General features: G+C 44.2%; 1 protein-coding gene across 9 annotated transcripts; it reads left to right on the top strand.

Moving 5' to 3' along the window:
• Positions 1 to 13,581: 13,581 nt before the first annotated feature.
• ABHD6 (abhydrolase domain containing 6, acylglycerol lipase) lies at positions 13,582 to 57,140 on the top strand. 9 transcript variants are annotated; one of them, XM_045529923.1, is made up of 11 exons: positions 13,859 to 13,907; positions 17,594 to 17,712; positions 23,693 to 23,756; positions 31,148 to 31,291; positions 42,970 to 43,126; positions 44,448 to 44,561; positions 45,838 to 45,970; positions 48,970 to 49,127; positions 49,755 to 49,809; positions 49,997 to 50,097; positions 55,994 to 57,140. In XM_045529923.1, exons 4-11 carry the CDS (start codon positions 31,173 to 31,175, stop codon positions 56,168 to 56,170), a joined length of 1,014 nt encoding a protein of 337 aa, XP_045385879.1. In that variant the 5' UTR covers positions 13,859 to 13,907; positions 17,594 to 17,712; positions 23,693 to 23,756; positions 31,148 to 31,172; the 3' UTR covers positions 56,171 to 57,140. The 9 variants fall into 9 exon arrangements, with proteins under 9 accessions (XP_045385873.1, XP_045385879.1, XP_045385878.1 ...); XM_045529922.1 differs by lacking the exon at positions 13,859 to 13,907 and adding an exon at positions 13,938 to 14,083; XM_045529921.1 differs by lacking the exon at positions 13,859 to 13,907 and adding an exon at positions 19,327 to 19,423 and having other exon boundaries at positions 17,099 to 17,712.
• The last annotated feature ends 3,597 nt before the right edge of the window (positions 57,141 to 60,737 follow it).

Here is a 60,737-nt window from a genome sequence, read left to right as displayed (position 1 = left end):
CTCCAGGCAGAAATTGCACTCCCAGAATGAGATTTCCCCCTCCAGAGGCAAAGCCCACTCCAAAGTCATCCCAGAACCAGATTTAGATGCAGGCCAGTGTCACGCATAACATACAGCCTTAAGAAATCAGCCCTGGAAATTTGTTGAAACGAGCATCTCCTAGCCTGGCACTTGGGATCATTGTGCACTGTGGGTTTTTAAGAGAATTGTTATTCACTCATTTCACAATTTACCCTTCTAAGTGTGGAGAGGGATACAAGGATGAATAAGATAGCTCCTGCCCTTGAGGACCCAAAACTAAATAATTAATTGGACTTACCTTTGGTTTCACTGGGTTGTCTATGTGTCTGAGCTACCATTCTCTACCCAATGGCCACAAAACTGTCACAATTTTGAACTAACAATGTAAATCTTGAACTCAAGCCATCTCAAGACGCACTGGTCACCATTTTATCTGGACTATTACGACTTCTCTGACTGCAGTGTCGGGGAGGGTGACCAACCATCCTGGTTTGCCAAAGCCAGAGTAAGTTCCTGGGATGCTGGACTTTCTGTGCTACATCAGAACAAGTGAACAGAGAACAGAGAGAGGGAACAACTTGTCACGAGTGTCCATTCTGTAAATGGCAGAGTCAGGCCGGCCAGCGAGCAAATCCTGTGCTCCCACTGGTTACTCTGTACCCGCCTTAGGGGGCTCATGTGTAAATATGGTGCAGAACAAGTCCTGAAACTATGTTTGAAATTAATTATCAGAGATTGGAAGCAGACTCCTCTGGAAGCAGAAGTCAGTGGAAGCTGTGTTTCCATGGAGACCCAATCATAGCCAACCAGGCTGTGTTCAAATGCAGCCACCATGGTGTGGAGCTTCCATCACTAAAATGAGGTGCATTTCTTAAGGAAGTGACCGTCATTAAAAATTTCTTGAGCTTCCCCAACGTGCATTCTATCATTCGTGACTTCAGTGGTGTCTCCATGGCAGCCTGCAAAATGTAAGTCTTGCACAAAGTCCTGGGAGGAGTCCCATCAAGTCCCATGGGATATCATGGTTAAATGCATGGATTTTGGAGACAATTCCCTACTTCACCAACTGCTGGCTCTGCGACTTTCGGCAAGTTACCTAACTTCTAAGCCCAGTTTCCTCATGGTTAAATGGTGGAAATAATGGCACTCATACTCAATGGCTGTTGTGAAGATGAAAACCAGGAGATGATGCATACAAAGCACAATGCCAAGACCAGAGTGGGCAATGAAGAAATGTACACTAGAAGTTCATTGCCATGTGCCTGCCCTGTGTCCTTTTTTTTTTTTTTTTTTTTTTTTTGACACAGAGTCTCATTCTGTTGCCCAGGCTAGAGTGCTGTGGCATCAGCCTAGTTCACAGCAACCTCAAACTCCTGGGCTCAAGCAATCCTCCTGCCTCAGCCTCCCAAGTAGCTGGGAAGACAGGCATGTGCCACCATGCCCGGCTAATTTTTTTATATATATATTTTTTAGTTGTCCAGCTAATTTCTTTCTTTCTTTTTTTAGTAGAGACGGGGTCTCACTCTTGCTCAGACTGGTCTCAAACTCCTGACCTTGAGCGATCCTTCCACCTTGGCCTCCCAGAGTGCTAGGATTATAGGCGTGAGCCACCATGCCCAGCCCCGCCCTATGTCTTTAAATGAGAGCAATGCACTTGAGAACTAACAGTAAGGAGCAGATGACAGCTGGTCTATCCTCCACATCTGCCTTTTCCTTCTAGCTTTGCCTGCCCCATCTCTCTCTGCCCTGTCCCAATGTCTATCCCACTTCTGACTTTTTGGCCTGTTCCAGGCATTTCTGTGCCACTGGGAAGAGATGACCAAGCTTGGTTCCTCCTGTTCCTGGCCCCGTTGGGTTCCCTGTACTCCCAGTCCCCAGAACCCCAACCCAGGCACCAGGACAGTGCCTGACAGATAACCAGACCATGATCCATCCATATAGATGTGTAACCCAGCTCCCCACATGACCTCAGCAGCTCAGAGAAGGGACAAAATGGGAACAAATGAGGATGCACCATCCTTTTGATAAATTAGGTGCCTGAGAAAGCATCATGATTTAAATGGCACAATGTGGCATGCATCTTTGAAAGTTTCATCCAGATGTTCATGTTTAAGTGGCTGTATGGTGTGGTGCTTAAAGGCCCCAGGAGAGACATCAGGGACAGCTAAGTAGGAGAGGTCTTGGTACAATGACATGGGTGATACAGATACTGAAATGAAGCCTGGGAGGCATCCAGCACGAAGCCTTGGAGAAATGTGTTTCTTTAGCAAGAAGAACTCAGCACACGTGTACACACCTGCCGGCCTCCTTCACCCATCGATTCCCTGCCTACATTTAGGGTCTTCACAGTCTCCGTCTCAACTGACCTTTGGTTATTGAAAGGCAGTTTTCAGGACTGGACGAGTCTGATAAATGCTGGACAGACGACGATGATGCTGAGAGCGAGCACTATGCACATTTACTCTGCCACATGCCGGGCTCACCTGCAGCCCCGGGAGGTTGATGTCATCATTAGCTCTTCGTCATCATCCTCTATTCATAGATGGAGAAACTGAGGTTTAGATCATCAGATATCTATTAATAGTAAGTGGCAAGGCCAGCTTTATAAATCTGGAGCCCACTGTCCACCTGAGATGTGTTCAGGTGACTCCAACGCATGGAGCTTGTGTCTCCTGCTCTGTGTCCTGCCATCTGCTGTTTTACTGCCAGTCCAGCAGCCAATTGGATACCCCAGTCCCCTCTGTCTTTGGGGTGCTGTATCTCCCCTAATCTCAATCCATGGGGTTTGTGTGAAGTAGGACAGGATTTCTTAAACAAAACTAAAGCACTAAACATAAAGGATAATTTGATTAAATTAAAATTAATGTCTGGGCCGGGCACGGTGGCTCACGCCTGTAATCCTAGCACTCTGGGAGGCCGAGGCGGGTGGATCCTTTGAGCTCAGGAGTTCGAGACCAGCCTGAGCAAGAGCGAGACCCCGTCTCTATTAAAAATAGAAAGAAATTAGCTGGGCAACTAAAATACATAGAAAAAATTAGCCGGGCATGGTGGCGCATGCCTGTAGTCCCAGCTACTCGGAAGGCTGAGGCAGGAGGATTGCTTGAGCCCAGGAGTTTGAGGTTGCTGTGAGCTAGGTTGATGCCATGGCCCTCTAACCCAGGCCACAGAGTGAGACTCTGTCTCAAAAAAGAAAAAAAAAAAAGAAATAAATAAAATAAAATTAATGTCTGTTTATCCAAAACCATGAAAGAAATTGAACAGATAAGCCACAAACTGGGAGAAGATATTTGCCACCCATATAGCTACAGATTATTAAAACAAGGACAATTAGAAATATGGGGAATTGGCCTGGCACGGTGGCTCATGCTTGTCATCCCTGCATTGTAGGAGGCTGAGGCAGGAGGATCACTGAGGCCAGGAGTTCAAAACCAGCCTGGGCAACATAGTGAGACCTCACCTCTACAAAAAAGTAAAAAGAAAATTAGCCGAGCATGGAGCTAGGAGCTATAGTCCCAGCTACTCCGGAGGCTTAGGCAAGAGGATCACTTGAGCCCAGGAGTTGGGAGACTACAGTGAGCTATGATCAGGCCACTACACTCCAGCCTGGGCAACAGAATGAGACCCTGTCTCTAAAGAAAAAAAAAAAAAAAGAAATATGGAGAATTGACATGAACAGGTGTTTCACAGATCTGGAAACATAAATGGCAAGTAAATACATGAAAAATTGCTTAACCCCATGAGTAATCATGAACGTGAAGATTAAGGTCACAATGAGTTACCACTTCACACCCACTAGATTAGAAAAAGTCTAATTGTGCCAAGGGTTGGCAATGATGACTCCAAGATCCTAAAGATATTCTCTGATCTTGTCTTCTATAAGTTTAAAGTTTTGCCTTTTAAATTAAAATCTTTAATCCAGCTTGAATTGATTTGGGGGATAGGTGAGAGAGTCATTAAATTCCATATCTTTTTATATGAATAATCAATTGTCCTAGCACTTTTTATCAAATTGTCCCTCCTTCCCCCAGTGATCAGAATTGTCCCCTCTGTCATAAATCAAGTTTCTCTGTGTGCATGAGTCTGTTTCTGTGATTTCTATTCTGTTCCATTGGTGTTTGTAGGAGCTTTGATATCCTCTTTTCATTCTTCATTGGAAATATTTTGGCTCTTCTTGGATCTTTGCTCTTCCATATGAATGTTAGGATCACCTCCTCCTCTTCCTTGAAAAGCCCTGTTGAAATTTTGATTGCAATGGTCCTGTTTCTGATTTCAAAAGAAACATTTCTAACTTTTCATTATTGAGAATGATATTTGCTATAGGTTTTTGGTAGATACCTTTTAAGGAAGTTCTCTTCTGTTCTTATTATAGTTTGCCATGAGTTAGTACTATGAGGAAGTGTTGAATTTTATAAAAACATGTTTTTGCAATTATTGAGATGATCTTATAGTTATCCTTTAATATGTTACTTCAAGAATGTATTTTCTAATGTTAAATTATCCTGGCATTCCTGCAATAAATCCAACTTGGTTATGACATATATTTATATATATGTTGCTAGATTCAATTTAGTAATATTTTATTTAGGATTTTTACTTCTATGTCTTTGAGTGATTTATGAATGATGTTGGTCTGGTCTTGCTTTGGTATCTAGTTTGTACCAACATCATAAAGTGAGTTGGGATGTGTTCTTTCTTTTTCCATTTTCCAGAAGAGCTCTGAGTGAGACGATATATTCTGGAAAGTTTAGAGAGCTTGCTTCTAGGACCATCTGGCTTGATGTTTTTCTTTGGTTAAAAATTTCATCAATTTCATTAATAATTCTAGGACTTATGTTTTCTGTAGTTTAAAACTGACATATTTTGCGGAGGAATTGAACTTTTTATTATTATGTAGTGATCCTCTCCCTCCTTAATAATGGTTTATGTTAGTCTGTTATCTAATATTAATATAGCTATACTAGCTTTTTTGAATAGTATTTGTTAGGTATATCATTTTCCACACTTTTACTTTCAAGCTTTCCAAATTCCTATGTTTCTAGGAGTGCGTCTTGAAACAGTGTCTCTTGGGTCTTTCGAAATTCAATTTGTCAAGGACTGACTTTAAACTGATAAGTTTAGTTCATTTACATTTACTTTGACTATTGCTATATCGGGATTTATTTTTACTATCCTTTTTTGTTTCACTTTTCTATATGCTTCTTTTGGCTTCATTGGTGTTTTTTGCTTGTTTTCTTATTGGTTTATGCCATTCCCTCTCTTCTACTGATATGAAAGTTATATATCTTCTTTGTTTTATTTTAGTGACTACTGCTGACATTTTACCATACATGTTTAACAAAGGCTGAGGTTAGTCTCTCTATTCCCTTCCCATACAGATGAAAGGTATCAGAACACTGTAACTCCAGCCAACTATTTCCGAATTTATTGTTGCCCTGCATAATTCTGTCCTTGTTCTAAACTCAAGTTATGTATTATTGATACCGTCATTATTATTTTGTACTGACAATTTTGTTTACCTTTATTATACTTACCAATTTTTTCCACTCCTTTCATTTCTTCTTAATAGGATTATTTTTCTTTTTTCTGAAGTATATCATAGAGGTTCAAGCCAGAGTCCCTGCTACTCCAGGAGCCTGAAGCAGAAGGATCCCTTGAAGCCAGGAGTTCCCGGCTGTGGTGAGCAATGACCGCATCTGTGAACAGCCGCTGCACTTCAGCCTGGGAACAAAGTGAAAGAGCATCTCTTAAGAAAAAAAAAGTTCAGTTTGTCAAATCTTAGTTTTTATCTATATTTCACCTCCTTGTTGAAATGCTGAGTATCCAGTTCTCAGGCCTTTGACATAATTATTTCACTTTTTTTTGGCTTCTTTTATTGCCATTAAGAAACCTGGTGACAATCTGTATAATAATTCTTTGTGAATAATCTGTCCTTTTTTTTTTTTAATCCCTAGCTGCTTTTAAGGTCTTTTCTTTGTTTTTAGTGTTCTGCAGTGTTTCTTGGTATGGATTTCTTATTATTCTACCCTGCTTTAGATATGCTGTGCTTCTTATATCTGGAGAGTCATGTGTATTTTCTGCCCTAGAAATTTTCCACCATTGCTGCTTCAGATATGGCCTCTCCTTCCTTCTGTCCTTCTTTGATACTAATTAAATGGATATTAGATCTTCTCAGTCTGTCCTGCATAATCCTAAAATCTTTTTCACATTTTTCATGTCATATCCTTCTGTGCTGAATTCTGGGAAATTTCCTCAGACCTGGCTACCAAATCATCAATTGTCTCATTAGCTGTGTCTCACCTGCTGTGGACCCATCCTTTGAGGACAGAGTGTCCATTCACATCCTTTGACTATTTTTTCAACTTCAAAATAGATATTTTATTTCTAAAATCTCTATTTGTCCTTTAAAGAACCTATCTGGTCATTTAAAAAATATACTGTTGTTTACTAATTTTTGTGATTTCATCTTTTATTTGTGTTAACATTATATAAATAATTATTTTATATTCTATAACTCATAATTCTGATATCTAAAGATCCCTCTAAATTTGTTGTTTGTTCTTCCTGCTGACCTTCTTCCTCTCTCCTTCTCTCTCTGTCTGTGTCACCCAGGCTAGAGTGCAGTGGCATGATGATAGCTCACTGCAACCTCAGACTCCTGGGCTCAAGCAATCCTCCTGTCTCAGCCACCTGAATAGCTGGAACTACAGGTGTGCGCCACCACACCCAGCTAATTTTTCTGTTTTTTGTAGAGACAGAGTCTCACTCTTGCTCAGGCTGGTCTCAAACTCCTGATCTCGAGCAATCCTCCCTCCTTGGCCTCCCAGAGTGCTAGGATTATAGGTGTGAGCCACTGCACCCAGCCTTGATATTGGTTTTGATCTCATTTAAAAAAATGCATTTTTATTTAAGCATAACATACATATGGAAGATTGCACTTAAGTATGTAGTTTGACAAATTAGCACAAGTGAGTACACCTGTATAACTACCACGCAGCTCAAGATAAAGAGTAATTATTGGCACCTCAGATACCAGCCTCGTGCCCCCTTCCAGGCATTTCCCCCTCAAAGGTAATCACTTTTCTAATTTTTAACACTGTAGAGTAGTTCTTGTTTTTGATCTTTGTTAAGCAAACTCATACAGTATCTGCTCTTTTGTGTCTGGCTTGTTTTAATAAGCTCCTATGTGGTTAATTGTGATCTGTGAGAATCCTGGACGCTCTTTTACAGAGAGCATCCTTCTTTGTATGTGTTTGGAGTGAAGGAATGCTGCCCACCTGACAGCACTATACTCTTGAGGGTCCTCGTTAAACATGGAACTCTCAAGTTCAGCTCCAAGTTACAGCTGGCCAAGGTTTAGTCTCCCAGTATTGTTTATGGGCATGATATATATATTTGGTCTCAGAACAACCTTGCATTTCACATTTGTTACTCATTGCCCCCAACTCTTACTCTTAATTTGATACACTTTCTGCTCAACAACACACAACAGAATCTTTTTTATCTAGAATAGAGGCGTTTTGAGAAGGGTGCATCTGGTCTACCATATGCTGAGCTGCAATTTGAATTTTAAAAGGTTAAAGGTGGGACTGTTAAATTGCACCATAATGTTTTTGGCATATTCCAAATTATTGAAACAATTTTGAATCCTAATTTTCTTCCCAGGTTTGTTTGATTCAAAATTTGATGAGAAGTCTGGATTTATGATCATCTAATTTTTTTTTTTAAATTTCAAGGACTGAGAACTGGAGCACTCCATTAGAAAATTGCTTCCAGTCTCTTACTGTCAGATTAAACAAAATTTGGCCACTATTGTTTAGCTTTCTGTGAATCCACTTAACTGTGATATTTTGAAGTCTAGATTTCTTCATTTTGCCTATAAACAGATCATAAAATGCTTTGTCCAAAGCATAGTCAAGGTTTTGTATACGATTTCCTATAACAATCTCTAGATTTATTTATGCTAGTAACTGTGAAAAATTGTTCCTTCGGTGTGTTTATTCACAGTGAACCTGTATGCATTCTTAGGACTTACCTCTTTTGTTTCAATTTAATAATCAGGTGCAGAACTTTGCTAGAAATTAACACAATACCTCTTGGTCTCTAGATTTGTGTATCAATCTTTCTCTTTCATTTGAAATGGGATCCTCATTCTAGCATAAGTCTTAGTCTTCTAGCATTAGTTTTCTAGCATAATTTCTTGAAGATCACCGAATAAGGTTTTGAGATCATACCTAAATATCCTTTTGGGACTCTGGGCAGTAATTTCTCTTGATCTGGTAACTTGAACTAATTTAAATTTTAAGGTGCTCTCTCCCTATCTTTTCTTCCTATCCGGAGCTCAATTTCCCTCCCTGTGATGTTCTACCCTGACTAAGTGGAAGCTCTCTCTCCATGATGAAGATGAAGTGAAGCAGGACACTGGGAGTTTGGCTTTCCCTCTGCCATTTGTTAACATTCCATATGCTCAGTTCCTTTTTTATTTATCTTCTTGTTCCTAATCTGGATTTAAATTAACCTTTTTCTGTCTTTCACATTTGAGTCTCAACCATTCTGGGTTTTAGTCTGCCTTGCCTCTTGTTAAAGGTCCATATTAATCACTTAGAAATTTTCCATCACCTTCTGTCTTGGTCTGTGTTGCTATAAAGGAATACCTGAGACTGGGTAATTTATAAAGAAAAAAGGTTTATTTTGGCTCATGATTGTGCTGGCTGGAAGGTTTGAGATTGGGCATCTGATGAGAGCCTGGGGCTGCTTCCAGTCACAGCAGAAGCAAAGGGGATTAGGCTCATGCAGAGAGGGAGCAAGAGCGAGGGGTGAGGTGCCAGGCTCTTTGAAACAGCCAGCTGTCACAGAAACTAATAGAGTGAGAACTCACTGCCCCTCCCCCAGAGAGGGCATTAATCTATTCATGAGGTATCTGTCACCATGACCCAGAAACCTCCCTTAGGCCCCACCTCCAACATTAGGGATCAAATTTCCTCATGAGATTTGGTGGAGACAAACAAACTGTCTCCAAGTTATAGCACCTTCCAGCTTCTATTCAGGGGCTTGGAAAGGCTGAGTTTATCAGAGTGCTGCACGTGCAGTCACCCTGCTCTCTCAGAGTCCTCTCTCCTTCCCATCAGGATATTCTCCTGCCCAGTGCTGGGCTCAACTGGAATTTTCAACAAATGAATCAATACGATAAGAATTATAATTTTAGAACTTCCTGATCATTGAGTCCTTCTTGTTTTGATCATGTCCTACATATGACATATGTAGACTTATGTTACTTGTCTTGTGATACATTCTTATTACTATAACTGTTGATGCTCTTTTTTTAAAGTGTATATAATTTAGACTGTTCTTCCTTTTTAAAAAATTAAAAAAAAATTTTTTTAAAGATAGGGTCTCCCTATGTTGCCCAGGCTGGTCCTGAACTCCTGACTTCAAGCAATCCTCTCACCTAGCCTCCTGAGTAGCTGGGACTACTGGCCACCATGCCTGGCTAGACTGTTCTCCTTGAAGGAAGGAGTTAAATTGCATCTTCTATAGCGTGAGTCCTATGCATAAGTAAATGCTCAATAAAAATTTAATTCACAAATAAATGAATAAGCAATCTTTTGAAACATATGAAAAGATGGTTTGGGGCCTAAAAGTGTTACTATTTCATAGATTTCTGGGTCCAAGCTCTTCTAAGGTGAGGCTTTGTCATATCTTTCATATTTAATTCCATTACTTGTAAGGCAGCAGGTAGCTTAGTGGTTAGAGTATGGATTTTGTGTTCAGACATACACAAATTTGTTTAGATTCTGGCAGTATCACTAACAAGCTGTGTGACCTTTGGTAGGTTATTTAACCTCTCTGAGCCTCAAAAATGTCATCAACTGCAAAATAGGGCTAATAATAGTACCCACCTCATAGAGTCGATGGGCGGATTCAGTGAGATAATGCATATAAAGCATTGAGCATAAGGTGAGGCACACAGGAAAAGCTCAACACATGGTAGCTAATTACTAATTGTCTGTTCTGTGCTACTCATCATGACTAAATGAATAAAGATATCGTCATGTACAATGTGCTGCAGAGGTGTGGATGATGGAACAATTAATTTTGCCTGGATAATCAGGTAAGGCTGCCGCAAGGTGGTGACATTGGAGTTGCAGACTGGACAGAGGGCTCAGTGGTTGGCTCAGAGTTGCCACATAGTAAAAGCTTGGGGAGTGGATCATGCAATTGGCCCATTAGCCCAGGGGTGCTGCCCAGCTGGCACGTGTGTACATATATGGTATCTTGTGATTTTCTCCTACACACATTTCCATGTGCTGACATGGCCTTTGTGTAATTCCATCAAAGTTTGTGTGTGATTCCCTGATTGAATAGTTTCTATTTTTTTTTTTTTGAGACAGTTTTGCTGTCACCCGGGGTAGAGTGCAGTGGTTGTGTCATCATAGCTCACTACAACCTCCAACTGCTGGGCTCAAGCAATCCTCCTGCTTCAGCCTCCCAAGTAGCTGGGACTATGGGAGCACACCACCACACCCGGCTCATTTTTTTGTTTTTTAATAGAGACAGGGTCTCGCTCTTGCTCAGGCTGATCTTGAACTCCTGACCTCAAGGGATCCTCCCGCCTAGGCTTCCCAGAGTGCTAGGATTACAGGCGTGAGCCACCTCGCCTGGCCCCTCTAATATTTTCTTATTGTAAATAGACTCCAAGTCCTTAAAGGCAAGAAGTGTGTCTTTATTCATCCAGAGAGTATCTGGCATGTAGTAGGTTCTCAGTAATGTTTGATGAATAAATGAATGAGTGACTCCTCTGCTGGCCCTACTATGTGCCGGCCATGGGATCTTGAGCAAAGGAGTTAACCCTTCTGTGCCTCAGTGCTTCCATCTGTAAAGTGGGTTAGTACATCTCATAGCGTGGTTGGGAAGACTAAGTGATCTGATGGCCAGCCCCTGCAGGTAATAAGTGTATGTTAAACAGTGGCAACCGTATACACCATTCAGTTCTGACTGATGTGCTGCTGAATCCAGGAGACTTCGTGGCAGGGCGAAGTCTGGCGCAGCCTGTTGCACATGCTGGCAGGGGAGAGGTTTCAAAACTCTTTGCTAATGCTGGGGTGAGGCCTATCAGATGATGAGTTTCTATTTGGGATGACTAAAGGTGCCATCTGGAAAGTAGGAGGCCCCTGGGACTGCTCCCTGGCCTCCCACCTACCCCTGATTTCTCAGTGACAGTGCTCAGGGGGATCGCTGACTCAGGGAGGGACCAGAGGTGAGTTCCCTCATCTCCTCTTGCCGCCTTGGCTTCATTATAAAACTGGGGCTAATAAGGCTTCTCTCCTGTCAGTCATCAGGTAAGGGACAGACATCCAGGATATGACTCCCACCTGGGGCTCAACTAGGTATTTTGAAATATAAAACTCTGAGGGAAAAAACCCCTCAGGATATAGAAACTGCAGACTCTTGGGGGCCCCTGGGGTCATGGGCTATGAGTTTAAAAAACCAAAACAAAACTGATGAACTACCCATTTTTAAGGTTTTGGAGAGGGAAAATTTAAAAACTAAAGGACAATTGTTTTCAAATATACCAGGTAAAATTTATTGATAGCTTCCAGGCTGGGGCTTTCCAGGAAGTCATTCATCAATTTCATTGGTTTTTTTTTTTTTTTTTGACAGAGTCTCACTGTTGCCCAGCCTAGAGTGAGTGCTGTGGCGTCAGCCTAGCTCACAGCAACCTCAAACTCCTGGGCTCAAGCGATCCTTCTGTCTCAGCCTCCTGAGTAGCTGGGATTACAGGCATGCGCCACCATGCCCGGCTAATTTTTTCTATATATATTTTTAGTTGTCCATATAATTTCTTTCTATTTTTTTTTTTTTAGTAGAGATGGGGGTCTCGCTCTTGCTCAGGCTAGTTTCGAACTCCTGAGCTCAAATGATCCACCGGCCTCTGCCTCCCAGAGTGCTAGGATTACAGGTGTGAGCCACCGCGCCCGGCCCAATTTCATTGTTTATTCATTTATTCAGCCCCTCAACTCTTGTTTTGGTGAATACTCCCTGAGCCCAAGGTTGCAGGGCCAATAAGTGGCCCGTGGGGATTAAAAAGCAGGTCAGTCTTATTTCTTGCTGCCTCTTTGGGCCTGCTCTGGGCATCTTGGTGGACAGCTGGCTTGGCAAGTTTAAAGTTTGGCCATGAGCAGAAATAAGGCCAGAGAGGTAGGACTGAGCAACCCACCCTTTGATGAGTAAATTGCTACTGAAACTAGTTCCCTGAAGTGAGTCAAATGCAGCCTTTGAAGTCTGAGTGATGACATTGCCAATAAAGTAAAGGAAGATGCTTCCAAGCCAGAAAGATTGTCCCAGACTCCAGGTGAATTGCAGCTGCCCTGACAAGGCAGTCTTTACAGGTGTGAGGGGTCACCAGTGGCCTCAGAGACATGCCTTTGCCACTTCTCTGGGGCTTCTTGTCCATGTCCCACTCTAAAACTCGGGACCTGGGCTGAGCATGGTGGCTCATGCCTCTAATCCCAACACTTTGGGAGGCTTAAGGCAGGAGGATTGCTTGAGGTCAGGAGTTTGAGACCAGCCTTGGCCATCTTTACAAAAGAAATTTTTTGTAATTAAAAAAAAATTAAAACTCAGGACCTGCCCAACTCAGCCAGCCTCCACCAGCCCAGAGGGCTTGGTGGGTTCAGGCCTGGAGGCTGCCTTTGTGGTAGATTCAAATGGCCAAAAGAGCCCTGCTGGGCCTTGGACCCCAATGTCTGGAGTGGGAGACTGATAAGCAAGCCAAGAACTCAGTGCAGCAGGAAGATCTGACTGCCATGAAGGCACCTAGCATGTGCTCAGTAAATATTCGTTATATGAATGAATATGTGGTTTGATGGAAGAAGCCCACAGTGCAGTGTGAGCCCAAAGAGGGCTTAGGGAAGGCTTCCAGGAGGAAGTGACAGCACAATTGAGACATGTAAAACAGGAATGAATAGCTAGGCCAAGCTGAGGTTTAACTGCTCCTAAAAGTAGGAAACGATCGTATTGGGGATATATTAATAACTAGTGGTGGCTGAAGGCCTTTCTGGATGCCCATAGCTTTGGAGATGGAAGATCCTGGGTTGGAACTCCCAGTTCTGTCTTTCAGTGGGACTCTGGGATGAGCCCCTGCACAAGCCCCTCACCTCTCTGAGCCTCAGTTTCTTCTAAGAAAGGAAGCCAATGACAGTGTCGACCTCACAGGCTCAAATGAGACAGCTGATGTAAAGAGGTGTCCCTTTGCTTGCTTGCGAACCCGTTTCTGTCCCTTTCTTTCTCTCCAGGCCCTTTAGGGGCAGAGATCCTGAGTCACTTTGGTAGACGCAATGCCCAGCAGCGCCAGGCACATAGTAGGTGCTCAGTAAATTTAACAATGCTCCAAAGAATTCTGACCTCGTACTATGGGATCGCGGCTCTTTGGCTTGCGACGTCCTCCCCTCACGCCCCGCCCCACCGTGCGCTCTTGGGGCGCGGGCGGGGCCGGGATGATTGGCTTCTGCTCTGGGGAACACACTAGGCGCTTGTGCTCTGGCCTGGGCTCCCGGGTGCTTGGAGGCGGGTTGCTGGGGTCGGATTGTGCAGGATACTAACTTTACCCTCCGGGTTTAGGGCTGTGAGTCCAGGGTGCGGAGGAGCTGGGGATAAGCGCCCGGGAGACCCCAAAACAGAACGCGGCGACCAGGGACAGCGCGGGGGCCGGGTGCGGGCGGGGCGGCTTTTCTGTCGGAGGACGCCAGCCCGTGCGCTGCGCCTTTAAGGGAGTCGAGCGGAGCCGGCCCCCGGAGCTGAGCGCGCTGCGGCCGGGCCGAGCCGGGGGCTGGGCAGCGAGGCCGGGGGCGGGCTCCGGCGGCGGCAGCCCGGCGGTTGAGGCCGGTCAGGTGAGCGGGGCCGGGGCGGCCCGGAACGGGGGGCGGGGGCACCCCCAGTGGCTTCGTGACCTACCCGCTTGCTGAGTCCGGCAGCCTGGCCTCCCCCTAAGCGGCGCACCGGGTGAAGACGAGTGCGGGACCGGCACCTCTTTCCACTCCGTTATCCCGCTTCAGCGCCTGGATAGGTCTGAGATGCCCGAACCCCGGCACCCCCGCTTCCCAGGTCCGCGCTGCTAGTCTCCTTAAGCCCGGGGACAGAGGGAGGGCGGGTCGGCGACCTGCGCCCTCTTGCTACTCCGCCTCCCCGTGCCCCGCACCCGAGCAGTCCCTGTGCGCCCCTCCCAGTTCCCGGGTGGTTGCGGGGCTTCTGCACCCTCCTTCTCCCACTTGGTGGAGAAGGGCTGCAGCTCGTCCTCCCATACAGCATTATGCTCCTTGTCACCTTCCCCGCGTCGCCCCCATGACTGCATCTCCCAAGATGTCTCTCCGCTAATACCACCCCCAGCAGCCATTCGGCTCCCCCTACCCCAGCCTGCCCCAGTTCCCGCGCCCTTGCGCCCCCTCCTCCCCGGAGCCCTCGGGTCAGTGTGCTGTCCAGCCACCCTGACTGCCTGGTGGCCGCCGGCAACCCTGCCATCCTCCCACGCCGCCTCCGCGGAATCGGGCTTCCGGGCTCCCTTAGAAATGCGGATTGTGTAACGCCGGCTGCAGGGCAGAGCACGGTCAAGATCTGCACCCTTGAACCTACAGGTTCAACTAAGTTGACAGAGTGAGGCTTGTGGGGAGGAAGAGGGTGCCAGAGGGTCTAGAGGCTGTGCATCCAGGGAGTAAGTACTTTGAGCCCTTTTTTCGCCCTAGAAGCTGGATGGTTAAGAAGAGGAATTAGAGGAGGGTCCTACCCAAACGGGGACTTGGAGGCCAGCATTTGTCTTCCCCTCTCACCTGCTCAGAAATCCCTAAAGGCTGGCTCCACCCGGCTAGGAGCTTTAAATAGTTTATAATTAATAATAGCTGACATAGAATGAGCAAGTACTGGGTGCCAGGCCTTGTTCAAAGCCCCTTAAAATAATTACCTGCCCACTTCCCCCAACAGCCCCCTGAGGTAGGTATCATTCCTGTCCCCATTTCTCAGAGGAGAAATGTGAGGCTTCCAGAGGTGGTCCCTTCTCAGGACGTGCATTGATTCTGACCTCAGAGTCCCCACTCGGAACCAATAGACTTTTTACCCAATTTTAACAAATAAATTCTCAAGATTTCATAGTATAGAAAAAGTAGAAATAAGAGAAACGAATAACCTGCATTCCTAGCACCAGTTTATTTTTCTAAAATTAGATTCACAGACCAGCAAGGGGCCTTTAGTGCCCTACTGGAAGAGACTGAGGCCCAGAAAGGAGAAGGGACTTGCTCAAGGCCACACGGCTAGAAAGGGCTGGGATGCAAAACAAGTCCTTGGGGTGGTTAATTGGGTACTTCCTGGGCTCCCTCTGCTACCCTGGCTTAGGTCCCTGGAGACCCTGCCCCTCCCCGCTCTGCATCCTGACCACCACCCCGCCCCCTGCTGCCTTTGCTGTAGCCCAGGCCAGTGAACACACTTCTTCCTCACTGCTGCCTTTCCTTGTGCTGTTTTCTCCTCCAGGAATGCTCTGCCTGGAATCTCTGATGTCTGAATCTTACCTACCCTGTAGGTCCGGTAGGTCCAGCTCAGCTGCTCCCTCCAGGAACACTCCCTTGATTTCTCCCCTGCACCCTAGTGAAAGCTTTTCCTTTCTCCCCTGGGATCCTATAGCTGGATCTCACTACCTCCCACCCCTGTGATGGCATTTGGAAAGTTCTACTGCCTTGTCCTCTTGGATGTAATTGTGCTGGCAGAACCAAGGTCCCTCTTTCCCTTCTCTGTCCTGGTCAAGCCCTAAGACAGAGACACAGGTCTATGGGGAGATGGGGTGGTTTCTGCAGTAAGAAACCATTTATTGAGCTGTAGTCTGATCCCAGGGAGAATGGCTCAGCCTTGTACCTAACATTGTAACCACATATTTGTTTTTGTTCATAACTCAAAGGATTTCCACCAGAAAATCAGACAGACTTGGGTCCAAATCTCACCTCTACTACTTTCTATCTGTGTGGCCATGGGCAAGTTCCCCAACCTCTCTGGGCCTCAACTTCTGTTGATAGTACCTGTTTTAGAGGGCAGTAGTAAATAATACTTAGATAAATAATGCTTGGGACCTAGCATGTGGTAAGCACTCAGAAAGCACCAGCTATTAGCTGACCACTACTTTGAATTACTGGAAAAATACTAAATCATTAATAAATGGCTCACGTGGACTCAGAGGTGGGCTAAGCAACTATTTTTTTTTTTAGCTTTTAAAATGTGTGAACTTTGAGTTCTGTGAGGATCCGCACACTTAGAGTAATTGTGGGAATGCAGTTTGTGCAGTTGGAAGTAATCATGAAACTTGATTCTAGTTTCATGAGATGAAACTTAGAGATGACCTTGGTTTGCAATGTGTGTTGGTTTAGGACTATCCTGGGGGCAAGAGGTTAAATCAAAGATCGTATCTGGGTTTGGAGGAAGAAAAGCAAGGGCAAGTGTTTTATCCTACTAGGCTAGCAAGTAGCTGGGTGGAAATCAGCTTCACTATGTCATATTCTTTTTTTTTATTTTTTAGAAATATGATCTTATTATGTTGCTCAGGCTGGCCTGGAACTCTTGGGCTCAAGCAATCCTCCCACCTCAGCCAACTGAGAGTAGCTGGGACTACAGGCACACGCCACCACACCCAGCACACTATATCTTATTCTTTATCAAACTCCTGGTGATTTTGGTGACCAGCTCAATTATTACCATGAAGAGTGTTCAAAAGAAAAGGGGCAGGGATGTCCCCTTCAAAGCTAAGTGTTTGGAATAGGCCAGGAAGCTAGTTCTGCAAGTTGAAAAAAATTTATTTTAAAATTTCTCCTAATTGAGTCTTAATTTGAATAAGTTAGGATTCCACTTGATAATTTAAAGGCTGTTGAGTTTAGATATCTTAAGATAAATGTTTTTGTAAATTTCACATTTCTGTGGACTTTAGCAGACTTGTCTTTATTTCTATAGCCCTGTAGGGACAGAAACACTATTTGTGCTTTCCAGTACAGTGCCCATGAGCCACATGTGGGTATTCAAATTCAAATTAATTAAAATAACATAAAATTCAAAATTCGGTTTTTCACATTTTAAGGGCTCAGTAGGCACATTGGCCAGTGGCTACTGTATCGGACAGAGCAGATAGAGAACATTTTCGCCTTTGCAGAAAGTTCTTTGGGAGGGCACTGTTTAGATGAATAAGGCCATGGGAAAGTGCTTGGTGATGGGGTTAAGTGCCATTCTTTCTGGCAAGTCATCTGCAGGCCCAGAAACGGAATGTGCAGGGGGTGTTTCATTGTCAAGAATGGGAAGTTAATAAATCCCCTTAGCCGCATTTTGGCTGCCTGACTCACTGGCTGTTCCCACTGCCAGTGTCAGAGGGTGGGGGAGAGAGTAGAATCAAACGCAGTGTTTCAGGGCGGTGCTTTTCTGCCCCAGCTGTGGGTTGCAACCACCCAGGGAACTCAAAACAAAACAAAAAACCCACGCCTGAGCTCTGCCGCAGAACAACTGAATCTGAATCTCTAGGAGTGGGGCCCAGGAAGTTGGTTTTTTTTTTTTTTTTAAGTTCCCCAGGGAATTCTAATGTACAGCCAGACTTGAGAACAACTGCCTTCAAGACTGTGACCTCCAACAAATGAACAAGGATACCTGAAGACTGGAAGACGGTGTTTCGAGATAGTTTTAGTGAGTAGCTAAAAATGTTCCTCACTGATTTACCACAGTCATAAGACAAGGATTTGAGTTGAGTGGGCTTATTTCTTCTAGAAGAATTCTCAGCCAGAGACAGCTTTGTCCCCCAGGGGACATTTGTCCAGTATCCGGAGATATTTTTGGTTGTCGCAACTTGTGGGTAGCATCCAGTGGTAAAGGCCAGGGGTGCTGCTAAACATCCTGCAATACACAGGACAGCCCCCACAACAACGGATTACACGGCCTCCAACATCACTCGTGCCACAGTTGAGCAACTCTGATCTGGACATGATTTTCACAGCATTAAAGTCCTTTCTGACCTTGGGTATAGTTACCTCCTCAAAGAAGATCAAGGTATTCTCCTAAATCAGACCCTCAGAAACCCTCTGGATCATATTCCAGGCTTTTCAATCCCAGAGGCCTTGTAGGGTATTGCTGCCTGTGGTTGGATGCACCTGGGGGTCTGTCATAGACCTCCGTGGTGCTCTCTGGTGCTGCACCAAGGAAACTGCTGATTCAGGGGAGCAGGGCAATACTTGGGAAGGTGTGCGCAGAGGTTCTTCTGCTGTAGTTTGGGATTCTCTTCATGTTAAATAATTACCTAAAGTAACAGCAGCCTTTGCTTTTAGGCATTTTTCCAGAAGCTCTGGCTGTTTGGCTGTTAGCATTGAGCATTTGCCTTGTGATATACCCGGAAAAGGATTCAAAGCTTACATGCAATAAAGTCTAGCTATGGGCTAGACTCTTAGAGTATAAAGATGGCAGTACAGATCCTGCCCACAGACTACTCAAGCATCTGAGTAGACCTGAGCAGTGCCACTACAGGGTGACAGGCAGGACTGCCTAACTGCCTGGGAGTGAGACAAGATCCTAGCTGTGCAGAGTAAGCACTTAGTACCTGCTAGTCACTGTGTTGAACAGTTTCCTTGCATCGTCTCATTTCATCCCCACACTGAAGTTCTATGAGGTTAAGTGACTTGCCACAGTTACATATCTGATCAGTGGCCAGGCAGAAATTTGAACCCAAGTATCGAACTGCAAAACTGAACCCTCAGAGGAGCATTTGCGGGTAGGGGTAATGCCTTAATAGCCAAGACTTGTAGGATGAGCTGGAGCTCACTAGGCGAAAGGGAGACTAGGTGTGCCCAGGAGAGGGGAGCATGTGTGCCAGAGGCCTGGAGGTGTAGAAGAGCATGACATGTCTGGGGATTGCCGATCATTCTGAGAAAAAGTAGAGGGGGTGATGGGGGAGTGACAACAAAAGACACTTGAGACATGGGCAGCCACCAAATCCTATGTGGTCTTCCATATCATGCTGAGGGCCACTGTGAGCCACTGATGGCTTGGGGAAGAGGAAGAGAAAACTGTGTGACATTGGGCAGCTTGCTTAACCTCTCTGGAATCCAGCTGAACTAGAACCTCGAACACTATGCTGCTCTGATGAGGAATGTTCATTTAGTTGGTGGCCGTAAGGAGCAGAGTGAAGGAATGTACTGCGTTGACACGGGTGGGCAGCCTTATTGGTTCATGACGTCACCTGAGGCTCTTGGTGGCTGCAGGGACTGTTTCTTCTCAGTCTGAGCAGTCACCTGTATTTTGATTTTCCAGCTTATCATTTGGTATTTACCAAGTGCCTGCCAAGTGCTATGACAGATGCAAAGATGTGGTCCGACTTGTCTCCGAGGAGCTTGCAGGCTAGTGGAAGGTACAGCAGTCTTCTCCTTATAAGGCACAAATCCCAAATGTCATGAGAGGGAAGTATTCAGACCAAATACTCCAGAGCATGGAGGGTGAAGCAGAGGTTAATAAGGGGGTTGAGGAAAGCTTAACTGAAAGAGATAACTTCTAGCTCTGCCAGAAAGATTTTTAAAGGAGAAGATGGAGTAGGTAGAGGGTGTCTTGCAGGTAGTGAGAGTGGGAAAAATGGACAAAATCAGAAAGCCAGCGTGGGTACAGTCAGGAGAAGGTCAGATTATTGGCCTATCTAGTATCCGATTCCTCACAGTTTCCAGGTTGTGGATGGGAAGCAGAAGCTATCGTAACAGGAAAATACTCATTAATGGACTTGCCATGTGCAAAATTAGGTCCCACTCTATCATCCCTCTCTCTGTTTCCAATCTCGGTGGCCAGCCAGGCTCCAGGGGCATCCATATTTTGTTCCTTGGTCTCCCAGGTTGTCAGATGTTTTGCAAATACAAGATAAACAGTGAAAATAAAATTGCAGCTCTTATAAGAGAGGCAGTTTTTCATGAAATCAAAGTGAACTGCTTGAATGACATGTCAAGGCAATAATAGGGTCTGGCGATGTGAGACCTGTCAACAATGGATGAAGAGAAGGGATGAACACTCCTTTAGGGGAGAGACTTGAAAATCTAAGCATTGAAAGGACCTTGAAGCTATACCATATTTTTGCAAAAACGGCCTCTATGATGGCACCGTGATGACCAAATGTTAATTAGAAGGACTCACCGTACTATAGAACAATCTACACGAGATGTATTCTTTGTTTTAAGAATTAGTACAGAGCTGTAGTTATAACCTAAATTCTGTTTAGTATTTGCTATTGCTTTTAAAATAGATTTGATTTTTGTTTTATTTGTTTGGATAAAGTTCCAAACAAAACTGTGTTTTACTCTTGAAATTTCGAATGGGGCTTCACCACATTCCTTTTCCTGGTGCTCATTTTCCTGAGTTACTGAGATCCCCGGGGAGAAGATTCTGGCTGGAAAGAAGGTGGAGATCGGCTCACAAAGGGCCCTAATTACTGGAGTTTGTGCCGGGAGCCCAAAATCGTGTCCTGTTAAAACCTGCTGCTGTTTATTAACAAGGCTCCTTTTTTGTTTAACTTCAGCTTTGTTCCTGCAGTCACAAAGTACTGTAGACCAGCTTCACCTCCTTTAGAAATGACAAATCCCTCTTTAATCTCCTTGCTTTTCCCTTTATCGAGGGGTGCAGGTTTGGGCAACGGGAGAACATGTTTGGGTGCTGAGGTTCTGTTTCTGCCCTCTTGCTATAGCACACCGAGAGGGGGATATTTCATTCCTTTCAGTCATATGGAAGATAGTGACTTAAATGATGCTCTTTCTAGCACTTTACGTTTGAGGGGTGACCTGGGCTGATGACGGTGCTTGTGCTTACACTAATTCAGAGAGAAGTGTTTGCATAAAAGCTTCTTGTGGGCTCTGCTAAAGCCTGAAGACTTTGGACTTCTTGGAGGTAAAGGATCAGGTAGCTTTGGGCTCCTATTTAGTCCAGCAGGAGACTGGCTTGTATTTCTGTAGAGCTGTCTTGTTTTAAACATGATTTTGAGCAGGTGGTTATTTCAGACTATCGCCACAGCCCACATCTTGACCCAAGAGGCTGAGGTTTTCAAGGTGCTGGGCTCAGTCAGGGCAGGTGTGACGTGTTTCATTGCCTTGCTTCTTGGCCAATGTGATTTTTCAAAAGCTATGCTGTAGGATACACAAGGCTCCTACCTTCCAACTGAGCCCCCGGCTGACCTGCCTGCCTGTGCCTCCTCTGGCTGTCACTTCTCCAGGGGATTGAGTAGCCCGACAGGGCTTTCTGCTTCTCTGTAATCCTCCACCCGCAGCATCAGCCTGGCTGGGCTGAATTCTCCTGCCTACAGTGCTGCCCGGGTGGCAGAAGCAGGGAGGGGCTGTGGGCCGGGCTGGTTCTTGAACAAGAACCCACCTGGGGAACCAGTTGGTACAAAGCAGGAGAGAGTGAACCCTTTAACCAGTAAGTACCTCTCCCAGAACCACAAAGGAGATAAGAATTTGTGGTTTCTGGACTGTAGGTTGTGTGGTTCTAGCGTGGAATGATAAGAATGTTTATCATTTTAAAAATTTAAATTCTTATCATCTTCTATCATACAGTGCTGGATTTTGAGCCTTAAGGACTAAAGTTCTTACCAAGCAGGCTTAACCTTTGGACAGTCACATGGGATAGTCGTCCCCCAATCACGGATAACAGGCAGCTGGGTGACCTAGCTGGGGTGTAGAGATAGAGGGATTTTCATCCCAACGGCATTCACATTCATATTTCTTCCCTTATCAGGAGAAACAGTTCAGGTTTGGTCGCTGTCTCTAATGGGGCTTTTGAACTAGTACAAGTCCAGGACTGGCCGATAGAACTTGTTGTGATGATGAAAATGTGCTATATTTTTGCTGTCCAATATGGTAGCCACAGGCTACGTGTGGCCGTGGAGCGCTTGCAATGTGGCTAGTGTGGCTGAGGAACTGAATTGTAAATTTTAGTTAATTTTAATTAATTTAAGTTTAAACAGCTGCATGTGACTAGTGGCTACTATATCAGGCAGTACAGGATAAACCATTTTATTTACGTTTATATATTATAGTTTTTAATTAACTAATTAGAAAAAACTTTATATATGCAATTCAAAAGGTACAAAAGGTATCGGTGAAAAGTCTGCCTCTCATCTCTGTCCCCAGCGCCCCAGTTCGTTCCCCTTCCCAGTGCAACCGTGATACCAATTTCTTGTGTAACCATCCAGAAAGATTTCACACACATATAAGCATAACATATATATTTTCTCTCTCTCTCTTTTTTAATGCTAGAGGTGTGTATTTTAGCCACTGTCTTCTGTTCCATGCTTAATGTACCTTGGAGGTCATTACCCACAGGGATAAATAGTACTGTCTCATTATTTTAATGGCTTATATTTAACTTTTATTTGTATTTAATGGCTATATATAATATTCCTTTATAAAGCTATACCTTGATTTACTTAACAGGTCCGTATAAGTGAGCACTTGAATTATTTCCAGTCATTTGCCATTATAAGTTATTTCGTAATAACCTTGTACAAACATATTTTCACACATCTTCAGACATAAACAGATAAATTCCTAAAAAATGAAAAGAAGATCACTAGGTCAAGGGTTATGTGCATTTTACATGGCCACAGATTTTGCCAAATTGCCATCTGTAGAGTTTGTTGATGGGAATGTAAATTGGTAGATGACATGAGAGCTTCTATTTCTCCATAGTCTCAGCAACACAGTCTGTCATTAAACTTTTTGTTCTTTTCCAGTATGGTAAAGAAAGATTACCATCACCCTGTAGATTTAATTTGCATGTCTCTTATTGTAAATGAGATTGAGCATCATTTTATATGTTTGAGTCATTTCTATTTCCTTTCTGGTAAATTATCTGTTTAGATCATTTGCTTATTTTTCTATTATATTTTGCTGGTTTTTTTCCTGACTTGTAGGAACCCTTTACACATTAAGGAAATTAGTATTAGTCTGTTGCCTCTGATATGTATTAAGAAATTTTAATCTTGTTTATGATGTCTCTTTCCATGCAGACATTTAAAAATATTTTTATGCAATTAGTACTCTTTTTATTATAGCCTCTAGGTTCTATACCTTACTTAGAAAGCCTTTTCCCATGGAGATATTTTAAAACAGAGTCCTCATGTTTTCTTCTAGAACTTTCATTTTTTTATGGTTTTATTTTTTATGTTTAACTCTTTGATGCATCTGACACAGCTCAGGGGCCTTGCTAGTTCCGTTTCCTTTGCCTGGCCTCTGATTCTGCTGCCAAGCCTTTGCCAGTGTGCCCCTGCTTTTGCCCAGCCCGATTTTTGAGTGATGCCACCCCTTGTTTGCTGTCATTCTAGTAGCAATATTATCCTCACTTGCCCACCGGTGGCTGCCTTTCCTCCCTTCCTTTCTGAATGCAGTGTCTAGGTAAATCCTCCATCCCAGGTGGAGGAGGAGAGCTTTAACTATCTTGCAGCACATCCCATACTGCCCACTCATTTCTTCTCTGATCTCCTTCACCCCTTCCCAGGCCTGGCGTATTATCTGAGATGCCCTGCCCTTTGTGCACATTTACTTAATTGGGGGAGATGACCTGAACAAAAGGCATGCTATAAAGCCACAGGAGATTTGTACTTTGCCTGTGTTGATTTAATGCTTTGTCATTTTATTTCTTGTGATTCCAGAATCTCCTTTTCAGCTTCTGCCGAGCCAGTAGCAGTTGGGAAAGAAGGCTGTGCTCTTTAAAGAGTGAGTATGGATTTTTTTAACACCACAGATTACCCAGAAAAAGGCAGCCCTTAATGAGACCAGAACTGCTGCTGTCAGCAATCCCCCACCTCTCTGCAGGCCAACCTGTGGAGGGTGATTTCTCTGGTGCAGTAGGTCAGATGGGAAGGGGTTGGGTACCTGAGGGGTTTCAAAGGTCTGATACACACAAAAAGAGCCCCCTAAAAATAGTTCTCAAAGACTATGCCAGGAGCAGGGCTTTAAATTTGAAGGGAGTGTAGAAGGCATGGGCCTATGGGACCACGATGCTTTCCTGGGGAATGTGACACTTGAACCAGCCCTGAAGGCAGAGAGGAGTTCATCAGGCAGCCAGGCATGGGAGTGCTCCACACACAGGGGACAGCAGGAGGCTGTGTGGGGTTCGCATGGGGGCAGGGAACTGGTTATCTGGGATGCAGACAAAGACATAGGAATCACTAGGCAATTGAGTTGGGACCATATGGGGTGGTCAGAGTTCACATTTTATTTGGTGGACATTAGACTGGTGTAGCCTAATCCCTAATGTATATTAGGAAGATTCCCCTGAGAGCTGGTGGTGGAAGGAATCTGGGGTGTGAAAGAGCAACCTCTACAGAAATGGGAGGAAGGGGACATGAGGACATGGACCCAGTGTGGTGGCTGAGGGCTGTGGTCTGACTCACCTGGTGGGAATTTTTCTTCCCACTCTATTTTCCTAGTAAATGTTCAACCAAACTGGCCTAAGGGATTTGTTACAAGAAGCTTTCAGGGCTGTAACCCCCTACGCTGTGCTGGCTAATATGGTAGCTCCTATCCACATGTGGCTGTCAAACCCTTGAAATGTGGCTGGTGTAAGTGAAGAACTGAATTTTGAATTTTCTTTAGCTTTAATTAATTTAAATTTAAATCGCCATTATCAAGCAGCACAGTTTGGCTAGACTTGGACAAGTTGACTCTGGTGCTGGTACCTCTCTACCCTTGCGTAACAGGAGCAGTGAGCAAGAAATAAAGTGAAAGAAAGATGCATGGGCATCTAGGAGGCCAGACTGACGTGATTACTTGGCAGAAATCAGTGAGTCAGGAGAAGCGAGGAGAGACATGTCTGAGACATTGTAGGACCTTTGGGATCATGGGGTGGTCAAGCAGGCTTTTGGGAAAGGCTGGAAAGAGGTCTTGTTAGGTATGTTGATTTTCAAATTCCCTTATAGGAGGGAGTGGTGGAGGATGTAGGTAAGGAGAGGGTGGGGAGAGCATTATGGGAATATCCAGTGGAGAGGATCATGGGAGTATCCAGGGGAGACAGTGGGGAGAGCATCATGGGACGCAAACCAGGTGTGCTCATAGCCTGGCCTTGGAGGAAAGTGCAGAGGAGGAATGGGTTCAGTCAGAGTGAGGGGCAGACAATATGGCCAGGAAGGCAGAGGTGAGCACCCCATGGATGGTAATCCTGGGCCCTGGGCCACACTTGTAGAGATGACTAGGCAAACTTAACCACTTACTTGGAAATTTCAGCATGATTTTCCTCTGTGATGGAGAAGATGTATATATGACAAGGAGTTAGAATGGCCTATTTCTCAAATTATTCTATCTCATCAATCCTGGGGCTTCCATACAAGAGAATATTTTCTTCGTTGTGTCATTTTTAGCTGTTAATCATTAGTGATAGTTTCAAGGAATCAGTTTCAAAGATCAGGGTAGGTTAGATGCAACACTATTTAACAGCTGGGGTCTTATATTCAGATTTCAAGAACATAGTGTTTTCCCAGCAGAAAATACTGTGGGAAGAATTTTCCTATTGCAGAATTAAAGAAAAAAATTATAAGCAGCACTGGATAGTTTTAAAAATACACCAGCAGTAATAAGGTTAATAAGCCAACTGGTAACTTGTAAAGTTGTTATCATGTTACTTGCTGTTAAAGCAGTTCTAAAGAAGTATGAAGAATGTCAATGGGAACATGGTACTCTGTGCCTTGTACATAACTGATGCACACGGCCTATCTGCTACAGAAAGCATTGAGAGAAAGCAAAGGTAGCATGAACTAGGGACACCTACAGGATTGGGTTGAAATTCAGGTCATGCCACTTACTAATCAGGTGACCTTGTTAACTTATTTAAGCCTTGGTTTTTCCATCTTTAAAATGGGAGAAGTGCTTCCTATTTCATAATATTGTGAGAGAGAAAGTGACAGGATGTGTGTGAACCGTCTACAGGAGGCCTGGCATGGAGAAGTTACTTAGTAGATGGAGCTGCTTGCTCTTATGTCTTTGCCCATGGTGAGGGTTGTCATAGTTAATATTGTTGTTGCTGTTGTTATGATAATCATTATTATTTTGGAGGGACCAGGACTTGTTTGTCAAGTTTGATGGAATATAGATAGATGTCCAGAGAAGGACAAGATCCTATGGAAATGTTTTACATTCTGTTTATTCTTAGATTTTGCTTTATACTCTGAAGGTTAAGGTATTAGAGCTCAAGATCCCGAGATTTCAAAATCAATGGGAACATTAAAACACATTGTGAAATGTCTTTTGTGCCTTACTCCTAGCCCGGGACTAAATTTCATTTTCCTGATGCAGTGTTTACCTGGATCCACTGATGAATTCCTCATCCAATTAATCTTTGCCCCTGTGTTCAGAAATAAAAGCCCCCAAATGCGCAGCTTGGGTGTTGACAGGTGGCAGAAGAGCCTGTCTGGGATGTGAGGCCTGCTCTCCTTCCTGAGGTTACCTGCTGCAGGGCCACTGAAATCACTGTCTTTAACCCTGGGGTGCCTCACTTTACATGACAGAGATATAAAAGGAGTATGTTTTTCTTTTTCAATGTATTCAGTCTGGTGATAAACATCAAGCACCAAGTCTTTGCCAGGTAATGTTTTAGGTTCTGGGAAATACAACAGGGAACAAGATAACGTGGGGGCAAGCCAAATCCTGCTCTTTAATTGCCTGGCATAATTTCAGAAACGTTTAAGCCACCAGAGTAGACAAGAACAGAAGAGACGATTTGATTGAATGTTCTCATTTGATAGATGAGGAAACCGAAGTCTCACAGCTGACGTGTGCACGAGCCAGGCTGGAGGGAGCCAGCTGGGACCCCCCACCCCTGTCACATGCATTTGTCCCTCAGTAGCAGCCGTCCACGTACCATTGTCGCAATTTTTGCCAGATCCATCTATCACCTACTTAGCATTTTTCTTCAAATTGATTCCTTCTAACTTAAATTTATTTTTAAAATTAATTGGCTTCCCTACCATAAATTAAAATTGTCCATAAAAATAAAAAGAAACAATGTCATTAGCTAGCAGGATACTTTTGCCTGCAGGAGGCCCAGGGGTTAGAGAGCTCTTCAACACCACCATCCTGAGAGTTTGTCTTTGACATGAGCAGGACTGAAAAAGAAATGAAAAGAAGTGACTTTCTTAATATGTATGTTGGTGCTGTCTAATGCTGTGTACTCACTGAAGTATTATTTAGTATTCTCCTACTGGCTAAAGTCATCTTGCAAACTACTGGTTGTATGGGCCCTGTACTTTGGGAAACCCCACGTTATACCCCATAGTTGATTTTCTGATTTTTGGTCATTGTTGGTTCCTGGTTCATAAGGCTTCAGTTTTTTCTGTCTCTAGCCACCCCCCTGGGTATGTAGAGTATTCTATAAATAAACGGCAGGGCAAGGGAGCTGCCTTTTTAAAGGAAGGCTGAGGCAAGTCCGTTGTGAAATAAAGGACGTTGCCGAGGTGGGAATAACTGTCTACTCTTTATCTGTATAGAAAATTCAGAAAGCATTGAAGTTTCTTCAGTGAGGACCTGGGTTTATTTGAGCTTGTCAGGGAACGTGTGCAGGGTTCTCTGTAGTATGCCCAAGCCTTGCTAACTTGATCGTGGTCTTCAATAGCTCCTTATGGAAGACTTTATTCTGCCGTTAAATGGAAACTAGAGCTGGATGAAACCTTCCCCGAAGGTGACCGTGGCATCCATGGCTGGCACTGGCAAAACACCAAGGGCTTATTTTAAGATCACACCTGCACTTCAGGGCTACCATCTCCAGAGTCAGAGTCTGTGATATGTGTTATAAGTGTTCTAATTCCTAGTCCAAAGGCACATCATGTAATTAACGTTCTGCCACTCAGGAATCAGACTTCACAGTGGCTCTTAGCAGTTTTTTTTGTTTTTTTTTTTTAAGAACAAGTGCCACAGTAAAAATTTATCATAAAGCAATAGTCTTTCATGTCTATTTTTGAGATTCATCCATGCCACTACCTATATAAGATTATTCCTTTTTTTTTTTTTTAAACACGGTCTCACTGCGTCACCTGGGCTGGAGTGCAGTGATGACATCATAGCTCACTGCAACCTCAAACTCCTGGGCTCAAGTGATCCTCCTGCCTCAGCCTCCCGAGTATTTGGGACAACAGGCACAGGCCACCATGTCTGGCTAATTTTTCTATTTTTTTTTTGTAGAGACAGGGTCTCACTCTTGCTCAAGCTGCTCTCAAACTCCTGGCCTCAGTGATCCTCCTGCCTCAGCCTCCCAAAGTGATAAAATTATAGGCATGAGCCACTGCGTCCAGCCCCTGAGCAGCTTTTAAGTCTTCTTGAAGCTGACAGTTCCTATCTTTTATCAACTCATTCATGATCCATGATGTTCAAACAGATTGGTAAAAGTCCCCTTCACTCTGATTAATTTGCTTACCCCATGATGGTGAGGGCTTGTAGCAGGGTAAATTGTACCCAGCATTAAATAGGTGACTCCTCCAGGGAGTTTTGCAATTACTGAAAGCGGGAAAATGTTAGGTCTCTTACAGTGTCATTGGGAATAGTTGTCCCTCAAAGAAATTAAACAGAATTGAGCCCATTTTGTAACTTTGCTTTTCATTAATTTATTTGTACCTTATTTGCATCCTATGCTATATTAGCCACTGAAAAAGAACATACATGATTGTCCCTACCCTCAAGGAGCTCTGGTTCTGGAAGGAGAAACAGGCCAGTGATTTACGGGTGCTGGGAAAATTGCTTACCATGACTAAGAAACTGAGAGGGCAAGTTGAATCAGAAACAAAGACAGTGCACCTTTCATCACTGTAGACTCAGGATTGTACCCAGATAGAGTGTGTGTGTATAACTGAAAAGAGCCATTTGATACACCTGTCTCCTACCTATGCATGTCTCCCCCTACAGAGTGTGAGGGGCTTGTTTGGCCAAACCTCTTAGAGAGATGGGGAGCTCACATCTTCATGGAGAAATCAGGGATGATAAGTATAGGTACCTAACAGCAAAGAGGTTACAAAGATTGAGGGAAGGCCATTTGAAAAAAATTAGACAAGCTAGGGCTTGGTGCAAAGGGGTTGGGTCCGAGTCAGAAACCTGTTTTGTAATCATGACTCTACCAGCTGGGTGACCTTGAGCAAGTTACTTAACTTCGGCTGGGCTTGGAGGCTCAGCCTATAATCCTAGCACTCTGGGAGCCCAAGGCAGGAGGATTGCTTGAGGCCAGGAGTTTGAGACCAGTCTGAGCAACAGCAAGACCCCAACTCTCCAAAAAATGGAAAAATTAGCTGGGTATAGTGTCGTGTGCCTGTAGTCCCAGCTACTTGGGAGGCTGAAGCAGGAGGATCGCTCGAGCCCAGGAGTTTGAGGCTGTAGTGAGCTGTGATGACACCACTGCACTCCAGTGTGGGCGACAGAATAAGACCCTGTCTCAAAAAAAAAAAAAAGTTACTTAACTTCTCTGAGCCGTAGTTTCCTCTATCTATAAAATAGGGGATAAAACATCCACCTTGCCTATTTGACAGGGTTGATGTGCTGTATCAAGGGTTGGCAAATTACAGCCTGCAGGGCAAATGGGGCCCACAGCCTAGTTTTGTAAAGTTCTATTGCAACACAGCCACACTCATACATTACTTGCTGTCTGCGGCTGCTTTCTCACTACAACAGCAGATTGAGTAGTTGGGACAGAGACTGTGGCCCACAGTGCTAAAATATTTATCATCTGGCCCTTTACAGAAAAAGTTTGCTGACCCTTGTGCTTAATGGTTATGAGGTCATGCTGTGCTGTCATTAATTTGCTTTAAAATTGAATTATGTGTCAGTTAATAGAGTTACATGGGAGAGATCTCTCCAGTTCACCGGAAACGTAAGGAAAGCCATGATTTGTTAGATGTTAATGCTTTTTCTTTGAAGAAACCTATTTTATGTTTGGTGAATCTTGCACACTCGGCACAGGTGGCTGAGACTCAAGGCAGAGGGCCACACGGGCTTACAGGTCTTGGCAGTCGTTGTCTGTAGCAGAGAGAAGGAGGATGGACCTTGAAATAATTTTCATTCTGTCCTAGAATGAGCTGTATCGTAAGCTCGTCAGACAGGACGGGTGGGGCTTCTGATTCAGCCAGGATTTCCAGAGCACCTGTTATGTGTCAGGCCCTAGTCCTGGTGCTGGGGACACCAGGACCCTGCCCTCGTGGGGCTCACATGCTAGCCTTCAGATGTGTCTTTTGAGTCTTTAGGAAGACATCAGAAAGTAAACTGAAAACGACCTTTTTGGCTTGTCCTCCCCCTACCAACTTTTTGTTGTGTATTATTTATTTTTGAATAGGTTATATATTTACATGACAAATAACTTAAAAGATTTGAAAATGAGAAATCTGTCTATCCCTGATACGTAGCTATCTAGTTCCCTACATTAGATGCAACGCCTGTTACCAGTTTCTTGTATACCCTTCCAATGATGTTCTATATGTATACAAGCATTCATGTCTATATGTATATTTTTTCATTTATTTCTTTAAGGTTCTCTGTCCTCCCTAACTTTTTATTTTTAAAAATTGCACACCTATAGAAAAACTGAAAGGATAACACCATATAACCTTCACTTGGATCCCCCAGTGGTTACCATTTTACCATATTTGTTTATTTCTCTCTTGCCCCTCCCCACATGCATACACACATTCCTCTTTCTCTTCTGAAGCTTTAAAAGTGAGTAGCAGATACCCTTGTAGTTCACCCCTTGAAACTTTATCAGGCATCTCCTAAGAAGAAGGACATTCTCCTACGTGCGTACCTAACCACAATTTCGTCATCCCACTCAAGAATTTTATCACTGATATAGTACAATTATCTGACACCTAATACCCAGTCCTTACTCAGATTTCTCCATTGGTCCAAGCAATGTTCTTTATAGCTTTGTTTTGTTTGTTTGTTTGTTTGTTTAAATCCAGGGTCCCCTGAAGGATTCCTCATTACATTTAGTTGTCATATCTGTTTAGTTTTTTAAAACACTTACCTGCTTTGGTTTCCTCCTGATCTTTACCCTCATTCTTGGGCCTTCACATTTCTTGTGCCCTTTGCTTTTTCACCTTTTAAGACAGAGTTTCAATACCATTGCATTCCGGTCCCTGCAGGTGTCAGCCAGCCTTAGAGAGCGGAATGGATCTTGACGTGGTTAACATGTTTGTGATTGCGGGCGGGACGCTGGCCATCCCAATCCTGGCATTTGTGGCCTCATTTCTCCTGTGGCCTTCTGCACTGATAAGAATCTATTACTGGTAAGCTAATTGTGTAATTGACATTTGCAAGATTAGCATAATATTGTCATCTTCTCTGCTTGTCCCTTTTGTTGTTATCGTTCAACATTTTATCATAGACTATTTCAAACATACAGAAAAGTTAAAAGACACTCATCCTCTTTTGAATTTTGAGCATGTTCTTGAGGCATTGGTGGTAGCTTTATCACCAGGTAAGTTCTTTCAGGTTTCTGGCAGCATCTTCGCCCACCCACACTCCCAACGTCACTGATTCTGTCTTCAAGCGAGGATTATGCATGTTTATGGGAACTCCTTTGGTACTTTCTTGGTCATTGGATTCTGACCCTGTGGTGTCCTGACAGGTGCAGTGATGTCACTAAAAAATGAATTAGAAAGAACAGGGCCATTGAGATGGCGTATGTAGGACAGAATGCTTTTAGAGTTGTTCTAGAAGTATTCATTAGTAAAGTGACAAAAAGAAAAGAAGTTTGCAAAATACGTCATTCTCATACCACCTTTATGATTTGTGCCCTATCTACTTACCACCTATCCTTTTCTTCTGTATTTCCTTTAGAGTGAGTCACCTTTTTTTAAACCTTAAATCAATTTATCTAAAGAGTGATATAAATATCACAACCTTAAGTGGAAAGCTTGCCATACTTGCCAGAAATAGCAAATTAATTTTTAAAAGTAAAAATAAACACAATGGCATTAAACAATCTCATTGAATTCTAGCCTAGATACGGTTGCCTACCAAAGGCTTTGAGTCTCCTTTCTCTTGGTTACAAAGTGTAAGAAAGGCCTGGAAGATGTCGCAGCCCTGAGCAGATCCCTTCTCCTTGAGGGAATCAGAAAGTTAACAGTTGAAGAGAAGTGACTTTCTCAGGATGTGCTTCACTGACTTTTCATGCCACTGTCCATTTATCAAATAAAACCACCCCTCCTGCCCCGTGGTGTGTGTCCCCTGGTGACGGGAATACTGAAATTGGCCCGGTTGCTCTCTGTGCTGTAGGTAAGCCCATTGAGATTTAACTGGGATTTCCAGGAGTTAGAACTCACTTCTGCACCCAGAGAGAAGAGTGCAGGGAGGCTGTGGTGCCCTTTATCTGCCCTCTTTTCTGGCTGCCTTTTGTTTCACTGGAGCATGGAATTTTCCACCTGCCAGCCAGGCTCTGATCCTTGAAAATAAGCTAATTGAGTGGAAGGGAGCTTTGCATCTTTCGTTCTCGCTCTCTGGTTGTGGAATGTGTGTGACCCCTTTAGGGGGTCACCCAGGACCCACCTTCTGCATTGACAAAGCTGAGACTCCAGTCGCTTAAACGCCTTTGCCCTTGCAGTGCTGGTAGCAGGGGTTCTTGTGATTTGGGGGCCACAGCTCCTGGGTGGTCCCTAACATGGAGAGGCCAGAGTTGTGTGTCCCTCCTCATGGCCCTGCTGAGGCATCATGGACCTCCACACACAAATGCCGTTTTTTATTAACTAAGTCAAATTGAAGCCAAGAATGCAATTCACTGAGATGGCCCATGACCATGGATACGGCTGCATATGGAGGTGCGATTATATAAAGGCTGGTTCCACCCACCTCAGGGAGAAACCAGCCTCAGTGCTGCAAAGTCCCCCAACCCCCAAGTTCCTTGAGTTGTGGAGGAGAAGACCTTCAGAGGCAGGGTGTTAGAGTAATTCTGATATTTGATTTTTTTTTTTTTTTTTTTTTTTTTGAGACAGAGTCTCGCTTTGTCACCTGGGCTAGAGTGAGTGCCATGGCATCAGCCTAGCTCACAGCAACCTCAAACTCCTGGGCTTAAGCAATCCTACTGCCTCAGCCTCCCGAGTAGCTGGGACTATAGGCATGCGCCACCATGCCCGGCTAATTTTTTCTATATATATTTTTAGCTGGCCAGATAATTTCTTTCTGATTTTTAGCAGAGACAGGGTCTCGCTCTTGCTCAGGCTGGTCTCGAACTCCTGACCTCAAGCGATCCACCTGCCTCGGCCTCCCAGAGTGCTAGGATTACAGGCGTGAGCCACCGCGCCCGGCCTGATATTTGATTTTTTTAAAGAGAAAAATAAGTTCATAGCAAGTAATTCACTTTTTTATTAAGTTAAAATTCACCATTTTAAAGTATGCCATTCAGTGGTTTTAATATATTCACAGTGTTGTGCAATTACTATCTAATTTCTGAACATCTGCATCACCCCAAAGGAACCCCAGGTGGTAGCGGTCACTCTCAGTTTCTCCCTCCTTCGTGCCCTGGCAACCCTTAATCAATCTACTTTCTATCTCTTTGGATTTTCCTATTATGGACATTTCATATAAATGGGGTCATACAATGTGTGACCTTTGTGTCTGATTTCTTTCACTCAGCATAATGTTTTCCGGGTTTGTCCATGTTGTAGCATGTGTCAGTACTTCATTCATTGTCACGGCTGGATAATATTCCGTTGTATGGTTATGCCATACTTTGTCTATCCGTTTATCTGTTGATGAACACTTGGGTTGCTTCTGCATTTTGGCTATTATGAATAATGTTGCATAGCAAGTAATTCACTTTTATTAACAAATAGATACCACACACACACACACACACAAAAAAAAAACAAACCAGAGAGGCCCCACAGATCAGAGCCTTCAGCCCCTCATTAACTGGTAGCACAGATGCATGTGATCTTAAAGCCTGCCCATGCCTGTCACCCAGCTCTGAGCTGTGGCTGAAAGACAAACACGGTGCTCTTTATTTTGTGAACTCAGGCACACGGGCCAAGAATAAAACCCAGCTGGTTTGGGGAGGATGGAAATCCTAGAAAACCTTTCAGCTGCTGCCAGGTGGCATTGTGACATGGGGGATTATGATTATGGTAACAGAACCCATGATGCCATTGCAGAGAGCTGTCAGAAAGCCTGTGAGCGGCTTCCTCCGCCCCACTGAAACGCACAGTCTGTTTCCTCCACATCCCCTTCCTGCAAGTGACATTTACACAATGGTTGCCATAGGATGATTAACTTTACCATGAGTCATTTATATCCCTTGCCACAGCCACTCCTCCAAACGCCTTCCTTTGCTAGGTTGCCAGTAGTGACCACCAGTGGGGTCATCTTGACCCTGGGTGGCTCAGGTTAATTTTCAGGATTGCTATACAACCAGGAACAGCAGGCAGTAGAGGCAGCCTGGCACGCAGCCCCCGCCCCCGCTGCCATGCCATATGGTAAAATTATCACATGGTGCACGCTCCTGGAGTTCCCTCTGCGAGATCTCAGCTCCTCAGGGAACAGGAACTGGTGTCCCCAGTAAGCCACAGCCAGTCTTCAGAGCAGCTCTCTCTGAGTCTAAGTGTCCCTGGAGCATGGCCAGCTTGTTTCCACAGCAGTGTGGACTGTGGCTGCTCCTGCAGGAGGCACCAAATGCTTCACCCTGAGGCTACAGAAAGCCACAACTCCGGGTGCTGTGGCCACTCCTCAGGGGCAGCTCAGGTTTTCATTGTGTAGTGAAATATCAAGGCTGTTCACAGGATGGAAAAGACTGAGATTTTCTGAGTTTTATTTTCCCAGAGAAACTCAACTGTGAAATCAAGATAAGAAACATAGCAGGCAATTCACTTAGATAAATATAAGAGAGAAAAAGGAGTGAGAATTGGAAAAGAAGAAATGAAGCTGGCATTGTTTGCAGATGACATGATTGTGTACATAAAAAGTCTGAAAGATTTGTTAGTATTAATAAGTGAATTCAGCAAGCTTGCTGAATGCAAGATTAGTAAACAAAAATCAGTTGTATTCCTATGTACCAGTAACAAACAAGTAGAAAATGAAAAATTAAGCTGGGCACCTAGGTGCATGCCTGTAGTTCCAGCTACTCAGGAGGCTGAAGCAAGAGGATCACTTGAGCCCAAAAGTTTGAGGTTACAGTGAGCTATGATTTTGCTACTGCACTCTAGCCCAGGTGACAGAGTGAGAGCCTATCTCAAAAAAAAAAAAAAAAAAAGACCATAAAGTTACAGTTACAGTAAATCAAGTCAGCCTGAAATTAGCACAGAGAAGGACGACTGGACCCTTGAAACAGGAGAGTCTAGTAATAGAAGCTCACAGATACGGTCTCTTGTTTTATGACAAAGAGAGCACTGCTCTGCAGTGGGGAAAGGGAACTGGGTTAACCAGATGTCCATCTGGAAAAAGCTTCATTTTGACCCGTTTGGTAGGCAGAATTACTAAAACGGCCCCGCAGAGATGTCCCTCCCTAATCTCCAAGACCTATGACTATGATGACATATCCCTCTCATAATTATGTTAAGCTGGAGAGGAATGCATGGGTTGCTAGGTAGGAGAGGGTCCCCAGCTGACAGCCAGCAAGGAAACAGGGACCTCAGTCTTAGAACCACAATGAACTGAATTCTGCCAACAACCTGAATAAGTTTAGAAGCTGAATCTTTTCCAAAGCTTCCAGATAAGAGCCAGCCTGGCTGACACCTTGATTTCAACCTCAGACTACCTTGAGGCGAGAACCCAGCTGAGCTCACATCTGACCTACAAAGACTGTAAGCTAACAAACGGTGGTCGTTTTAAGCTGCCAAGTTTGTGGTCATTTGTAAATCAGCAATTGAAAATGAATACAACGCCATCTACAACTTCATACCACATACAAAAATCAAATCCAGGTGGATTATAGATCTTACTGTCAAAAGGGGAACAATAAAGCTTGTAGAAGAGAATAGAACATTTTCTTGATTTAAGGATAGGCAGAGATTTCAGATACATGAAACAAAAACACCTAGCCATAAAGGAAAGCAAATTGTTTAATTCAGTTGGACCACATCAAGTGAAGATATTTTGTTAATCAAAACTACTATTTAGAGTATAAAAAGGCAAGCCAGAGAATGAGCAAATACATTTGCAAATATAAACCTATAAATCTTATATCCAGAGTATATAAAGAACTCCTATAAGTCAATAAAAAAGAACAGACAACTCAATTTCAAAAATAGACAAAAATTCAGACACTTCACAACAGAGGATGTTCAAATGGTGAATAAACATATGAAGTGCGAAATGGTGTTCAATTTCATTTGTCATAAGGGCCATTAAAAGTAAAACCACAATGAGGTACCATTATATGTCCACCAGAATGGCTAAAATGAAAGAGGCTGACTGGTAATTCCAAGTGTTGACAAGATGTTGTATTAGTTTCCTATGGTGCTATAACAAATTACCATGAACTGGGTGGCTTAAAACAACAGAAATTTACTCTCTTACAGTTCTGGAGGCTGGAAATCTGAAATCAAGGTGTTGGCAGTGTTGGTTCCTTTTGGAGGTTCTGAGGAAGCCTCCCTCTGTGCCTCTTCTCTAGCCTCTTGTGATTGCTGGCAATCCCTGGCATTCCTTGACTTGTGGGTGCAGCATTCCAGTCTCTGCCTGTGTTTTCACACACTGTGTTCTTCTCTCTGTGTGTTTCTATGACCTAATTTCCTGTTTTTCAAAGGCCACCAGTCATGTTGGATTTAATTCAGTATGACCTCAACTTAACTTGATTACACCTGCAAAGATCCTATTTCCAAATAAGGTCACATTCACAGGTTCCAAGTGGACATGAATTTTGGGGGGATACCATTCAACCTGCTAGAGATGTAGGGCAGCTAGAATCTGGTATAAGAGTGTGAAGTGGTTCATTCACTTTGGAAAACTGGCAATATGACCCACTAATTCCACTAAAGAGAAACGTTTACGTATGTTGATCAAAAGGCATGTATTAATACAAGAATGTTCCACAGCTGCTTCATTCATAATATCCCCAAACTGGAAACACCTACGTGTCTACTAATACTATATTAGATAAATAAATTGAAGTATACTCATGCAAGTATTCATACAATGGAATATTATGCAACTACAAAAAGGAAAGATCTAGTGCTGCATTCTACAACAAAGTGATCCTTACAAACATAATATTGAGCTGGAGGAGCCAGGCACAGATAAATTCTTACTGTATGATAAGGTTCCAAAACAGACAAAACTCCTGGGGAGACAGAAGGGAGGTAGCAGTTACCTGTGTGGGATATGATGGGAGGGGATGTGAAGTGGGTATCTGGGGTGCTGGTCATATTCTAGATCCTGACCTGGGTGCACATACGTGGGTTCATTCCCTTTGTGCAAATTCGTTGGGCTATATGCTTGTAGTTTATACACTTTTCTGTATGGCTTACACTTTAATGAAAAGTTTCTTTGAAAAATAATAATTAAGAATATAGAGAAATTGGACTCTCACGTACTGCTGGTGGCAAAGTGAAATGGTGCAGCTGCTTTGGAAAACAGTTTGGCAGTTCCTCAACTGGTGAAAAGTGGAGTTACTACAGGACTGAGCAGTTTTCACTCTAGGTATTTACCCAAGAGAACTGAAAACATGTGTACACAAAAACTTGTACGTGGATGTTTGTAGTGGCATTATTCATAACAGCCAAAAAGTAGAGACAACGCAAATGCCCATCAACAGATGGATGGATTAACAAAATGTGCCAATGGGATATTGTTTAGCCTTTTAAAAGAATGAAGTACTGATAACATGCTATAACATGAATGAACCTTGAAAACATTACGCTAAGTGAAAGAAGCAGATAGAAGGCCACCATGTTGTGTGATCCCATTTATAGGACATGTCCGGAATAGGCAATTCCATAGAGACAGAAAGTAGACTAAAGGTTGGCAGGAGCTGCGGGAAGGGAAGAATGGAGAGTAAGTGCTAATGGGTATGGGTTTCTTTCTTTTTGTTGTGGTAAAATATCTGTAACATTAAAAAACTGAAAATAAGTATTGGCAAGGATGTGGAGGAATTAGAACCGCTATGCAGTGCTGGTAGGAATGTAAAGTAGTACAATTTCTGTGAACAAGTTTGTTGGTTCCTCAAAAAGTTCAACATAGAATTACCATATTATGATCCAGCAATTCCACTTCTGGGTATACATCCCAAAGAATTGAAAGCAGGGTCTCAAGCAATACTTGTACCCCAGTGTTCATAGCAGCATTATTCACAATAGCTAAAAGAGAAACAACTCAAATGTTCATCAGCAGATGAATGGATAAACATAATATATACATACAATAGAATATTATTTAGCCTTAAAAAAGAATGACCTTCTAATGTATGCTACAACATGATGAACCTTGAGAACATTATGCTAAATGGAAGAAGCTAAACACAGAAGGATAAATGTCATATGATTCCATTTATACATGGTATCCGGCTAGAGTGCAGTGGCGTCATCATAGCTCAGAGCAACCTCAAACTCCTGGGCTCAGGCGATCCTCCTGTCTCAGCCTCCCGAGTACCTGCGACTATAGGTGCGCACCACCACGCCCAGCTAACTTTTTTCTGGTCTTGAACTCCTGAGGTCAAGTAATCTGCCCTCTTTGACCTCTCAGAGTGCTAGGATTATAGGCGTGAGCCACCGGGCCTGGCACATAGTATTGAGACTAGACAAACTCATAGAGGCAGAAAGTTAGTTACCAGAGGCTGGAGGAGAGGAGAATGAGGAGTTACTGTTTAATGCGTACAGAGTTTCTATTTGAGATGGTGAAAAAGTTCCAGAAATGGATAGTGGTGATAGTTGCACAACATTGTGAATACACTAATGCCACTGAATTGTATACTTAAAATGGTTAAAATGGTAAATTTTATGTCTATTTTACCACAACAAAAAAAAAAGCACTCTATAAGTACTTTTCTTGAGAGGTTTCTGTTAACTAGAGAAAGGGAGATTTCTAGGAGGAAGGGTCTGGACTCTAGGAGCTTTTATCAAAGAGGGACCCTGGGGAGGTTCTTTTTGGGGCTTTTCTATTTAGGTCAGTAGAGGAGGCTTCAGTGACTTCTGTCTCTCAAACAGGAGCAATTTGGCTCTCATACTGAGATTGTAAATGATCTTGCTCCTGAGACATTTGTTCATCCCAATTCTTTGTTTCTTTTTTGTAAGGTTGCAGCTATTTCTAATCTCTACCTTTGTGAATTAGAGGTAGTTTACTCTCTATTATCGTTAAATCAAAGAAGTTGTTTTTTTCCCCTCTGGGCCATTGATCTTTCATAATTTTTTAGCTTGCCTAGTAGCTTAGAATCTCCTTCCCACGTTTTCATTGAGGGGATCATTTGAAAATATTGAAAATATAAGTTCTCCATCTCCTTGTTTCTGGAGGCTACGTAAAGTTTTCTAGTGGATGTACCAATTGAATGAAAAAATACTGAGTATTACCAGAAGAGCTCCTCCTGGTAATGAAGAAGCCCTCGATTCCTGGCCCTGGTGCTCTGTCTGCTGTCCAGCCTGTGTCCCTTCCTGCTGGGTTAAGCCATGTGGGGCTGTCCCCTGTGCGCCTACCTGCTGTTTCTACCTCCTGGCACACCTTTTCCATTGCTTCCAGCTAATATGCACTGAGTATTGAGTAGCCTGCTCAAGTCTCACCGTGTCCACAAGATCCTTCCCTTTCTCCCTTGAGCTCTTGCTGGACTTTGTGTGAACTTGTAGAGAATTTGATGCTTTTAAAAAGGTAACACAAGGAAAACATATATTACTCATAACCCCCTAGAATCATTTCTTCAATGCCTCTTTTGTTCTTGTTGCCTCTTTTTCCACGCTTTTAGGTGTGTATACTTAATTTTTCAACAGAATTGGGATCAATAGTATAAAAAAAATTGGGTCCTGTTTTTTCACTTGACAGCATGTCATAAATAGTATTCCATGTTTTTGAATATTCTTTGAAAACTCCATTTTAAATAATTGCAAAATATCACATTGCCTAGCTGTATTGTAATTTATGTAATACATTTTCTACTTATGGACACTAAGGATAGTGCTGATTTTTTCTCCTCATTTAAATAATGCTATCTTAGACATCCTTAAAAATATTTTTATTTTTATTTTAAAAATGTTTTTCTGTTTACTTCTTTGGGACAGATCTCTCTTGAAAGTATAATTACTGAGTCAAGGGGCATGAGGTTTTATAGATTCCTGATGCTTTATGTCTGATTGCTTTCTAGAAAGATTGAACAATTATAACTGGTTTAAAAAAGAAACCACTTTTCTGGGCCAGGCATGGTGGTTCACGCCTGTAATCCTAGCACTTTGGGAGGTCAAAGCAGGAGAATCACTTGAGGCCAAGAGTTTGAGACCAGCCTTGGCAACATAGTGAGATGCCGTCTCTACAAGAACAAAAAAACAACACTTTTCTAATTTAAAAGCCCATAAAAGGGCATATTTTGTTGTGACCTTCGTCTCTTTAATTATTAGTGAACCTGAACATGTTACTTATGTTTATTACCTAGAATTTGCTCTGTTTTACCTTTTCATTTATATTACTCAGTGTCAAATTGGGGTTTTAGTGGTTTGGTAAGCTCTTTATATATTAAGGATGTTAATCTGTGGCTGACATATTTGTAAATACTTCCCCTAATTTTTCCATTGAATTTTGGCAAGTAATGTATTTGGAAGAACAGAATCATTTTTATATAATACTAATAACTACCATTTATTAAATACTTAACCATGTGCTGGGTATTAAGCAAAACTTTGTGCATGGATTATCTTTTTTTTTTTTTTTTTGAGACAAAGTCTTGCTCTGTTACTCCAGGTAGAGTGCATCATCCTAGCTTACTGCAACCTCAAACTCTTGGGCTCAAGCAATTCTCCTGCCCCAGCCTCCTGCCTCAGCCTCCAGAGTAGCTGGGACTACAGGCACATGCCACCACTCCCAGCTAATTTTTCTATCTTTTGTAGAGATGAGGTGCACACCAACATACCCAGCTAATTTTTCTATTTTTAGTAGAGACAGGGTCTCACTCTCACTCAGGCTAGTCTTGAACTCCTGAGCTCAAGTAATCCTCCTGCCTTGGCCCTCAGAGTGCTAGGATTACAGACGTGAGCCACACTGTGCCCAATGGATTGTCTCATTTAATCTTTGCCATATCCTCAGTGGAATGGAGCATTTCCCCATATTATATATGAGGACACTGAGGTTCAAGATCATATAGTCAGTGTCTTAGTCTGTTTTGTGTTGTTATAACATAATACCACACACTGGGTAATTTATAAAGAAAAGAAATATATTTGGCTCACAGTTCTGGAGGCTGCGAAGTCCAAGAGCGTGGCACTGATGTCTGGCGAGGGCCTTCGTGCTGTGAGAAGGTGGAAGGTCAAGAGAGTGTGACAGCAAGGAAGGGCAAGAGGGAGCCAGACTCATTTTTATCAAGTGGCATTAATCCATTCATGAGAGTGGAACCATCTTGACCTGGTCACCTCTTAACTGTCCTACCTCTTAATACAAGAAGTATTGTATTAAGACATGGAACCTCACAAATGCAATGAAATTTCAATTCGAGTTTTGGAGGGGACATTCAAACCATAGCAGTCAGTAAATAAATGAGCTGGGATATGAATGGACGAACAACTCATATTACATTGCCATGACTTAGAACTTTGAAATATGCTTGCTTTGTCATGAGAAGAGCTTTTAAGCTAGCTAGTTTTATTATATTATGTTTTTAATGTTTGAATAGGCAATGCAGTCATTGAAAGCGTATCAAAAGGAATGCAGTGAAAATCTCCCTCCCACCTCAGTTCCGTTTACCTCCTTCTCACTGCATTCCCACCTCCACTCCAGATACTCACCTTGATGGTATCTTGTGTATGCTCCCACACTTTTCTTATGCAGATGCAAGTGAACATGAATATGTATTTTTTTGTTTTCCTTTCCCTTTATTTTACACAAAAGGTTAAGACCAGTCAGGTTAGGTTATTTGCTTTTGCAAGACTTGGCTATGTCTTTAGCGTAAAGTCTATTACAAAATGAATCTGTGATTGAATTAATTATCTTTCATCTTGGAAAGATTCTTCATGCAGAGAGTTCAATTTGTTTAGATGGTAATTTCATATTGAAATTGATGTGGGGCCAAACTCCAGCACTGCCAAGTCTTATGTAACCAACAGAAGCTGAGCTTTCAGCCAGCTGCCATATGTTGTGAGGAATCAAGCCAGAGGACTGGTGCAGACAGTTCTCAAGAAATAAGTTATCACTCTCAAAGTCTCAGAAATATATACTAACGAGGTTATTATGTGTGGCGTGCTCTTAAGAAAACACCCCTTTTCCCTTCCTTGAGTCATTAGTAAAATACATCCCAAAATAGTTCATTTCAGGAGCTTTCTGGAATGGTTTGGCTTAGTGCTCCTCAAGGGTGAAGCTCTGGTGGACCCCAGAGACTCATGGAAGACAAGGGCTGGGAGAAGTGTTTGTCTTACCACGAAGTAAGACTTACATAGAGGCCGGGTGCAGTGGCTCACGCCTGTAATCCTAGCACTCTGGGAGGCCGAGGCGGGTGGATTGTTTGAGCTCAGGAGTTCGAGACCAGCCTGAGCAAGAGCAAGACCCCGTCTCTACTAAAAATAGAAAGAAATTAGCTGGACAACTAAAAATATATAGAAAAAATGAGCTGGGCATGGTGGCGCATGCCTGTAGTCCCAGCTACTCGGGAGGCTGAGGCAGGAGGATCGCTTAAGCCCAGGAGTTTGAGGTTGCTGTGAGCTAGGCTGATGCCACAGCACTCACTCTAGCCCGGGCAACAGAGTGAGACTCTGTCTCAAAAAAAAAAAAAAAAAAGACTTACATAGAAGGCATGTGCCCCTCTGCAAGCCACTTATCCTGAGCTTGCTGCTTTTGTTTTGCCTTTGTTTCCCCCCAGGTACTGGCGGAGGACACTGGGCATGCAGGTCCGCTATGTTCACCATGAAGACTATCAGTTCTGTTATTCCTTCCGGGGCCGGCCTGGGCACAAACCCTCCATCCTCATGCTTCATGGATTCTCTGCGCACAAGGATATGTGGCTCAGCGTGGTCAAGGTGCAGTTCTAGATTCTTCTCTCTTAGAAGAAAATGATTTCCACTTGGACATGACGTCACCAGCAGTGGCAGAAAGCAAAGGGAACTCAGAACTGTGGTTCAAGCCATTTAAAAACTAATATAGTATATTATTCAAATTCTTTTGTCAGACAAAATTTATCGAGTTGAATATTATTTATAAAATCTGTGCCTTAGAAATCTTTCCACCTTAGGAATATTTCTGAGGGGAGGGTTCTGACACAGCTTCCTCTCAGAGCTGCCGTGACGACCAAGATGCGGCTTCTAAAATGTCATTTGTTCTTTTATACTCCCACTTTCTTCTCTTCCTTCTCCTCCTTCTCCTCTCTCTACTCCTGCTTTTCCCCTTCCCCCTTCTTCTCCCTCTTTTTCTTTTCCTTAGCCATTTATAGAAGCGATCTTGATCTGGCAGCTTTCTAGAATGGCTTTCCCATAACCTTTGTCTTGGTTTGCTTGGTGTGGCCACCTGCTGTGCTTGGTAAGAGTGACCAGCAGGTGAAGGCTGGGCTGGCAGAAGTGTTGGGCGGGAAGCACCCCAGGCTCCCACCTCAGATAAGACCATACCTGAGGGATCCAAGTAGTATCTACACTAGCAGGAAAAGGCTCACACATCCTCTAGCTACTTGTGTTTTTATTTCCAAATTCCTCTACGAGGAGAGTCATCTTCATGCCTTAATGAACACCTCACTTCCTGTCCCCACGTCAGATAAGCACCTTTCCTGTAACTGGGTATTTGTTTGTTGATAATTGATGTTTCTTAGTTTCTTGGTTAAAAGTGGTAAATATCTAAATGGAAGAAGGTGTTTTAGGATGATAGTTATCTCAGGGATTAGACCTTAATGTAAAAAAAAAAAGTTAAAACCAGAATCAGGGTGATCAGACATGGTTCTTGGGGAAGGCATTGCTCCTGTTGGCTCTGGAGCTGGTCAGGGCTCTGGGATAACAGAACCATCCCTTCTGGGTTCTCCGTTGGCAGCCCGATGGAGAAGGAGGTAGCACCTGTCAGCTGGTGTCAAGAAAGAGCAAGAGACTTAAGGCTGCTGCCCTGACTTTTGTCCTTTCTTTCCAGTCATCTTCTGAGCCCCCTTCCATCTGTGTATTAGTCTTTGGGGGCCTCTGCTCCTGATGGGGCAACTGGCAATACTTGTTCACATTAGTAGGGTAAAACATTGCGTGGTCTAGACCCATACATCCCCAGGTATCCCATCCAGGTCACTTGGTAAGTGGGGACAACCTCCCCAGGAAGGTAGGCAGACACATTTTACATACCACATACTGACTGTCTGGATCTATGTGTCCTCAGTTCCTTCCAAAGAACCTACACTTGGTCTGCGTGGACATGCCAGGACATGAGGGCACCACTCGCTCCTCCCTAGATGACCTGTCCATAGATGGGCAAGTCAAGAGGATACACCAGGTAAGCAGGAGGCTCCACCAAAGATTGTGCAGACTGGGTCTTGGCCACCCACCATTTCATGCCCAACTCAAGAGCAGGCAAGAGCGTTCCATGCTGACTCATGGCCAGTCTCCAGTGCATTCTGTCTACAAGTAATTGCAAACAAAATGGCAGCACAGTGATATCCTTGGCCAGCCATGGAAAGCCAGGGCTTATTACAGACTGCTCTCCTCTAGGCCTATTGCAGTTGTTTGTGAAGAAATATAATCTGGGGATTTTCTCAACTCTGTGAAAAGGAGTTTAATATTCCTTAAAACCAGTTGCCTCTCTGGGGATCTATTTTCCTGCTTACCAGCTGCATGATAATGGTAGTAGCCCCTCTGTCCAGTTGGGGAAGGTGCTTTTTGTGTTTTATCCTATTTTAACATCTGTCTCTGGCCCCCTCTGGCCGGGCTTTCAAGGTTATAGGAGTGCACAAGTCATTTTAGAATTTAGTAGCCCATAAGTTTCAGGTTGACATTATTTTCCCCAGGTGAGGATATTTATTTAATATCTGCTTCCCGCATTAAATTATGTATTTTAATGGGGTCAAAAACCTATCTCTTTGGCTCTTTGCTGTATCTTCAGCAACTAATCCTAGTTCCTTATACATAATAGATAGTCAATAAATATCTTTTAGATGGATAGATAGGTGGGGTGGATGATTGGCTGTATAGATGGGTGGACAGTTGAATAGACAGATTGTTGGGTGGATAGTTATATGAATTGATGGTTGGATGGATGAAAAGGGCTTTAAATTAGGGCAGGAGTCATCGACCTACCACACCTGGGCTATATTTGGCCTGCCACCTATTCTTGTAAACTAATTTTTATTGGAACACAGCCATACTCATTCATCTATGTGATGTCTTTGGCTACTTTTGCACTACAACAGCAGAGTTGACTAGGTGCAGCATAGATTTACTCTCTGGACCTTTATAGAAAATATTTACTGTACTTATATTTACTCTTTGGACCTTTATAGAAAAGTTAGCTGACTCATTAATTAGAGGAATGCTTGTTGGTTTTGTACTTACAAATGAACCCTCAATCACTTACGCCAGGTAAAGAGAAGTACATGCACCCCATGGGGCTCATCTTGGTAGTGGATCCAGTAGAGTTTCAGACCCTGTTTTATGAATATCCACTTTCGGTTGTCTACAGGAAATACGGGGGCGGGCGGTGGTTCTACTCGGTAATCACCGTTGTCATTGTCTACAGCTGTATAACCAAGCCTCCTTCTCGTTTCCCCTCCTAGTTTGTAGAATGCCTCAAGCTGAACAAAAAACCCTTCCACCTGGTGGGCACCTCCATGGGTGGCCACGTAGCAGGGGTGTACGCTGCTCACTACCCATCGGACGTCTCCAGCCTGTGTCTCGTGTGCCCCGCTGGTGAGTTCTGAGGTTAAAGCGTCACTCGGCAGGGATGAATCGCCGAAGCAACAAGTGGCCACTGTCTGCCGTGGATGTTTTTTAGAATCATCTTTTTGATATGTACTTTAGAGATCTGTGGTGTTGACTGATAACTCTAACCACACAATAGTAGTATAATTATAATCACAACCGGATGGACTCTGAAAATATAGAGCCAGGGCCAGACATGGTGACGTGTGCCTGTGGTCTTAGGTACCTGGGAGGCTGAGGTGGGAGGATACTTGAGTTTGAGATCAGCCTGAGCAACATAGCAAGACCCTGTCTCTAAAAGAAAGAAAAAAAAGGATTTTTAAAATTTTTCGGCCAGGTGCGGTGGCTCACACTTGTAACCTAGCATTCTGATAGGCTGAGGGGGGAGGATTGCCTGAGCTCAGGAGTTCAAGACCACCCTGAAAAAGAGCGAGACCCCAAGACCCCATCTCTACTAAAAATGGAAAAATTAGCTGGTCATGGTGGTGTGCACGTGTTGTCCCAGGTGCTTGGGAGGCAGAGGCAAGAGGATTGCTTGAGCCCAGGAGTTTGAGGTTGCATTGCAGGGAGCTATGATGACACCATTGCACTCTACCCAGGGTGACAGAGTGAGACTCTGTCTCATTAAAAAACTTAAAAAAGAAAATATAGAGCTAGCCTTGTTCCACCAAAAATATGAGGTAGTTAATTATTAATAAAATGTTTATAGTGCTTTGCAGCACATGAATACTTTGAAATATAATGTTAATATTAACCTCCAACATTTATTGAGCTCTTACAAGCTAAGTTCTTTATATGGATTTAATTTTTGCAAAAAACCTATGAGGTGAAGGTACTATTATTATACCCCTCCCCTTTTTTGCTGAAAACTCAGATCTTTATTCATTACAATAAGATCTTTAAAAAAAAATTGACAACCTTTATTCTTGTATGTGTACAAGTCAACATGAGCTGTAACATGTCTCGAGAGATTACCTCCTGAAGTTGGAGTTTTTAAATTCATTTTTCTTCCATAAGTCTTCAAACTTAGATTTATAATATGTAATAGATAAAATCTTACTTTTTCTCTTTTTAATTCTCTCTCTCCCTCTCCCTCTCTCTTTGGTACTTTGCTGGAGTATTATTTACACATAGTAAATTGCTCAAATTTTAAATGTGCGTCTTGATGACTGTTTACATATGTAACTACCATCCAGACCAAGATATTATGCCCATTTTCTAGGTAGGAACATTGAGGCACAAAGAAATTACATTAGTGCCAGAGCCAGGAGAGGAATAGATTCCAGTCTGTCAGACTCCAAAACCCAAGCTTGTGGCTTTTTTGGAAATCCTTTCCTATTTATTTACTACCTCCTTTATATGACTCACATCCACTGCCTCCTTTATGTGATTCAACTAGAACCTAGCCATGAACTGAAACTTAGTTAAACTGACTTTTAAAATCCTTCTGCCACTCTGAAAGTTCATAGTTTTCAGATCATTAAGGACATTGAAGTTGAAGACAAGCCCACAAAAGGTTTTCTCTTCTCCTTTTTCCAAACACCACATCTGAAATCATTTTATCTTTTAATAATACAGTTTGAGAACTAAAGGAACAGCCCCTATGGAAAGTTATTAGATTTCAAATTACATATGAGAAGTCAAATCTAACTGGCTTTAAAAAAGTGTAGGCTCATTTGGTCAGAGAATTTTACACCTAGTTTCAAGTGGAAATTTAAGATTAAGTTTGTTTGTATGTGAAAATGAAAAAGTAGAAATAAATTCAGGATTATGTCCTACCTAAATTTTTAAATAAACTTTCTTAAAGTTTTTAAATAATTTTAAATTTACAGAAAAGTTGCAGATAAGTACAGAGTCCCACGTACCCTTTATCCAGTTTCCCTCATTGTTAACAGCTCACTTTGCTACAGTAAGTTTGTCTTAACTAAGAAACCAACATTGGTATCTTACTATTAACAAAGCTCCAGGCTTCATTTGGATTTCTTTTAGGTTTTCCACTAATGTCCTTTTTCTGTTGCAGGATCCAATCCAAGATACCACATGACATTTAGCCAAGGATTATTTTTAAAAAGAGATGAAATAAGTAGTGTAATCTGCTCCATGGCATTGTGAAATCCACATACAATACCCATGCTAGATTTAAAGGGGTCTCTGGGTATAGATTTTTAGCATATGGATTTCTGCAGCATGGTCAATAGCATTGATGCTACTGCCTTTCTTTCTAATATCTAGCTCTTTGGCTAAGTTAACCAACCAGAAATTTGCTCCGTATTGGAAGGGAAAATGAGTTTTGCCCTCCTATATTGTAGGTCCGCTTCTGTGGATTCTTAAGTCAAGCTCCAGGGTGATAGGAAATCATGCACAGTCTCAAAGAGAATCGGCCTCAGCGATCCCCTAGTGTTCTCTTGGAGGAAGAGGGACGGTGTCGAGGGACAGCCCAGGAGAAGGCTCACTGTCTTCCTGTGTTTTGTGCATTGACCCCAAGTAAGAGAGTACTGAGGGGGTCCAGGCCAAGGGCAGGAGAAGTCAGTCACTCCAGCCCTGTGTTTTCATCCCATTGTATATTCCCTCACATCTCCTATCCACAACGCAGATGTGCTCAGCCTAGCTGTCTTCTAGACTAATGCTTCTTAAGCTCTGTCGTACATATGAATCCCCTGGCAACTGGGGAAAACGCAAATTCTGATTCAAGAGGCTTAGGCACGGGCTGAGCGTCTGCGTTTCTTGCGGGCTTCCGATGCTCCCCGTCCATGGACCACGGTGTGAGTAACCAGTCCCTGAAATATCTTCAAGCATTTCTTCCTGTGTTTCTCAGAGTGTGGTTTTGACTTTGAGTAAAGATGGTAGTACCAGTTAAAAAGAAATCTACTCATGAAAGAAACCTGAAAGATATCAGCTCTGAGCTGCTGTTGGAAGTTCCCTCCATAAAATCGGGGTTGATAAGAAGGTAGATGTGTTGTCAAGCCATTTCCATTTGAATCCTACAGGCCTGCAGTACTCTTCTGATAATCAGTTTGTGCAGCGGCTCAAAGAACTGCAGGACTCTGCTGCTGTAGAGAAGATTCCCTTGATCCCGTCCACCCCAGAAGAGATGAGTGAAATGCTCCAGCTCTGCTCGTATGTTCGCTTCAAGGTGCCCCAGCAGGTAACGTGATCTCAGCAGCGACACACCTGCCCTCCCCCAAGGCTCAGGGAGCGAGCACCAGCTTCCCTCATGCATCCTTCCTTCGCCTGCTCATTGACTCCTCCTCTTCCTCTTCCATGCATTCATTCTACAGGTATCTCTACAGGGCCTGGGACATGTCGGGCACTGTGCTAGGCACAGTGGTGAATAAGTAAGATAGGGAAGGTCCCTGGGCGGACACAGTCCAGTGGGGGAGGCGGACCTAATAGACCTTGTTCTGCGTTTGGCTAATACTGAATGATGACGTGATACTATGTTCATCCTGATTGTGTCTTAAGCCAAGCACAGAATTTTCAAGATAAAACAGCTATCAGGCCATCATCTCAGGTGTACTCCACATGGTGTAGGGGACCTCTGGCTTCATGGTATTACCCAGGTTCCTTCCTAATTTAAAAAAAAAAAAGCGTCTTAGGAGCCTAACTCCCAATTAGATCATATACAACATCATGGTAATCAGAGGACCAGGCCCTAAAAACCTTGACAATGCAATAAGTTGCTGGACTTTATTCCGCTTCACTGACCCCCAGCTGTGAGAGGCTGAGGAAATGAGCCTGCCCAGCCTTCTAACTTTGGGTTTTCTGTCCCTAGATCCTGCAAGGCCTGGTCGATGTCCGCATCCCCCACAACAACTTCTACCGAAAGTGTAAGTAGCCCTGGAGCTTGTCACAAGTGAAGCGTTAAGACTGGCTGGCTTTTCATTCTTAAATCTCTGACACTTTGAGTGTTTTCTTGGGCCCCCAAAGAGAGAAAGTGGTAGCCTGGACTCGGTGCCTGTCCCTGGACTCTATACGGTGGTGCCCACGCTCACTTTGTTTTCCTTTTCTGGCAAGTGTTTTTGGAAATCGTCAATGAGAAGTCCAGATACTCTCTGCATCAGAACATGGACAAGATCAAGGTCCCGACGCAGATCATCTGGGGAAAACAAGACCAGGTAGGCAGCACGTCCCTGCAGCTCTCTGCCAGTCCGCCACAGCCTTTGAGAAAAAAACGTCCTCGGGGAAGAGCCCAAGGGCGTTCACGAAGGGAGACTCCCGGCTGTGTGGGTGCCAGTGTCTACGGGGAACATAGTTCTGTGAGCTGAGAGTGACATTTGGTCTATTCAAACGAAAGGCAATTTAAAATCATTTTTTAAATTTATTTTTACCAAAGCCATATAGTCACATGGTATAAAAAACTTCAGAGAGTACCAAAAAGTTTATAATGGAAACTTGGCCTCTTTCACATCCCAAATCCCAACTCCCATTTCCTTGAAGCATCTCTTACTGTTTTCTGTTTCTTAAATATTTTAAGCCAGAGTTTGGCAAATGTTTTCTGTAAACAGTCAGAAGGTTAATATTTTCAGCTTTGGGATCCAGTCTCTGTCACAGCTACTCAGCTCTGACCTTGTAGTGCAAAAGCAGCCACAGACAGTATGTAAACAAATGGCATGGCTGTGTTCCAGTGAACCTTTGTTTACAAAAACAAATAACGAGTCATTGTTTGCCTGTTCCTAAGCATACATATGCTGTGTATATATACCTACATAAGCTTTTTTTTTTGAGACAGAGTCTCTGTTGCCCGGGCTAGAGTGCCGTGGCGTCAGCCTAGCTCACAGCAACCTCAAACTCCTGGGCTCAAGCGATCCTCCTGCCTCAGCCTCTCGAGTAGCTGGGACTACAGGCATGCGCCACCAAGCCAGGCTAATTTATATGTATATATATTTTTAGCTGTCCATATGATTTCTTTCTATTTTTAGTAGAGACGGGGGGGGGGTCTCACTCTTGCTCAGGCTGGTCTCGAACTCCTGAGCTCAAATAATCCGCCCGCCTCAGCCTCCCAGAGTGCTAGGATTACAGGCGTGCGCCACCGCACCTGGCCCCAATTTCATCATTTGTTTCAGTAGTGTCCTAGGTAGCATCGTCCTCTCCTCCTGCCATGCTGCTGACTCAGGGTCCAGTTCAAGATCACATACTAGAAGATGTCATGTGTCTTTAGTCTCCTAGGATTCCTCTGTCTGCCTTAGTCATTCATGACATTGAGGTATTTGAAGAGTACAGGTCAGTTATTTTTTATCAAATGCTCTTCAACTTGAGTTTGCTGCCTCCTCGTGATGCAATTCAGGTGCTATATTCCTGGCCAGAATATCTCATAAGTGATTAGGCGTCACATTTTCAGATGCACAATGTCCGTCTGCCCTTCACTGGTGATGTTAATTGTGATCCCTTGGTGAGGGTGTTGTCCGTTCCTTACTTGTGGAGTTACTGTTATAGTAAGCAGTCTGCAGAGAGATACTTTGAGACCACTCAGTTATCCTGCTTCTCATCAAACATCCCCTTCTAGAATTTTCCACCTATGATGATTCTTGCCTGAAACAATCTTTTACTTTGTTCTTTTTTAGAGCTGTATTCCATTATATGGTTCTGCCACAATTTATTTAATTAGTGCCCTACTGACGGTTATTTAGGTCTCTTCCAGGAATTTGCTAAACAGTACCTCAGTACACATGATGCACGTATGTTTGTGGAGTGTGTGAGCGTATCTAAAGGGCAGATTCTTAGCTGTTGAATCAATGGGTCAAAGGGCACGTGCACTTAAAATTTAATAGGCTTTGTCAGGTGGCCCTGTATTAGTTTGTTAGGGCTGCCGTAACAAAGTACCACAAACCGGGTGTTAGAAACAACTGAGATTTATTGTCTCACGGTTCTGGAGGCTGGAAGTCTGAGATCAAGGTGTGGGGAGGGCTGGTTCCTTCTGAGGCTGTAGGAGAATCTGTTCCGGGCCTCTCCCCTGGTTTCTGCTGGTTTTCTGGCAATCTTTGGTGCTCCTTGGCTTATAGATGCCGCACTCTGATCTCTGCCTTCATCTTTACCTGGTACTCTCCCTGGGTGTCTGTCTCTGTGTCTAAATCCCCCTTTTTATAAGGATGCCAGTCATATTGGATTAGGGGCCCACCTTGCTCCAGTGTGACCTCATCTTAACTAATTACACCTGCAGTGTTCCTATTTCCAAATAAGGCCACATTCCGCCATACTGGGGGTTAGGGCTTCAACACACAGGTTTCGGGGGACACAATTCAACAGGCCTTCCAAAGACATACTGACTTATAACCCCAAAAGCTCCTTTTTTGTTTGTAACTGTGTTCTAGAAATCATATCTTGCTGAGGTTTATGAACTTCTTAATGAAATTCTTCATAAACTTTAAAGCAAAAGGAGGCACTGAAAATGGAGCCTTTATAAGGCTCAGTAGATAAACAGAATGACGGTGTCTGTTAAAGGGTGTCCAGGGTGGGTGAGGGATTGGAAAAAAAAAAAAGAAAAGCTTTCCCCACTGGGACAGGTCCTCTGAGGACCCTACGGTGAAAGCCACCATTGTGCGTCTTGCCAGGGCTGCCAAAAGCAAAGGCGGGAAGTCAGGCTGTGGGCACAGAGGCCCACAGGTGAGTGGATGGTCCAGGCAGGAGCGACTGGGGCAGAGAAGCCGGCGTGTACCCAGGGCACGTGGGGAGGTAGGGGTGATGGTGTCTCAGACCAGCCGGGCATGGCCGAGCGTACGTGGTACAGAAACGTGGACATGGACAGGAGGGGTCTCATGGGCTCCCTTCTGCAGCAGCCAGAGACTATTAATAAAAGAAGCTTGTGTGTGCCTGAGTTCCAGGCTAAGCCAGAGGGAGTCACTTGATCAAAAACCGCAGCCAGAACAATGAAGGCCTTTCACCATTCTGAAATCCCCGGAAGCGACTGGGGCCCTCGGGGACTAACAGGCAGAGGCCACATCCTGTGCTTCCCTGAGGACAGTGCGGAGTGCGAGCATTGCCACAGAGTCTGCAAGTCCGAGTTCCAGCCCTGGCTTTGCCGTTCAGTAGCCTGTGGCCTTGAGCAATCACTCAGCCCCTCTAAATCAAGGGTTTCTCTTCTACTCTGGGGGTTATTGTGAGGCTCATGTGAGATAATATATGTGAAATTGATCTTCTTCCAGTTATCAAAAAAATAGATGATTAGATTATCTGGTATTACATTACTTTGCACATGTCTTTTGCCTCTGAAGCTGGCCTCAGCCTATGGTCCAGAATTTTCTTCCAGACTCTGAAGTCCATTTTGTTCCAGGAAAAGAACACAATATTCTATGGGGTACTATAAATATGATCAGATCCTTTTTCTGTTTTGTGAACTATCCCTGGGGCAGAGGCCAAGTAGCAGAAGCCTTTATTTCATCGCCTCTTGCTTCCTAAGCTCTCTGGCTCTTTTTCTGCTTTGTCATCCACATTTGGTATTACAGTACCCACCTCTGCCAGGCTGAATTCAGCCTCCTCCTTCTTTCAACCCCTGTAGGCAGGCTGCTATACTGCATGGCCGCAAGCGGAGCCCTATGCATTGTTATCTACGTGATATCCCCTGGCTTTGGGCAGTATACAACCTGCACAACTGAACCTGGCAACCCTTCCTGAGAGGGTTTCTGCATATCAGTTCATGCATCTCTCTTCTATGTTCAGTCCAACAGAGTGGGAGGGCCTTGTGGAGCTAGATAAGGTCTATTACTCTTTATGTCCCTTCTTCTTGCCAGCACAGTGCCTGGTATGCAGGAGACCCATAGTACACAGTGAGTGAGCAAGCAACTAAGAAAGTGAATGAACAAACCAACCAGTGAAAGGACAAACCCAACTGATGCCTACTCATTTAAGTCCGTTAACAGGTATTTACTGAGCACCTGTATGTGCCTGATGGTGTATTAGGCCCTAAGGATACAGTAGGCAGCAAGACATCCAGGATCCCTTCCCTCCAGCACCTTATGATCTACCTACCACTGCAGTGCACCGCAGGGCTGGGACTAGGGGAAGGCGGGAGAGATGTATCATGCAAGTGCAGGGTTGGATCCTATTTGTGTTTATAATTTTGATATTTTGTGCCTTGTGCATCTTTTTGCCTTAATGTTTATTTTTTAAAAATACTGCATTGAAATATTTTTCATCTTGATTGCTGAGTTTTTTGGTGCCCACTTAAATTCTGTGCCCCAGGTAACTGTCTCACTTGCCTCACCCTCATCCTGGCCCTTGCCTGAAATGGGATGCAGGAAAAGTTTTTGACCATTTATATGAATATCCTGTCCAAGAAATAGCTGATGTGGTTCCCACAGACACACATGTCTCATCAGGGCGCATTGAGCGGTTTCACACGCCTCTACCCGGGGGACCACGGGGAATGCCGGATTTGCAGTGCTGACCAGCACAACAGTGCCAAAGCTAGAAGCTCACGTGGGTATTTTTGCCTATGAGCTATGGTTTCTGATCTCTCTGCAGGATATGCACTCAGCTGGGAGTTTCTACTTTATCATGCTTTTTCCACCTGTTGACGCCATCTGCGTTTCCCCTGGGAGCGTTTCCCCAGTAGCTGGGCTTTCTTCCTGCTCAGACAGTTGCCATAGCAGCCTTGCCTGGGAATGAGTGACAGGCAGAGGTTTCCGATTCCTCAGCTGGGTGCTCCCCTCTTGCTAAGCTCCCCGTTTGCGGTTCCCTTTCCTGGCCCAGGCGTGCCCTGCAGTGCTCCGTTCCTTGGCTGAGACGTTCTGCTCACCCAGCTTCCGAGTGGGCGAAAAATCTTGGATTTAATGATCTGCGTTGACGAGAATAAAGGTGCTTGAGTGTATTAGGGTTTTTGCTTTTGCCATTAAGGATGGAGAGAGGCCCTCTCATCTGGGATGAGTTGAAGGTGAAGGTGAATAAGAGAAGGGGAGTGGGTGCAAATCCACCCCTGAGGGAGAATGTTGGGAAAAGATGAAGCTGGATTAGCATTAGAGCCAGTGATCCAGATGAAAATGAAAGTAAACGAGTCGTTTGAAAAGTAGTAGCCCTGGAAAAGTGCTAGCTTTCATTTAAAACTATTCCTTGCTATATCCAGCCTGAGCAAGAGCGAGACCCCGTCTCTACTAAAAATAGAAAGAAATTATCTGGCCAACTAAAATATATATAGAAAAAATTAGCCGGGCATGGTGGCGCATGCCTGTAGTTCCAGCTACTCGGGAGGCTGAGGCAATAGGATTGCTTAAGCCCAGGAGTTTGAGGTTGCTGTGAGCTAGGCTGACGCCACGGCACTCACTCTAGCCCGGGCAACAAAGCGAGACTGTGTCTCAAAAAAAAAAAAAAAAACAACTATTCCTTGCTATCCACAAACTTCAGGGCCAGGTCACACAGCTCTGGGGATCCCCAAAGGACCTTATCTCCCCCCAGGTTGTGATAATTAGTGTTTACCTTTCGCATCTTCTTCACGTGCCCTTCCCACAGTGTGGGCTGCCCTACTGCAGCCGCAGGGCCAGCTCTCTCCTAAACACAGCCCATGCTCCCTGCGTCCCCACGTGGCTGGGGTAGCAGCCCCTCCTCGCTGCTCCTTCTCTCCACCTGCCGCTCCCCACTGCCTACGTGCTGTGTCTCAGCCAGCGAGCTCCATGCTGTCCCCTGCACTGCCATGACCTCCCGACTCAGGCTGTTCCCTCTTCCATGAATACTCCTCCCTGTCCCCTCTCTGCTCTCCCAGGACTCAGGAGCGATGTCCTCCTTCCCCCCTGTGCTCTCTCAGCTCCCAGGGTCCTCCCCCAGGAGAGCCCTTGTCACACTGTGTTGCATTTGTCTCTTGGCCTATCTGGCTTTGCCCCCAGACCATAACCTCCTCAAGGGCAGGGAACAGTGTAGCCAGTGGAGAGCCACAAGCCCCAACACCAATGTGACTTGGTCCTAAAATTCACCATCCCCCCACCCACTCCACCCCCGCCCCATCCTTAGTGGGAGTTCTGTCCACAGAGTGCGCACGTCCGTGTCTGAATCTTTGTGTATCATCTAGCTCCCTCTCTTGCCCGGCAGGTGCTCGACGTGTCTGGGGCGGACATGTTGGCCAAGTCAATTGCTAACTGCCAGGTGGAGCTTCTGGAAAACTGTGGGCACTCAGTGGTGATGGAGAGACCCAGGAAGACAGCCAAGCTCATGGTCGACTTTTTTGCTTCTGTGCACAACACAGACAACAATAAGAAGCTGGACTGAGGTGCCGACTGCAGCCTGCATTCCACTCGCGGCATCTGCTCCCATCCCCGAATCCGACGCGGCCACCACTCTCAGGGATCCTGCCCCAAATGCGGTCGGAGTGCCAGTGTCCCTGAGGAAGCCAGTCCCCTCTCCCTGGTATCCACAGTTCCACAGAGCTTCGGGGGCCAGGAGAAAATCTCCAAGATCTTTTTCACAAAACGGAAACTCACATGGAACAAAATAAGAAAACTCAGCCACGAAATCTACTGAGAAGTCTTCAAGTTCATGTCTTTGCAAGCTTGTGCAAAACAGCCACCTTGGACCATAATCACGGAGGACGTTTTCTTTAAGACATTCCGCATAGACTGAGACTGGATATTTTTGTTGCTTCAGATCTATTCCCTTGCATGGCCAGTGGCTTTTATAGAGGCATTAGTCCCCATTCACTGAACCCTGTTGTGTAGGTCTAATTTAAGTTTTACATGGAGACCCCTGTGTGAACATAGCCCGTCAGCTGCAAGACCAGGGAGGGAAACGGAAAGCTGTAGGATACGTACCCACATGGAGGGGCATCGTCCTGCCTGGCCAGCTCTGGGAACTGCAGGAACAGCAGAGCTCACAGGTGGGTGGTTTGTTGGGCACCCACAAGTCGGGTATGTCGTGAGTGAACTCAGAACTGTCACAGAATGAAGAACAACACCTGGCAGGGTGGGTTTCCTAGGAATAATTTATTATTTTTTAAAAATAGGACTAATAAAGCAATAACGTTCTAGACATATATCTAAATAATCAGACTCAGGTTCCACACACAAGCAACACCCTGTGGGCCTCTTTTCTATTCTGCTGTGCTACCGAAACCCCTGGACATAAAATACCCGTTTGTTAATGAATTCCGTGAATTCTGTGAACAGTAATTGAAAATAAGTCTAAACAGCTGTAAAAATGACCACAATGACATGAAATAAATTTAATAAGTCTAGATCAGCAACATGCAGGTGGTTTCTATTTCTGAGCTCCTAATTAACGGCAATGTTGGCAGATTTTCTCTTAACTTTAAAATGTGTTTTTTAAAGTAAGGCTTGTTCTGGAGGCTTTGGAAGTCTTTGCACAGATGATTTATTAGTTTCATTTTAAGAAATCACGTTTGTAGTTTTTATTCAATTGAAATTGTATATCAGAAACAAAAGGCAAGAGTCATCAAACTGTCCCTTTTGATTCTCTTCTGTTGCATTTAGGAGCCCACATTCCTCAGGAGCTTTATTCTTTCAGATCTTTTTGCAGAGAGTCTATGGCCAAGCAGTTCTGGGAATAAAGTGAGATAAACTTTATAGTTTAAGCTGGAATTCAGGACTTGGTTTGAATGTTTTTAATATGTCAGAGAAGAATGGAATGTAGATCTTCAAAATAAGAAGATATGAAAATGTGACATCAAACTTGTGGGATGCATCGAAAGCAGTACTCAGAAAGAAATGTATGGGCCAAATACATTTGTTGGATAAGAAGAAAGGCTGAAAATTAATAAATTAAGCTTCTATCTCAAGAAGCTAAAAAAGGAGTAGTAAATCAAAGCCAGAGAAAAGTAAAGTAATACAAATGAACACAAAATCAATGAAATAGAAAAGAAAGTAGATACTAGACATTTTACTTGTTCTAATTTCCTCTGTTTACCAAGAATTCTGAGCTTAGCGGGAGTGGGGGTGGGGGGTCAGTCTTGGTGGGTCTGGGTGGTGAGAGATGGTTTCCCTGGGATCGCTGAAAAAGGCCAGGCCTGGGACAGGTACCTCAGATCAGAAACCCTTCTCGACACAGGAGTTCGTATGCTCTGGGTTGCATACCAGCTAAGGATCACATCGGAAGGAGCTCCTGCACTGTACCCATGGTGGGGTCATTTAGGCAGGGTATGTGCTGCCTAATTTAAGTTTTAGATGGAGACCCCTGTGTGAATGTAGCCCGTCAGCTGCAAGACCAGGGAGGAAAATGGAAAGCTGTAGGATACATACAGGTGTGGAGGGGCATTGTCCCGCCTGGCCAGCCCTTGGAATGTGCTGTCCCTCCCAGCCCAGAAGGACAGTGGGCAGGTTCTGCAGCAGGTCACAGCTCCCACCTCCTCTGCTGTCACCAGAGAGCACTGACTAGATGTCGTGAACAGAGAACAGGAAAGTCATTTTTGAAGAACCTATAAAGTGGGTTTTCAGGTTCTCCCTTGGCCCAGCAATTCTGACCCCAGTGTGATAGGAAAACTCTTGCATCCCACTTCCTGCCTTTGGGATTATAACAGGCCTGCTGGTTCTTGCCAGCTCCATGTGGCCCTGTGGTGTGTGCCTTTGGTGACAGTCCAAAGAAGAAAGGGGCCATTCATCACAGCACTCCCTGCAAGACTACCAGAAACTTCTGACATCACAGCGGAAAGCCCCAGGAATCAGCTGGGTTCTTGATCCTACTGCCTGGAGGTGGCAGCTTCAGGCTGCTGTGGATGGACCCTCCTGGTCAAGTGGTGAAGAGGCTGAGGGACAAGCAGTGGTTTGAACTCGGTTTGTAATCAGTCTGGGCTCCTTGTCCAGGACAGAGGTGACACCATGAGTGGATGTAACAAATGCATCAGCGTGACAGTACTGTCTGTGTGTGCAAGTCTGTACCTTCCATTTGAGCCCTGCTGAGTATTCCCCATCCCAGAGAACCTGACTTGTTGCTTTGCCCAGAGGAAGTTTTCAGAAGGTACTGGGGGACGAGAATGTATGTCCGGCCTGGCCTGAGGCCTGAATCTAACTATGTGCTGAGGGCTATTCTAAGTGTTTTCCATGCATCACCTTAGGAAGCTCTCATGCAGCCCTAAGTATGACACTATGCCCATTTTACAGCAAAGGACACGAGGTACGGAGAGGTGACATCTCTTGCCCAAGGACACACAGCTAGCAAGTAGAGAGAAGCCTCTTGGTTTATAACTGAAGGTAACCTGCAAAAACAATGCTTTTACCTGTTCAGGCAGGAGCTCTCCCACCCACCTTACCAGTCAGCTTGCTTGGGCCCTGTTGGCTCACCCGGGACCAGGCCAGTATGTGGCAGCTTCAGCCACAGATTGCCGAGGCCACACCTCCCGGCTTGGGCCCCGGTTGAGGAAGGCAGCTCAGTGGTTCATTCTTCATAGTTAAGGACCTCCCATTGCCCAGCCTGTTGCTGGGCAGGAAACAAACTCACCTGGATTCCAGCATCATTCTGCTAAGGCACATCAAGGGACAGCTTGCCTCCCTCATTCCAGCCTCTTTAATAACCAGGACTGATGTCTCACCCAGGCTGGAAGGGCTCGTTCCCTTTGCTGGTGCCCTGCCTGCTCCCCCATATTCTGGAAGTGATGGTGTTGAGTTTGTCCAAAGCAATACCCTGCTTTGGAAGGAGTCTCAGCACAGTCTCACTGCCTCTCTGGGGTCAGGCATGGAAGGCAGTCACGAGATGTGACCCGCTGCTGGCTGCCACTTCAGAGCCAGCCCTGAGGCTCTGCTGGGGTCAGCCCAGGCACCCTTTGAGGGATCGCTTACTGGCCAGGGGCTTTCCCTGCCTGCAGACAAATTTTGGATTTTAATTATGTATAAATGCTGAATTTAGGCCCCTTTACTTACTTTGCAAGTCCTGGATGTGGATCTCAGGGTCATGAGTTGGTTAGTTAATTAACGTCACTCTAAGATGACGGATGCAGCTTTTAACATCTGCAAGTACCAGCTTTCTGCTTTGGGCGACTTCCTTGTACTAGACTGAGAAATCCTTTATTAAAAACGGCAATTCAGTGGGAAATGTGTTTGTTGAATTACTCTTCGGCTAGATTTGGATTTTTTTTAAGCTTTTTTGGTTGGAGTCTTTCTCTCCTTCTCTCTCTCACTCCCCGCTCCCGCCCCCTCTCTGTTTCTTCACTTTGTCTGTCTCCCCTGTCGTCTGCACGTCTGCACGGTCTGCCTCTCCCCTCTGTCACCCACGCACAGGCACACACAGACACGCTCCCCCCCAGCAGCCGGAAGCCTGGCTCTTCTGAGTCATCATCACCTTTTCTCTCTTCCAGCATTCCTCCTTTAACCAGAAACTGGGCTTTCTCATCAGCATTTTTCCCTCCTAAAACTCCCACATTAGGTGCTGTTTTTACAACCCCTCCATTTCCTGAAAGAAGGCAAAAAAGTAGTAAAAGGTCACAGATCGGGCAGTGGAGGTGTCCTCAAATTACCTGCTGAGGTCAGAACTGGAGGGCGAGGGTCCTGGGGCTGCTGTGTCCCTTTCCTCAGCTGCCCCAGGCTCTGGGGCCCAGTCTCACTGCTCTCTGGGCTGGTAACAACCAGGGTGTGGGCTTGGGGTTGCCTGTGCCTGTGGTGGGACAAGAGCCTTGAGTGACCCTCATCAGCCTAGTCTGAGAGAAGGAAAGGACATCGGACTGCTCGGCTCTCCTTTCAGCAACAGGACAGTCCCTCTCCCTTGGCTCCTGGAGGAACCTTCCCTTCATTGCTTTCTGGGTCTTTGGTCTTTAAATCCTCAAGGCAATGATCAGGAAGCTTAGGCCACACCCAGGAGGCCAGGAGCCCTGGCAGGGGATAGAAGAATGAGGGAC

This window comes from Lemur catta, chromosome 18 (assembly GCF_020740605.2).
Source record: "Lemur catta isolate mLemCat1 chromosome 18, mLemCat1.pri, whole genome shotgun sequence".
Classification (NCBI taxonomy): Eukaryota; Metazoa; Chordata; class Mammalia; order Primates; family Lemuridae; genus Lemur; species Lemur catta.
This window is presented reverse-complemented; position numbering and strand designations above follow the sequence as displayed.

Excerpts from the sequence above, each read along its gene's own strand:
- ABHD6 (XM_045529917.1), top strand. The coding sequence starts at position 31,173 with ATGGATCTTGACGTGGTTAACATGTTTGTGATTGCGGGCGGGACGCTG. Across the intron at positions 31,292-42,969 it reads CTGATAAGAATCTATTACTG|GTACTGGCGGAGGACACTGG; the intron begins GTAAGCTAATTG and ends GTTTCCCCCCAG. Across the intron at positions 49,128-49,754 it reads GCTTCAAGGTGCCCCAGCAG|ATCCTGCAAGGCCTGGTCGA; the intron begins GTAACGTGATCT and ends TTCTGTCCCTAG.